At 42.0% G+C, this 72,089-nt stretch overlaps 2 protein-coding genes across 3 annotated transcripts in view; both read right to left on the reverse strand.

Annotated features, from left to right (window-relative positions):
• LOC140118762 (pancreatic secretory granule membrane major glycoprotein GP2-like) overlaps nt 1-223 on the reverse strand; it is a 7,712-nt gene extending 7,489 nt beyond the window's left edge. The window contains exon 1 of the mRNA XM_072137066.1: nt 17-223. The gene's annotated coding sequence lies outside the window, so the exon portion shown is untranslated. The remainder of the gene's footprint in view (nt 1-16) is intronic.
• Nucleotides 224-31,621: 31,398 nt separating this feature from the next.
• On the reverse strand, nt 31,622-52,789 carry LOC140116629 (uromodulin-like). Of its 2 annotated transcripts, XM_072133101.1 has the most exons (10): nt 52,651-52,789; nt 51,199-51,261; nt 50,307-50,393; nt 48,018-48,226; nt 45,410-45,546; nt 37,892-38,128; nt 36,764-36,920; nt 35,359-35,431; nt 33,253-33,282; nt 31,622-32,173 (listed from the first exon to the last, which is right to left on the reverse strand). In XM_072133101.1, the coding sequence occupies exons 2-10, from the start codon at nt 51,245-51,247 to the stop codon at nt 32,109-32,111; spliced, it is 1,044 nt and encodes a 347-aa protein (XP_071989202.1). In that variant the 5' UTR covers nt 51,248-51,261; nt 52,651-52,789; the 3' UTR covers nt 31,622-32,108. The 2 variants fall into 2 exon arrangements, with proteins under 2 accessions (XP_071989202.1, XP_071989203.1); XM_072133102.1 differs by lacking the exons at nt 50,307-50,393; nt 51,199-51,261; nt 52,651-52,789 and adding an exon at nt 48,825-48,869.
• Nucleotides 52,790-72,089: the final 19,300 nt, after the last annotated feature.

A 72,089-nucleotide genomic window follows, 5' to 3' on the forward strand; every position in this document is an offset into this window, starting at 1 on the left:
GAAAGTTCATACTAACCGATCCTTGAATTCTGATTTGGATAATTGTTGACCCGCACTGAAAGGTCCTGAGTTCAAGGTAACTCTACAAAGCATCAGTTATTCAGGGGTTATATACTACAGCAAGAAAAGGAATGTAGTGTGGTGTGTCCAAAAACAGGACATGGGTGTAGACAGGTGACTTGAGTATAGCTAACAAAAAGTGTGCCCATCCCAAAATAGCCTCAAGCTGCCATAATTTAAAATATAATGGTATTTTCTGACATATTTGTAGCATGTATTAAAGCATCACTTCTGGAATATTATAGAACAGAAGTTTCTATGGTAACCGCTAAAAATAATGACTGTTCTGTTTTCAATTTGCTTTGCCATAATTGAAAGTGACGCTTACAGTACATTGTCTAATCCTATGAAATCTATCTGAATGGCTGATTGAAATTTATGTCTAAATTTATATCACCTTTTGGTTGGCCCTTCGTTCCAAGATTTTGTGGCAAGTATTAGCACATTCCTAATGCAATAAGGCCATGTACAACTTTCTAAAAGTGTGTAAACACCTTGAAAATATCACGTTGTACAACTTGCATAGTCTAACCCAGGTCCAGCAGTAAGGTGAGGTAAACCAGAACTTACTTTACTGAATAAATCATCCATACAAAACGGAGGTATAAGATGCGGGTTACAGGCTGGGGAGTTAGATGGCTGGCTGAGACCTGGGGGAGCTGATGGTGACTGATAATGCTTTTTACTTGACTTTCTCTTTGGCAGCTGCTTTGCTGGGTCCCACTCTCCAACATTTATTCTTTTAGTGATACAAGAGGTACTGTCCACATTTCCCAGCCTTAAGGTGTGGATCTTTTCATATAAGTAACCTGGTATTCCTTCATTTCTAAGGGACTACTATACTTATGGATATGATATATTCTATACATAGATGAATTGCCAGATGAATTAAATTAAATGTGAATGCCCAGATGAGAAAATCCCTTCAGCTAAGACTCATGTGACTCACAGCCTTTTCTCTCTCCTCAAATGCTCCACACATAAAATCTTTTCTCACACTCCTCTCCCTCCACTCTGTTATACTGATGATTATTTCAGCTGGATGGAGCTCCCCACTTTTACTGGAAACATCTTACTATCCAGCCAAGTAAAATGCAGTACCCAATACCTCAAGCTCTTAACAAAACCTGCAATAATATGAAACCGCCACTAGGAGTCAGCATTAGACCCTGGAGAAAAATAACATTTTTACAAATCAATACAGAGCAAATGAGTAACGCCCTCTGGGTCATTACATTAAGAAACTTTAGGGTAGTTTTTCTGTTGTCTAGAAACCCCTCAAATAGTTTTTCCATAACATCAGTTAAACTCACTTGGCAGTATCTTTAATGCTCGCTTTTTGATTCTTATCTCAATATTGCTGCCACATTTGCTATGTGTCAGTCCTGTAGAACATCCACTTAATGCATTGGTTTCTGAAGGTAGACCTTCATCAGATACAGATCCAGTGAGGGATAATCATGAGGCACACACCAGCATGTAAGTGCTTGGTTTAGAAGCACCGCATCCATGTGGTAGATTTCCTTTAAAGAGAACCCGTCATGCAAAATAACCCCCCTAAACTAAATATATTTTCATAAACTGCCATTAGAGAGCATTGCCTCTATCCCTTCATTGTCCCTCTACATGCCTGTAAACCTAAGCAATGAGGTCCTAAAGCTGTATGCAAATGACCTGTGAGATGTCCAATGAAGCATTATATATAATGTATAATGATGTGCTTCCTGGTGCTGGTGGCCACACCCCCTGCAGCCTGTGTGTGCATGTGTGTGTGTTTAGGAGAGATACAGCAGCTCCAGGCAGCCATGTTACAGCAGAACATGTCAGATTCATGTGTAGCTGATGTCTATGTCTCTCACCTGTATATTAGGAGGATGCAGCATGTCAGCAGATACAGCACACACTAGCCATGCTTTACTATACATTACACAGACATGAGCAGGGGGAGGAGAGGGGAGGGGTAACAGCGGTGACATCACTGCCTCTGACCATGTGATCAACCTCATTTATATGATAAAGAAAAGATGATTTTATAATGATTAATGTATGAAATAACTAGATAAAGGCTGGGATTGGATCCTTGTGAGCTGCTCCAACAGGTAGTAGTGACAGGACAAGTGGCAGAGACCTGATGACAGGTGTCCTTTAACTCTTCTCGGACCACCTCTAGACGTTGCTGCAGTTTTCTACTGCTCCCTCTTATGAATGCCTCAGTTACACTTGTAAAAGAAAAAAACTTGTAAAAGTAAAATTAATGAAAAGTCAAAAGTAAAAAAATTTAGTTTTTTATGACCTCACGGGGGACATAAAGTAAAAACACACACACAAAAAATTATTATTAATAAATATTCATAAAAATACCTATACAACAGTAGAGAGATCTCAGGCAGCGTGTAAGCCACCTAGCAGAGCATCGGCACCGCCAGACTAGAAATGAAGGGTGATCGATGGCAAGGGCACCGTGATACGGGCCAGGTATATCTGATTCACATGGGTGGTGCTCAGCTGGCACTGAGCAGATAGATATTCCAAACAAGCAGAAGAAAGACAGAAAGTCTCGGCCGATACGGCTAGACAAAGCGCAGGAGTGCGTGAAACGGACCGTCGCCGAAGTTTTCCTTGTGCTACACCTCCCTGTTCTCGTGCTACACCTATGTTGGATTTGAACTTGGATTTGGATTTGAAAAAATATATATATAAATTGCTTCTGGTGGTGCTAGCAGCGGTATCCGACCTCCTGCGCATCTCCGCGCAGACTCCACCTCTCATCTGCTACCAGCGGTCTCTGGTGTGCGCTCCGGGCGGCGGCTGCTAAGAACTTGCGCTGTTTTGGGGTTGTGTTCTGGAATGCTGGGAGTTGTGGTACCTCTGCATGGTGTCTGCAATTGTGCTTTGTTGATCTGAACCATGAGGGGTTAATTCCCAGAAGTTGTCCAGCTCCTATCAGGTTCTGGAGGTGGAGTACTGGCTGCATAAATTGCAGCTTCACTAGTCACCTGTGCCAGTGTTGGAAATCCCTTTATCACTTGCTCTCTGCTATAGGTTTGACCTACTCTTGTTCTGTATTGTTGTGATCTCGGCTAGTTTTTGACGTTGACCCTTTTGCCTACTAAGTTTGCTCTTGACGTACCCTCTTGTTGTGACTCCGGCTAATTTACTACTCTTTAGTGTTTTATGTTTGTCAGTCTGTTCGTGTTTTCCCTTCCCGCACTTAACTAGTGTATTCCGATGTCTTTAAGTAGTCGCCCCACGGTTTAGCGTGGGGGGGGGGGGGGGCTATAGGAAGGGACAGAGGTTGGGGCAAGCTCAGGGCACACTTTCCCTGTCTTCAGTGCTACCCAACCCTAAAAGATAGCCTCATATATCTATTAACCCTATATCTCAGGATAGGAGGAAGCCAGAAGCATGATACAGGTATCGGTGAATTGTTGCCAAAGGCTCTCTAAAGCAGTGCTTAAATGATTTGTTAAGTACATTTATAGTTACTTTTTAATATATCCAAGGGTTTTGAGACAGTTTTTTGTGACACATTGGGCCATGTGCCAGTTTTCTGTCGGATTTTGCACCATGTTAAAGCTGCACCAAAACAAAAGCAGTGCACGCTGTCGGAGCTCCGCAAAGGCTGCCAGAGCATGTACTGCGTTATACCCATTGTGTTTTAAAGTTGTCAAAGTTCTAAATTCTCTACTTTTCAGGAACATATTCCTACCCGGGTCATCGGGTAGGTGCAAAACTTTGGGCAAGGAGATCAGAACAGAAAAGTTGCAATTGTTGTCTACTTGGTGAATCTGGATGGGCCTTGAAGAGAGGGTGTGGTAGAAGGCAACGTAGAGAAGGCTTGGTAACTCCGTCATCCTCAACAGGCTCGACCTGCCTACAAACAACATGGACAGTCTGGGCCATAAACTAAGAGTATCTTCCACTCTGCGAAGGTATGAAAGTTTTGCTATGGAACGGTGGGGAATGCCTTGTTATCTGCATCACTTAATATATTCCGTCTTCTATCTAAAATGGGTGGAAGCTGCCCATCTAGGTCTATGCGGGCCCAAGAGTAGGGGGACCTATGATATATTTATGTTTACCTTAAATACTGACAAATCGGCCAGTGCATCTACAGTCTGTAATATGGATTTAAGGGAAGGTTTAGGGTTACGTGCATTCAGTAGGAGGTCATCAGCTACGGCCAGCACCTTGACCTCATTATCACCAAGGGTTAGACCAGAAAATGTATCTGAGAAAGCTAGCTTCACAGCAGAGGGCCTAGGTATATTTCAAGTAAAAACAGTGACAGGGGGCAATCCTGCTTGGGACCCCTGTAAATATTTTGGTTACTGGGGACACTGTTATTATTGGTTTCTCTGGTGGCCCTTTGACTATTAGCTACAGAGGGGCACTGTGACCATGTTGACTATTATAGGGGCATTGTTACTATATTTGGTATTGTAGATGCACCGTTACTATTTTGTCTACTGTGGGTGTCAATCGACTATATTGGCTACTTTCAGGGCACTGTTACTATAATGGCTACTGTGGAAGCATAATTGTGTGCAAGAGTACAGTATTACATTTGTGATAAGAAGGTGAAGGAAATAATGAAGTGATGAACTAAACATGACCACTGATGGGTTTTCATCCTCAGGAAGTAAACAAAAACTGTCAGATATTAATACACAAAGTATATAGGTATATTATATAATTTTTTATTAAACAAAAAAAGCATTCATTTGCTGAAGCAAATAAGCAAGCCTATAAGCAGGGAATACTATTCAGTGATTCTTTAAAGGAATCTAAGATCTAATAGGGTAACATTCTACAATACTCGAAAGACAGCAGTAAAGCCAGTGGGCCTGCAGAGTGACGTTACCAGTATTACGTCAATATATCTCCTTAATGTCAGGGTTAAAATGCTTTAGGTAAGACAGATTTTTTTGCATTTATTGTAGTCTCCAGGCCCTCCAAATTCTATGAGAATACATTGGGTGCTGTGAGTGTTGTTTAGTAGCCCTACATGGTATAACCCGAAAGGAGTCATGGTTGTTCAGAAATTGCCTCTCCCAGGAGTGAAAACATCAAAGATTGATGGCTGAGAGTGGATAGGGATGGGGAGGTATCGTCACCCATGGCAACATTCAAGAAATGTGGAGTAACATTTAGTTTGTCATGCATTATCCTCCAAATGAAAATGTTCCTGTTCTTATCATATCATCAAAAGTGAGTGTTCTATTATCCAACCTGGGTAGAGTAAATGGAAATGGTTAGAGTGATCATGTAGGTAGAAGCAGACTGTGAATAACGCTCTTTCCTTCCACGGTGGAAAAGTCCTTGAACATCAAGAATTATTATTACCCTGGATCAGTACCTCTCTTTGGTAGTGTAGGAATTTGGCTATGACCGGTTGAGGTCTAAGGGTACGGTAATGTTGTTAAGAACCAAAATGGTGTAACGTCTACACAGCCATGTTAGGGAGATCAAGCCACCACTTACTGAAAGGCAATTGAAGTCTACAGGGAGAAACAAGGAGCCACATAGAGGATAGAGGTTCCCTTTGTGGCAGCGGGTTTAAGCAAGCCATCACTCCAGAGCCCCCAGAAGTTGCTGCTTTCCTCTTCCAAACACCTCCAACCACTGCTAAATCCTACTGGATCACCAGTGGTGGATCACTGCAATGCAGCAGCAGACAGCCAGTCAGCTGTGGGATCAAGCGTTTTGACGACAAGCAGTGTTGGTACTTGTGTTGTCATCCTATGATGGCAGACCTGGACTATATGTAATGCACCTATTCACGCGGAGACTCCATGGCAGCAAAGAAGAGGTACAGCGGCATGGAGTTTATCAGGTGAGATGTGGATTCTAGAGTAAAGTGGCATGGATAACAATAATAATCTCCTTCTTTTGCCTCTTTAGTTACTTAAATCGGCACAGATGAAGCAGTTGCACAGATTCTTCTTCTCTTCTCTTCATATCTATCTGCTAATTTTCTTATTGAAAGTTATACTGCTGAACTGGAAGCCCTGGGAGGTTTTTTCCCTCTCTTATGAATTATGCTCATGACCTATGAATCCATATGACACTGTTGATAGACTAAGTTCTCCTGCACCAGTATAAATTTTTTACCAAAAAAGAAAAAAGTAGAGATGGGGAAAAGAGGGGCGTATACGCACAACTCTAAGTAAAATATAACACCTATCGACAGTTAACCAAATAAATGCATAAAGCCATATTGGAAAAAACTGTAAATCTTTATTGCATCCAACACATAGATCATATGGATAAAATTCGATAATTAAACAGAGGAGACAACAAACAGACAAAAACTCATTGCACATACCCGAGTGTAACCAGCATAATCATGTAAAGTAACCCCTATACAGCATCAGTATAAAGTGCTGTGAAACAGGGACTTATTCCCATAGGATAATTTAAACACTAGTAAACGAATGCAAAAAACATGGTACATAAGTAAAATACATATACGAAGGGGGAACATAAGATACAATTTTATACCGACCACGGGTAGATGTGAAGAAGCCACTCTCAGTGGCGAAACACCTGTCGGGGTCTGGTCTCTTTTTCCTCTAAAAATCCGGTAAAAAATCTTATGTTTGATCTGTGTGTTGGATGCAATAAAGATTTACTATTTTTTCCAATATGGCTTTATGCATTTATTTGGTTAACTGTTATACCACTATAAATTTTGTATGACAGGAACATGGGAAAGATTTTACGGGAAACATCTTGGCAGCAGATTTTTCATCAGTTGTTCTGATCTGAAGATAAAAAACTGATGGAAAAGGAAATATTTTAACACAGGTTCTACATGTATAAAATGTTAAAAATGCAAAAAAGAAATATAATAAATAATATAGATAATTCTGTTCTGTGGCTAGGTTATCAAAGAACCACTATTTATCTATGACAAAGTCTACTGATGACAGTCTCTGTTTTTAAACCTATTTTACAAAGTTATATCACCACTTTAGGCAAATATTGGAGAAAGTTTAGTTGTGACCATGTTTGTCACCCAGCTTTTCTGCATGCTTAGAACAACATTTAGGTTTTCCACAATTCGTTGATGATGTACCTGTCACATATTTAGATATGTAGAAACATTGCAGGTAGCTTTGCGCTTAGGTTGTATGTAAGAGTGAATCAAGCCTATCTACTGCCTGATGCAAAGACCTCCTCCATTCTTCTCACAGTCAACCCCCTTCATATTTGCCCCCAATCCTCATAGCCATTCCCCTTCATATTCTCCCCCTCTGCTCATACTGAACAGCCCTATAATCGTCTACAGGCTGCAGCCTATACAATTGCTTTTGCTTTATCCTTACATGTGGCAGTTTTCAATTAAAGTGTAACTCAAAGACTACTGTATAATGTCTAGTATATGATTGTATTTCAATCACTTCACTTGGATTCCCCTTGTCTCTTCTGCACTAAACTTAAATATATGGCTATAAGCAGCAGCAGAGAAGTATAACTGCACTGGATAAGATGGGCCTCACAAAACCAGTGTAAGCAGATTCCTGAAATAGTACAAGCTCCATTCCACTGTGAACTGTGTTAATGGTGTGTAGAATATTCACAATGTAGGTGGAATCTGAAAGAAAAAAGACATACATAAAGCTAGGTATTCTTTTTTTAAGATTTAGAAAAAGGGTCGCCTGCACTTTGGGAATGGGGTGGGCTAGTTATATTGATCAGCTTTAGGGTGGTTTCACATTGGCATTTTGTTTCACAGCAGTAAGTTTTCATTGAACATATTCTTGTACATAGGGGGCAGTATTATAGTAGTTATATTCTTGTACATAGGGGGCAGTATTATAGTAGTTATATTCTTGTACATAGGGGGCAGTATTATAGTAGTTATATTCTTGTACATAGGGGGCAGTATTATAGTAGTTATATTCTTGTACATAGGGGGCAGTATTATAGGAGTTATATTCTTGTACATAGGGGGCAGTATTATAGCAGTTATATTCTTGTACATAGGGGGCAGTATTATAGCAGTTATATTCTTGTACATAGGGGGCAGTATTATAGTAGTTATATTCTTGTACATAGCGGGCAGTATTATAGTAGTTATATTCTTGTACATAGGGGCCAGTATTATAGTAGTTATATTCTTGTACATAGGGGGCAGTATTATAGTAGTTATATTCTTGTACATAGGGGGCAGTATTATAGTAGTTATATTCTTGTACATAGGGGGCAGTATTATAGTAGTTATATTCTTGTACATAGGGGGGCAGTATTATAGTAGTTATATTCTTGTACATAGGGGCAGTATTATAGTAGTTATATTCCTGTACATAGGGGGCAGTATTATAGTAGTTATATTCTTGTACATAGGGGGCAGTATTATAGTAGTTATATTCTTGTACATAGGGGGCAGTATTATAGTAGTTATATTCTTGTACATAGGGGGCAGTATTATAGTAGTTATATTCTTGTACATAGGGGGCAGTATTATAGTAGTTATATTCCTGTACATAGGGGGCAGTATTATAGTAGTTATATTCCTGTACATAGGGGGCAGTATTATAGTAGTTATATTCTTGTACATAGGGGGCAGTATTATAGTAGTTATATTCCTGTACATAGGGGGCAGTATTATAGTAGTTATATTCCTGTACATAGGGGGCAGTATTATAGTAGTTATATTCTTGTACATAGGGGGCAGTATTATAGTAGTTATATTCCTGTACATAGGGGGCAGTATTATAGTAGTTATATTCCTGTACATAGGGGGCAGTATTATAGTAGTTATATTCTTGTACATAGGGGGCAGTATTATAGTAGTTATATTCCTGTACATAGGGGACAGTATTATAGCAGTTATATTCTTGTACATAGGGGGCAGTATTATAGCAGTTATATTCTTGTACATAGGGGGCAGTATTATAGCAGTTATATTCTTGTACATAGGGGGCAGTATTATAGTAGTTATATTCTTGTACATAGCGGGCAGTATTATAGTAGTTATATTCTTGTACATAGGGGCCAGTATTATAGTAGTTATATTCTTGTACATAGGGGGCAGTATTATAGTAGTTATATTCTTGTACATAGGGGGCAGTATTATAGTAGTTATATTCTTGTACATAGGGGGCAGTATTATAGTAGTTATATTCTTGTACATAGGGGGGCAGTATTATAGTAGTTATATTCTTGTACATAGGGGCAGTATTATAGTAGTTATATTCCTGTACATAGGGGGCAGTATTATAGTAGTTATATTCTTGTACATAGGGGGCAGTATTATAGTAGTTATATTCTTGTACATAGGGGGCAGTATTATAGTAGTTATATTCTTGTACATAGGGGGCAGTATTATAGTAGTTATATTCCTGTACATAGGGGGCAGTATTATAGTAGTTATATTCCTGTACATAGGGGGCAGTATTATAGTAGTTATATTCTTGTACATAGGGGGCAGTATTATAGTAGTTATATTCCTGTACATAGGGGACAGTATTATAGCAGTTATATTCCTGTACATAGGGGGCAGTATTATAGTAGTTATATTCTTGTACATAGGGGGCAGTATTATAGTAGTTATATTCCTGTACATAGGGGACAGTATTATAGCAGTTATATTCCTGTACATAGGGGGCAGTATTATAGTAGTTATATTCTTGTACATAGGAGGCAGTATTATACTAGTTGGCTTGTATATGGGAGAAGGTATTGTAGTAGTTTTATTTTGTATATAGAAGACAGGATTGAATGTGTTTTTGTAGCATTATTCCTGAACATAGGAGGCAGTATCAATATATTCTTTCTTTGAATTGTACATGTATGGCACAGGGGAAAGGTATTTAAGGCTTATCGGGTTGTGTTTTTGCATCACTTACTGATCCACAGGTCACATTCTTTGCGCATTAGATTCACTTACTAGCAAAAGATGTTCTTGTTTTGCATTAAGGCCATCTACCAACAATTTGTCTGTAGTAACCCCACCCACATTATCTTACCACACCCACTTGTTTTGACTCCGCCCATAAAATGGGGCCACTTTTATAGTTTTTTCCAGGGCCATTTTATATTCCCAGTCCGCCCCTGGTGTTGGGTTTGTGTGGTGATTTTCACTCCTTTTTCACATTATATCTGACTTTTATATGTGATGGCGTTTGGGGCATTTTTATACATATATCCATGAGGAATCTACCATTAAAAGTAGATCTGATGGTAGATTCCTCCTGCCTGCCTTTGCCCTAATCTGTAATTTAACCCTATGGCGCATTTAAATGTACATGTACGTCGTACATGTACGTCGTAATTTTGCAAAAATGACATATTTTCATATCCAACCTCGTAAGAAAAACTATAAAAAGTGATCAAAAAGTAACACTTACCCCAACATGATACCAATAAAAAGTACAGCTTGTCCTGCAAAAAACAAGCCCTAAAACAACTCCATATATGAAAAAAATATATAAAATAATAAAAATAATAATAATATAAAAATAGAATTGTTATGTCTCTTAGAACATGGTGATGCAAAAACAAATTAATTTCTCAACAAATGAGTTCCATATTCTGCAAAACAAGTCAACCATAAAAAGCTATATAAAGCTATATAAATGGGATATTGCTGCAATCGTGGTGACCCATAGAATAAAGATAACAAATTATTTTTATGGGGCACTCCTCGGCTCCCAGCCCCCACCTTTGTGCTGGGAGGAGCTGTACAGGAACACAGAGCTGGGGTCTTAGAGATCAGAGTGCACAGCACAGACAAGTCACATGTTGTTTTTTGAAATGCATCCAAAGCAGAGCCAACCCCTGGGACTTAGTAGATGATTTTGTCAGGGTGCAAGGTAAGTTAAGACACACAACTATTTTGTAATGCAAATGCTTAGAGAAGGCACAAAGGTATATTTGCAATGCAGCTGTAGTAGGCTTTTGCAACCTATCTTTAGAAAAAAAAACCTGGAGACAGGTTCATTTTAACATATTTTACTGCCCTACAACATAGATTTGATGTTAGGTAGTAATGAAGGGAAATTTAAAAATGTACTTTGACAATATTATGGCATATGTTTTTTGGCTTGGCTCTTTTTTCTGTTTTTGAAACATTTTGGGGGTCATTTACTAAGGGCCCGAATCGCGTCTTTACGTCGGGTTACCCGTTGGATTCGGAGAAACTGCTGTATTTTTTTGAAAAAATGTGTCGCTTGACACGCACTTCCCTGCACCCGGCCTGGCTTAGTGAACTTCAGTGAACTCCGACGGAATTCAGCGCAGCAGCGACACCTGGTGGACATCAGGGGAACTACCTTAGTGAATTGCCGGAAGACCTGAACCCTCCACAGAGAACGCTCTGCTGGATCGCGAATGGACCGGGTAAGTAAATCTGCCCCTTTGTGGCACATGTGCACTTGTGCAACTTTTTTGCACCTAAAAAAACCTGTCTTCAAAATTCAACATTGTCTAGTTTTCTGCAGTGTTCCTTGAGGTATTACTGTTTTACAGATGTGGAATTTGCAACCTTTTTGAACGAAAGTTTGCAAATTTGGCACAGATCCATCCAGGCTTAGGAAATACCTTGGAACTGTTTATGGCTTTTGTTTAAAAAGTCTCAAATTCACTAAAGACCTTAACTCAGAAGTATTAAAAGGACAAAACTCCTAAGACACATCTGACTAGCATAAAAAAGGCAGGATCACAAAGCCATAACTAACATACTTGCGCCCCATGTTGTAGAATTTGAGCACCCATTTCTGTTCACCATGAATTTGGGACCAGAAATGCGCAGGGAACGAGGGGCAAGGTGAGTTTATAGGTGGTAGACGGTCCCATAGTGCATGCTTGTCATCTCTCGGGGATGATGCACCCGTTAGATACTGTGCCTCCCTAGTACCGAGAAAAGAAGGTCATACAAATATGTAAATTAGCCTGCTCCGCTCCTTAATTTATTTACACCCCTCCCCCCCCCCCTGGTTCTTTATTATTCAACCCTCTGTCCGTTGCTCTTGTTAAACAGACGAATAAACTGGTGGTGGATGCCCCCTCCCCTGCATGCATGCATGAAAAAGGTGAATTTAAGACACTAAAGCACTGGTCAATAATGACATGGGGGTGGTTTAGTGTCCCGAATTGCCCTCACAGGTTCCCTTTAAGGTTATATTCACAACACTGTAGTCCAATCTGTATTTCAATGTAATAAAACCAGTTTAACTGTTTTTCTGATGAGCAATGGAAAGAACATAGTATACCTATGCAGCCTGAACATAGTGTACCTATAAATTATTAATTTCACACATACCCTTAAGGTATCCAAAAGAGAAAATGATAAAGGCTAAACTCACACTACCGTTCCTTCCATCTGTTCCTTCCCTCCGTTAAAATAGTGAAGAACAGAGGTTTAAAGGAAGATTAACATATCAGTTAAAAATCCCATTGACATCAATGTACATTTTATGTCAGCTGTTATGGTCAGTTTTGCATAGTTCCATTATCCATGCGTGTTTTTCAATATTTTTTCTGTCCAAAAACACACGGATAACTGATCCCTGCCTAAACGGAACATAATGGATGCCATAAAATTTACATTGAAGTAAATGGGATTTTTAATTAATACGTTAAATCCTCCATTCATTACTTTTTTAATGGAGGAAAGGAACGGAGGGAATGGTAGTGTGAAATGAGCCTAAACAAAAATATTTGGAAGTCGCTCTGAACTAGAACTGAAATAGTACAAGATGAGTGAATAAAAACCCATGTTCCCATCACATATGGAGTGCTGGTATTGTGCATCTAATGATGGTCAGGATACTTGTGGCCTGCTCCCTTGGCGTATAATCACATAGTATAGATCATTACTTGATCATAGGTTCATATGTAACATAGCAGGCATATATTGCCTAAAATGAAAAATAAAGAATTCAAGAAATGAATGAGATGAAGGTGTAGGTGTTGTCCTTGATGACGCACTGTGTGACACTCATTCAAGTAAGTTGTATACGTTAGTTGTATGCGTACGATGACTGCTGATTTCTGGCAGAGGCATATTTTAGGCATGATAAGCTTGAGGTCTCTGATGCAGGAATCTTCAACAACACCTCCACTTACCATGTACTAACACTTTATTAGAAACTTTTGAAATCGTTTAATTGTTCTATTTAAACTTTGTAATATATGAAGTTTAGTTGTTCGTAGATAAAAAAAAGATGACCCTTAGGAGTCAGTAGTTAAATATCTGTCTCATAATAAGACCCAAAGCAATTAATTAACCAAATGATGTTGTGGGAGCGGAAACATAGATCACATTATACGGTTATGAATTTGTGCTTCTGCCCCCTTACAGGGTTGCAATTGGGTTGGATAATACGTTTGTAGAAAGTCTGAGAATGCTTAGTTTTCTGAGTGGGGTTGCCTCAGTGCTAAAGTACAATTATGACATTAGTAAACCTGTTCACTTGAATGAAAGGCTGCACACATTAAACAACTCTGTTGAATGTGAACATATAGTCACAGCCATACCTCCCAAGGGGGACAAAAAGCCCCTTTTTTCTGAACTTCACACATTTTCCCACCCCATACCCCACCCCCAAACATACAATAATACACCTGTCCAGTGGCCAACCCTATACAATTGCCCCTAATGCAACTCAGCAACATGTAACCCCCATCTTTAATGTTATCCCCCCTTTATAATAAAATATTTATTTATATAGCGCCATTAAATTCTGCAACCCTTTACTTTACTTTTTCCCCCACTTTTATCTATCTCCCCAAAGTGGTAGTATAACAAACAATATGGATACACTTCACATATTGAAAAGCAAAGTAAGTCCAGACAATAGTGAGTAAATACTGACAGCATTGATATGAAGGTAGCAGTAGTGAGCACCACAACTGCAGAGAACACCGCAGGAAGCTAGGAAGGAAAAGGCGCATAGTGGGCATGGGGCACAGAGGGCAAATGGAGAGTATAAAGTTGTACTGGGTGGAGTCTGCATGACTGCACTGACTAATGTGGGTACAGGGGATTGGCTAAGTAGAGGAGGGTGTGGACAGGTGATTGGCTAAGTGGAGGAGGAGGGTGTGTACAGGTGATTCAGTAAGCGGGGGAAGAAGCTGTGGACAGGGGATTGGGTAAGCGGAGAAGGCGGGCGTATATAGAAAATTGGATAAGCGGAGGAGGAGGGTGTGGACAGGTGATTGGGTAAGCGGAGGAGGAGGGTGTGGACAGGTGATTGGGTAAGCGGAGGAGGAAGCTGTGGACAGTTAATTAGGTAAGCCGAGGAGGAGGATGTCGACGTTACTGAGTGCGAGGATGATGATAACGTGGCATTGAATTTGTAATGATACAGGGTGGAGCAGGGAGATCACATGGCAATAGGGTAGGCGTCCCGGGCCTTGCCTCTCAGGGGGCAGGTCAGTGGGACAGAGCCTGAAAAACGTGACTGTCCTGCTGGATCAGGGACGGTTGGGAGGTATGCTCACCGCTGTTAGTTGTAGATAATAGTTTGTTATATTATAACTACTAACACACTGACAAAGAGGCAATACAACATTACTAGACCATGACTCATGGACAGGTATAGAAAAGAAGACGAGCCACTAAAAAAGATTTTCTTTAAAAATTTTTTGTTTTTATATATTTCTTTTTCATAAATTGGTTACAAAAAGTACAAACATGTCAAAAAGGATTTTTCTTTCTTATCAATCATTCTGACCTACTCCTCTGCTGAAACCCACCTGTGAGAAGTCCCTACAAGGCCACGGTACAGTGAAACTCTAAAAATGGGAATTGCTTGCAACCCAAACTATATGTGATAAAGGACTTAGAGGTAACACCTCAGAAATGATTGATAAGAAAGAAAAATCCTTTTTGACATGTTTGTACTTTTTGTAACCAATTTATGAAAAAGAAATATATAAAAACAAAAATTTTTTAAAGAAAATCTTTTTTAGTGGCTCGTCTTCTTTTCTATATGCTGCTGATTCTGGACATTCTAGGGAGTCTAGTGTGTTCCACTACTTGTTGTAATTTTGTGCCAAACAATATTTTTATAAAGGACTCATGGACAGGTAGCCATAATTGTTTGCTAGAGGTAAATTTACTTTGATTGGCCACAACAATGGGTCCTGTATAAGGGCAGTTGGATTGCCACTCAATTTAAAAATATGGTGACACATGAGGTTTGATTCTCAAAATAACTGTATTCTTTTCTCGTAGGATAGGTTACTCTTTCAGGAAAATCTTCCATTAAAATCCATCAAGAAAAACTTACGGGACACTTACTGATGGATCTGGACACCATGACTGTGGTAATTTTCTTATATGTCTTAACCATGGCCTCCTTCTTTCTAAAATCAAAATTTTAAATTATGCTAATCAGCTCGAAGGGCTCTGGGGGTGGTTACTGGAGCCCCTCAGTGCTGCAGATGCACTGGCTGTTACAAGGAGCAGAACATGTCTCACCCAACACCCTGCTCTTTCCCTCCTCCCATATTGCAGCAGCAGGAAGTGCAGCCTGTGAAGCTGCAGCATTGAGGGACTCTGGTTTATCATGACTGATTTTGATGATACATTTGTATTGTGTGTTGTGAATATTTCTGTCTCTGTGCTGCCACTGATCTTACCCTAAGGATGAACACAGGGTTTTGAGAGCCATAGGGGCACATTTATTAGCAACAGTGCCCTATATAGTGCAGAGGGCTCCCGATTCAGGATTTCTGGTGCCCATTCTTAATGAATCTGGCACTCTCAGCATTGCTCTGGCAGAGCTCACAACTTTTTTTTTTTGGTGCACCTTTAACATAGCAGAAAATATCAAAAAAAGGTAGTCAGCTCACCTGGAAGCAGTGGAACATGCGGTAACAGCGTGCAAGTCCGCGAGCACGGAAACTATGGCTCTGAAGTTGTATACAAACGGAAGAAAAGGAAAAATCCAGCTTCAAACGGAACCCACGTGGATATAAAAAGTTCAAATTTATTCAGAAAATATGCGTCCTTTCAGGGGAGGTAATCACAGAAGGAAATTTCTCAATAGAGAAACCTTCTGGATTTTTACATTGCAGACACGAGTCCCCGGAGGTCTGAATAAGAGACAAGACGTAATCTATCAATATTAGTGTGTTCTTTCAAATTATGTTCTATCATGAAACATGTTCCTTATTGTATATACAATACTTGCCTTGTTTGTTTGTTTTTTAATCTTAATGTTATGTTTTTATGTACCGTTTTGATTTAAAAGGGTTGTCAATCAAATGGAAATCCACACGTGATATGTGACATAACAGCGTTGTCTATCACGTGACTATGGATAACGGGAATATAGTCTTCCCGAGTGCATTTCCATACTAGCCATGATTAAGGAGATGTTTCTCTGAAACGCGTAGGCGATTGTTGGTCTCCCCACTACCCTGTACATACTTTCATTGAGCGGTTTTTGTATGCTGATTTCATATTTTAACCCCTTAAGGACGCAGCCATTTTATAGTTTAAGGCTCAGCCCGATTTTTTGGATTCTGACTTGCTTCGCTTTATATGGTTATAACTTTTGAACACTGTTACTTATCAAAACGATTCTGAGATTGTTTTTTCCCCACATGTTGTACTTCATTTTAGTGGTAAATTTTGGCAGATAAGTTTTGCATTTATTTACAAAAAAAAAGAAAATATGATAAATTTTTTGAAAAATTTTCGAAATTCTAAATCATTGCGTTTTCAGGCAGATAGATTTACCACCTAAATAAGTTGCTGAATAACATTTCCCATTTGTCTACTTTACATTTTCATAATTTCTGAAATGTCTGGATAATTTATTTTGATGTCACGCGGCCTACAAATAGAATATCGCTTTTCCGGATTTTCAGAAATGACTATTTTGGGGATAAATACAGTTTTGAATGAAATTTTACATATTTAGCATCAAAACCCCCTATATAATCTACCCATTCTCAAATCTGCACCCCTCAAGCTATCAAAACAGCTTTTACGAAGATTGTTAACCCCTTGATATCTTCATAGTAATTGAATCAAAATGGAGGTGAAATTTAGAATGGTCAAATTGTTCCCTTATACGTTCATTTAGCCCTAAAATTTACACATTTCCAAAATATAAAAAGAGAAAACCCACCATACAATTTGTTCTGCAATTTCTCCTGAGTACAAAGACCCCCCACATGTGGCTGTGACTTGTTTTATGGGCGCACAGCGATGCGCAGAAGGGAAGGAGCGCCCTGCAGCTGCCAGGATTTTAGTTTCCTCATTGGCCCCTTTTGAAGGCTATAAAATTTTCGTTATTGGGGCCATGTGACGGCATTTTTTTTGCGGGAAGAGATGCTTTTTCCATTGTTACCATTTTGGGGTTGGTATCCCCTATTGTTGAAAATTTAGGAACTTTTTTTGAGGGCAGGAGTAGAAAAGCATCAATTCTGTACTGGATTTTTTACTTTTTTTTTTTTTTTGGTGTTCACCGTATAGACTAATAATCATGTTATCTTTATTCTATGGGTTGATACGATTACGGGGATACCAGACATGAATATATTTTCTTACGTTTTACTAAATTTGTCAAACAAAACCCTAATGTGGGGAAAAATCTATCATTTATTTATTGCCGTCTTCCAAGTGGCATAACATTGTTACTTTTTTGGCTACGGAGCTGGTTGATGGCTTGTTTTTTGCGGGACATGTTGTGCTTTGCACCAGTATCATGTCTGAGTACATATGGTTTTTTGATCGCATTTTATAGCATTTTTTGTGGGATTGAAAAGGTAAAAATCATAATTTTTGAAGGTTTTTTTTTTTACGGCGTTTATCGTGGGGGTTCAAGAATGATTTACTTTTATTCTACGGGTTGTTACGGACGCGGTGATACTATATATGTGGGGTTTGTGTTATGATTTAGACTTTTTTTTGAGTTATATGTCTCTTTATATGTTTTGGGGGTTTGGGGCATTTTTAGTGATTTATGACTTTATTTTTGTATTGAATAACTTTTTTTTTTACTTTTTCACTTTTATACCATGGGATATGAACAAGCAATCATCTGATTGCTTGTTCATGATAATATTCTGCAATACTGATGTATTGCAGAGTATTATCAGTGTCAGCCTATACACTTGAATAGGCTGGCACTGTGCCAGTAAGATGACGTCACAGACGCCATCTTACCGGCAATTCTTGCAAGTAACTCTGGGGTCCAGATCGGACCCCAGAGTTGCTATAGCAACGATCGGCGCCCCCCGAAAACGGTTCGGGCGGGCCGATCGTGGGGGAAAGACCCCCCAGATGCATGTTAGATGCCGCAGTCGCACTGACCGCGGCATTTAACGGGTTAAGCACCCGCGATCGGAGACAACTCCGATCGCGGGTGTTACACTGGGGTGCCGGCTATTAGTTACAGCCGGCACCCCGTGTTTCCCGATGCCGATCCAGAGCCGAGCCGGCATAAGCGCCGTGGCGGATATATCCGCCACTGAGCGCTAAGTCACTGCGCTCCGTGGCGGATATATCCGCCACGGAGCGTGAAGGGGTTAAAGAAGTTTCTGAATAAATTTGAACTTTTTATATCCACGTGGGTTCCGTTTGAAGCTGGATTTTTCCTTTTCTTCCACCTTTAACATAGGGTGTGCAACACATTTCTGTCAGACTTTGCCTGTCAAATGTGGCCCACGGTCTGACTAAGCCCCCCAGCGCCCTCTTCTGTGAAGAAATTTTTGACGCATGATGACTAGTAGAGCCACGCCACAAATGGTTCGCATGCATCACAAATGTGGCGCAGGCACTTCTTAACTATCTGTGCAAGCAGGTATAAAGAACATGCAAAGTCTGATAGAAAACTGGTGCACGGCCCTTCTTAAATGTGCCCCGTAATCTTTTTACTGCTCTGTCAATAGTGTCATATAAGCGCTTGATTATTCAGAAGAAGATTTAATGGTTCAATTGTGGGTTACATATATATTACTGATTAACTTCTATTAACTCTTTATTGTAAAGAGTTTTGACTTTTCGCAGTGTGGAATAAAATTTTCAGTTTCTTTTATAGGTCATTACAGATGCTAGGATTCCCCTTTTTTTTACTTGTCACTTTATCCTGAGATCTAACACATGGAGAGCACACTGTGTAGTCTTTAACTCTCCAGTACATATTTTTTCTGGAAATCAATAGCGCAAATGATAATAGTAAATGTTGTAATATACTTTATTAACACTTCAAAGGAAATCCACCATTTTTTTTATGTATTGTAACCAAAAATGCTGTAGCTACACTGATGCAGAAACCTTGTTTCCCTGAATTGAGTGGTTTTGCTGAAAAAAAAACAATATTAATAATTTTTAATAATTAATATTAAAAAATTTAATTTATTGTCCCCGAAAGGGGGGAAAAAAAGATGTCACAGCCAGTTTGACCAACACAAACAGTACATAAAATACAATATAATAAAAAGACATCAATAATATGAATTAGAAAACATAAAAAAGTGCTAGTTTCCCATTCCTGTACACGACCCACTACTCATGTCTAACTCCACTGTCTTAACCTAATACCTACAAAAATTTAAATCCCTAATCGGCAAAAAATTGTGAAATTAGACATATGGATAGTATATGGTTTTTTATAATACAGTAAGAAAAGATCCAAGCAGCACTATCAAAACAGCACTATCAAAACAGAAAATGGGTAAACAAAAATAAAAAGCGGGTGCACGCCTAAGAGGGCCGGGCATCAGGTCCTTCAATTATAAAGAATTATATATGAATATGAATTATATGATTGTTGTTGGTTTACATTTTTACAATGTCTGTTTTCCTTTTTTTCAGATTATGAAGTCGCATATCTCAAGCAACTTGAACATATGTCTTCCTCGTCTCTGTAGTAATTTTGAATTATTAGTTGTGATATTGATATTTTTTCTGTAAAAATTTTTATTTTATATTTTTTTTGTATAGAGGGTTGACAACGATTCCTTCTGTATTTCATACCTGCAGTCACATCTTATCATATATTAATTGTTATTTCTTATGGGGTCAGCACTAGAGATGAGCGAGCACTAAAATGCTCGGGTACTCGTTATTCGAGACGAACTTTTCCCGATGCTCGAGTGCTCGTTTCGAGTAACGAGCCCCATTGAAGTCAATGGGAGACTCGAGCATTTTTCAAGGGGACCAAGGCTCTGCACAGGGAAGCTTGGCCAAACACCTGGGAACCTCAGAAAAGGATGGAAACACCACAGAAATGGACAGGAAACAGCAGGGGCAGCATGCATGGATGCCTCTGAGGCTGCTTAAATGCACCATTATGCCAAAATTATGGCCAACAGCATGGCCATGACAGAGTGACAGAATGAAGCTAGATAGCATCTAAAACATCCAATAATTGACCCTGACACTATAGGGGACGGCATGCAGAGGCAGCGGCAGCAGCGGAAGGCTAGAGAGTGGCATGGCGACATACCCTAAATGGACTCAGGCTTCAAACCAATGGGTAGCAGAGAGGAACCAAAGGAGGTGAGCAAGAAGCGCTCAAATAATATTGGTACATGATAAAAGTTTGCCAGTATATTTTGTGGATTACACAGCAGGGTGGCGACAAAGTTAACATGGAAGCCATGAAAACAATCCAAAATTCTGCCTGACACAGCTCGTTTGATAAGGGGACGATGTATGGAGGCAGTGAACTAGTAGTAGATTAAAGGTGCTGCAGTTAAAACTATGTTAGTTGGTTCTTGGCATGGAGCTGGCGCTCCGCTGCCAGGCGAGCTTTCGCCAATCCAAGCCCCTGTCTCTAGGCTACTCCCCAAACAGCACTTCTAAGAACCTTTCGGATAAGATCAAGTGTAGTAGCGTTCTTATAAGTTTGGGATATGGCGGGTGAGGGGAATGTAAACATCTGCGCAAGAAGCGCTGAAATAATATCCGTAAATGAAAAAAGTTTTCCAGTATATTTTGTGTCTTACACAGCAGGGTGGCGACAAAGTTAACAAGTTTGATGTGGAATGCCCTGCAATAGCTCTTGGGCGGTGTGCCTTTTATCACCTAGGCTCAGCAGTTTGAGCACCGCCTGCTGTCGCTTAGCAACGGCACTGCTGCTGTCCCTAGAGCTACCGACTGATGGCGCCATGCCCACGGATGGTAATTCGGAGGAGGAGGAGGTGGAGGAGGGGTGGGAGGATTTGGAGGTATAGTAGGCCTTTGAGACCTGGACCGAGGTAGGCCCCGCAATCCTCTGCGTCGGCAGTATATGACCAGCCCCAGGGTCAGACTCGGTCCCAGCCTGCACCAAGTTAAGTGTAGTAGCGTTCTTATAAGTTTGGGATATGGCGGGTGAGGGGAATGTAAACAGATGCGCAAGAAGCGCATGATGCGCATGGAGCTGGCGCTCCGCTGCCAGGCGAGCTTTCGCCAATCCAAGCCCCTGTCTCTAGGCTACTCCCCAAACAGCACTTCTAAGAACCTTTTGTATAAGATCAAGTGTAGTAGCGTTCTTATAAGTTTAGGATATGGCGGGTGAGGGGAATGTAAACAGATGCGCAAGAAGCGCTGAAATAATATCCGTAAATGGTAAAAGTTTGCCAGTGTATTTTGTGGATAACACAGCAGGGTGGCGACAAAGTTAACAACTTTGATGTGGAATCCATGAAAACAACCCAAATTTCGGCCTGACAAACCTCGTTTGATAAAGGGACGATGTATGGAGGCAGCTATATGGACGACTTTTGGAGGTAGCAATGGAGACAACGTGTGGAGGCTGCTATGGAGACAATTCAATTTGGATAGTGCCTGTATGTGGCAGTCCAAAAAATTTTTCAAACCAGAGGAGCAGGTAGGTGGCCCTCCAGAAAAATGGAATAGATTGAGTGCCTGTATGTGGCAGTCCAAAAAAGTTTTTAAACCAGAGGAGCAGGTAGGTGGCCCTCCAGAAAAATGGAATAGATTGAGTGCCTGTATGTGGCAGTCCAAAAAAGTTTTTAAACCAGAGGAGCAGGTAGGTGGCCCTCCAGAAAAATGGAATAGATTGAGTGCCTGTATGTGGCAGTCCCAAAAAATTGTTTAAAACAGAGGACCGGAAAGGTGGCCCTCCAGAAAAATTGAATAGATTGAGTGCCTGTATGTGGCACTCCCAAAAATTGTTTAAAACAGAGGACCGTGTCGGTGGCCCTCCAGAAAAATTAAATGCATAAAGTACTATACCAGTGGGCCCTGTCAAAAAACAGCCAGTTTCCTCTGCTTTACTGTAGAAAGAGGAGGAGAAGGAGGAAAATGAGGAGGAGGAGGAGTGGATAAATTATTCAGGTTGAGCTTCCTTCACCTGCTGGAGATTTGAAATTAGGAGAAATCCATGCTTTATTCATCTTGATAAGCGTCAGCCTGTCAGCGCTGTCAGTCGACAGGCGTGTACGCTTATCGGTGATGATGCCACCAGCTGCACTGAAAACCCGCTCTGACAAGACGCTAGCGGCAGGGCAGGCAAGAACCTCCAAGGCGTAGAGCGCCAGTTCGTGCCACATGTCCAGCTTTGAAACCCAGTAGTTGTAGGGAGCTGTGTGATCATTTAGGACGATGGTATGGTCAGCTACGTACTCCCTCACCATCTTTCTGTAAAGATCAGCCCTACTCTGCCGAGACTGGGGACAGGTGACAGTGTCTTGCTGGGGTGACATAAAGCTGGCAAAAGCCTTGTAAAGCGTACCCTTGCCAGTGCTGGACAAGCTGCCTGCTCGCCTACTCTCCCTCGCTACTTGTCCCGCAGAACTACGCACTCTGCCGCTAGCGCTGTCAGAAGGGAAATACTGTTTCAGCTTGTGCACCAGGGCCTGCTGGTATTCATGCATTCTCACACTCCTTTCCTCTCCAGGGATGAGAGTGGAAAGATTTTGCTTGTACCGTGGGTCCAGGAGAGTGAACACCCAGTAATCGGTGCTGGAATAAATTCTTTGAACGCGAGGGTCACGGGATAGGCAGCCTAGCATGAAATCTGCCATATGCGCCAGAGTACCAACGCGTAAGAATTCACTCCCCTCACTGGCCTGACTGTCCATTTCCTCCTCCTCCAACTCCTCCAACTCCTCTTCTTCTGCCCATACACGCTCAACAGTGTAGGACTCAACAATGGTCCCCTCTTGTGTCTCGCCAACATTCTCCTCCTCTTCCTCCTCATCCTCCTCCACCTCCACCTCCTCCGATATGTGCTGAGAAACAGACCTAAGGGTGCTTTGGCTATCAACAAGGGAATCTTCTTCCCCTGTCTCTTGTGAGGAGCGCAAAGCTTCCGACTTCATGCTGACCAGAGAGTTTTTCAACAGGCCAAGCAGCGGGATGGTGAGGCTGATGATGGCGGCATCGCCACTGACCATCTGTGTTGACTCCTCAAAGTTACTCAGCACCTGACAGATATCAGACATCCACGTCCACTCCTCATTGTAGACTTGAGGAAGCTGACTGACCTGACTACCAGTTCTGGTGGAAGTTGACATCTGGCAGTCTACAATCGCTCGGCGCTGCTGGTAAACTCTGGATAACATGGTCAGTGTTGAATTCCACCTCGTGGGCACGTCGCACAACAGTCGGTGAGCGGGCAGTTGGAGGCGGCGCTGCGCTGCCCTGAGAGTGGCAGCATCTGTGCTGGACTTCCTGAAATGCGCACAGATGCGGCGCACCTTCGTGAGCAAATCAGACAGATTGGGGTATGTCTTGAGGAAACGCTGAACTATCAGATTTAACACATGGGCCAGGCATGGCACATGTGTCAGTCTGCCGAGTTGCAGAGCCGCCACCAGGTTACGGCCGTTGTCACACACAACCATGCCTGGCTTCAGGTTCAGCGGTGCCAGCCACAGATCAGTCTGCGCCGTGATGCCCTGTAATAGTTCTTGGGCGGTGTGCCTTTTATCGCCTAGGCTCAGCAGTTTGAGCACCGCCTGCTGTCGCTTAGCGACGGCACTGCTGCTGTGCCTAGAGCTACCGACTGATGGCGCCATGCCCACGGATGGTCGTTCGGAGGAGGAGGTGGAGGAGGGGTGGGAGGAGGAGGAGGCATAGTAGGCCTCAAACACCTGGACCGAGGTAGGCCCCGCAATCCTCGGCGTCGGCAGTATATGACCAGCCGCAGGGTCACACTCGGTCCCAGCCTCCACCAAGTTAACCCAATGTGCCGTCAGAGATATATAGTGGCCCTGCCCGGCAGCACTCGTCCACGTGTCCGTGGTCAGGTGGACCTTGTCAGAAACGGCGTTGGTCAGGGCACGGATTATGTTGTCTGACACGTGCTGGTGCAGGGCTGGGACGGCACATCGGGAAAAGTAGTGGCGGCTGGGGACCGAATACCGAGGGGCGGCCGCCGCCATGAGGCTGCGAAAGGCCTCGGTCTCTACTAGCCTATAGGGCAGCATCTCCAGGCTTAGCAATCTGGAAATGTGCACATTAAGGGCTTGGGCGTGCGGGTGGGTTGCACTATATTTGCGTTTCCGCTCCAGCGTCTGGGGTATGGAGAGCTGAACGCTGGTGGATGCTGTGGAGGATCGTGGAGGTGACGATGGGGTTTTTGTGGCAGGGTCCTGGGCAGGGGGCTGACTATCAGCTGACACAGGGGAAGGAGCAGTGGTGTGCACGGCTGGAGGTGAACGCGCTTGTTGCCACTGAGTGGGGTGTTTAGCATTCATATGCCTGCGCATACTGGTGGTAGTTAAGCTAGTAGTGGTGGAACCCCTGCTGATCCTGGTTTGGCAAATGTGGCACACCACAGTCCGTCGGTCATCCGGTGTTTCCTTAAAGAACCTCCAGACTTCTGAAAATCTAGCCCTCGCCGCAGGAGCCCTCGCCACGGGAGCTTCAGTAGTTGACACATTTGGCGCTGATGCACCAGCTCTGGCCCTGCCTCTCCGTCTGGCCCCACCACTGCCTCTTCCAACCTGTTCTGGTCGAGGACTCTCCTCCGTCTCAGAAGCACTGTGTTCACCCGGCCTCTCAACCCAGCTTGGGTCTGTCACCTCATCATCCTCCGATCCCTCAGTCTGCTCCCCCCTCGGACTTCCTGCCCTGACAACAACTTCCCCACTGTCTGACAACCGTGTCTCCTCATCGTCGGACACCTCTTTACACACTTCTTCCACTACGTCAACAAGGTCATCATCACCCACAGACTGCGACTGGTGGAAAACCTGGGCATCGGAAAATTGCTCATCAGCAACCGGACAAGTGGTTTGTGACTGTGGGAAGGGTCCAGAAAACAGTTCCTCAGAGTATGCCGGTTCAAATGGCAAATTTTGCTGGGAGGGGGCAGACTGGGGGGGAGGAGGCTGAGGTGCAGGAGCTGGAGGAGTGCCGATTTCGGTGACATGGGTGGACTGCGTGGAAGACTGACTGGTGGACAAATTGCTCGAAGCATTGTCGGCAATCCACGACATCACCTGTTCGCACTGTTCTGGCCTCAACAGTGCTCTACCACGAGTCCCAGTAACTTCAGACATGAACCTAGGGAGTGTAGCTCTGCGGCGTTCCCCTGCTCCCTCATAAGCAGGTGGTGTCTCACCCCGCCCAGGACCACGGCCTCTGACCCCTGCAGTAGTTGGACGCCCACGTCCCCGCCCTCGTCCTCTACCCCTAGCCCTCGGGTTAAACATTTTGAAAATGAGAGTTATAACTTGTATTTTTTTTTTTACTTTTTTTTTTTTTTTTTTTTTTGTGTTTTTTAGTTTTTAAAACCAAACGATGCTATCCTATTGCTATGGCTATTTTCTAGCCAAGTATTACAGCACACTACTATGCCAGATGAGATGACGCTGAGTTATGAAAAAAATAAACGTAAAATAAAAAAGGAAATGGCAGACTGTGCCTAGTTGAAATACAACCCCGGGCCCTAATAAATTTTCCCACTTCGGTCTTTGCGATGGATATGTGCGTCACTAAAACACAGTGGTCGCAAGTCTGACTCCAAATTGCTCCCAATTTGATAGTAGATGCACTGCAGCAAGTACAGCCACCAGCAGATCAACCAGAAATCAAATATATATAACGCTACTGTAGGCGTAATTAAGACGTTTGTATTCTCCTATGGCTATTTTCTAGCCAAGTATAACAGCACACTACTATGCCAGATGAGATGACGCTGAGTTATGAAAAAAATAAACGTAAAATAAAAAGAAACTGGCAGACTGTGCCTAATTGAAATACAACCCCGGGCCCTAATAAATTTTCCCACTTCGGTCTTTGCGATGGATATGTGCGTCACTAAAACACAGTGGTCGCAAGTCTGACTCCAAATTGCTCCCAATTTGATAGTAGATGCACTGCAGCAAGTACAGCCACCAGCAGATCAACCAGAAATCAAATATATATAACGCTACTGCAGGCGTAATTAAGACGTTTGTATTCTCCTATGGCTATTTTCTAGCCAAGTATTACAGCACACTACTATGCCAGATGAGATGACGCTGAGTTATGAAAAAAATAAACGTAAAATAAAAAAAACTGGCAGACTGGGCCTAATTGAAATACAACCCCGGGCCCTAATAAATTTTCCCACTTCGGTCTTTGCGATGGATATGTGCGTCACTAAAACACAGTGGTCGCAAGTCTGACTCCAAATTGCTCCCAATTTGATAGTAGATGCACTGCAGCAAGTACAGCCACCAGCAGATCAACCAGAAATCAAATATATATAACGCTACTGCAGGCGTAATTAAGACGTTTGCATTCTCCTATGGCTATTTTCTAGCCAAGTATTACAGCACACTACTATGCCAGATGAGATGACGCTGAGTTATGAAAAAAATAAACGTAAAATAAAAAGAAACTGGCAGACTGTGCCTAATTCTACTCAAACCCCTAATAAATTTTCCCACTTTGGTGTTTGAGGTGGATATGTGTGTCACTAAGAGCTAAACACAACGGTAGCAAGTCCCCCTGCTAATTCCTCACAATATGGTACTAGCTGCAAATAAAAAAAAAAAAAATTATAACGTTATTGTAGCCCTAAGAAGGGCTGTTGGGTTCTTTAAGAATCACTCCTGCCTAACAGTAAGCTAATAGAACACCCTAACGCTTTCCCTGAGCAGCAGCAGCTCTCTCCCTAGCGGCATCCAGACAGAGAATGATCCGAGCAGCGCGGGCAGCGGCTAGTCTATCCCAGGGTCACCTGATCTGGCCAGCCAACCACTGCTATCTACGTGTAAGGGTACCACGTCATGCTGGGTGGAGTGCAGAGTCTCCTGGCTTGTGATTGGCTCTGTTTCTGGCCGCCAAAAAGCAAAACGGCGGGAGCTGCCATTTTCTCGAGCGGGCGAAATACTCGTCCGAGCAACGAGCAGTTACGAGTACGCTAATGCTCGATCGAGCATCAAGCTCGGACGAGTATGTTCGCTCATCTCTAGTCAGCACCTAATGTTTTGTCACCGCTGTGGTTATTACCACTAAAACAGAGGTAATTTGCCGTTCTTTGTTTTTTCCCCTGGGAAGGGGTTAGACATAAACTGGCACCTCCAGCCTTATTAGGCACTATTCACAATAATTGCGGTTCACTTGCGGTCATTACGCGTTTTCTGTGTGGCTAATATGTACATCTTGCCGATACACAGGTTGCCATGGTGCGTTTCCCCCACAGTTTATTGTTCGGACCGACTGGTCCATACTGCAGTGTGAATACTAACATACATATGGTCATTACGCATCTATTTACTTGCTCATGGTTCCAGCGATGCGATCCTCTCTCTATATATTTTTTGTCTATTGACATCAGCTGCTGTCAGTCTTTTGATTGGCAGTGGTTCTGCCCATAGACTTACAATGTGCCGATCCGCACACCCGCGGTCGCCATTCCCGGTGTGCGTTTCACCATGCGTACAAGCCCAGTGCGATGGTGTATACGGCTATTACTAGCTCTTCTTTTGATATAAGGTGGTGAGACGATGGGGACTTGGTTTATGGCTTGTTAACTATGGATTTTTTAAAGATTTTTTTTCACTTTTACTATGTCAGTGTTCACACAGATCAATGGATGTTCACGTTGTATTCTAAAACTATATTTGTATACATATACCATGGTGAGACACATGCACTGCACTTTAATCTAATGATGTATCTATTTGATATTTGTATTTTAGTAAATTTTATCAGCATTATGATTGTTTGAACTTTTCACATTGCTTGAACTTTGCACTTTGTCTGTATTGGTCAATAATGATCACATGACCTCCTCCATTATGTTTATATATCTGTACACAATCAGGGATATTCAGCCTGAGAAAGGCTAACTGTTTGGAGCCGAAACGTTGCTCTTTCACATGGAATAAATCCACTAAGGTATTTTTTCACAACAATCTGGTGTGCTGCCTTTTTTTTCCTTTGTCTTGTTTTTTTATAATGATTTTTTGTATCTATCCGTCCTACATTTAATTTCTTTCATTCTTCCACTGAAACCACTTTGCTGCAATTGAGTGTGCAATGGATGAGATTGATACTCTCCTATTTCTCCATTTTTACACCAATTATATTCTCAGCGTTTTTTATAATCTTTCTCATTGATCTTGTGACTGCTCTGGCGCTTTTCCTCTTATATTACTTATGCACTGCTCCAGAGAATGATGTAATCGCTGTGTTGTCCCTGACAGGCAGAAGTAAATAATTGCTGCACCATCCTCCAGCTGCTGTGTATGAGTCATCCAGCTTAAGTTCATAAATCCTGTCTGAACGGTTCAGGAAGCATCATAGAATGTGTTTATGAATGGCAGCCAGCATGCAACCCAGCTTTTCCAAGCTTCCAACAATTTTATAATTGTTTTTTAAACAAAAACACTTGGATCAGGGATTAAGCAAGATATGTTTCCGCATAAGTGTCGCTACAGCATTCTCAAAATGCATGAAAACAAATGGTAGATTTCCTTTAACCTCTTGGTACAGCACCAGTGCACCCGTTGCATTCCGTGTAACCATGTCACATGACATGGTGATATTGTGGACTCAGGTAACGGAGGCAGGAGAACCTATTACTGATGTTACCCAGATAACTAGATAGGTCTTGCCCACTTATTGCTGCGATTAGCCAGTCATGTCTGACTGGTCAATTGCAGTGCTTTGGGGCTGAAAAATAAGGTTTTAACTGCTACCTCCTCCCTCCAGCAGCACCATTTCAGTATGGTATAGCTGGAGAGAGGAGCTGAGAGTTTCCTTTACACCAAAATCACTATTGTACTGTCTGATCCCTATCTGTCCCCTCCTGCGTAATCACATTGTGTGATCACACTTGTCCTTCGTTTTTTTTCCCATCTCCTGTCTGTCCCTTCAGAACCCAAACACACTTTTCAGTGCACTGTGTTAGAGTTGTTCTGCACTGGACACACTTTTTAGTGTGCTGGGTGAATAGCGCTGCACATATCTTTAGTGGTAGTTAGGGTGTCTAAGGGCAAGCCAGGTGCATTTGCAGCGCCTTTTTGAGTGGTGCACATCAGGTTTTTTTTCCCTCCCAGAGCGCCTGTAGGTGTACCCGTAGTTGGGTGCACATTATTTCATCTTCTTCTGTGTGCCGGCTAGGCTGTTTATCTGTGTAATTTTTTTGGTTTACATTATCTAATTTTTCTGGGGGGAGCGCCAGCACTTGTGGAAGCGCGGCCACATCATGCATTGTACCAGGGCAGCTTTTTCCAGGAGATGATCCCCAAACTGCCAAGAAGGACACAGTAGAGCTGCATGGTGTGCACCAAAAAATGAATTTGGAAGGACATCATTTACCATTGTGCAACATGCCCCCAAAAACAGGACTATGTATGAAGATTGCTTCCGTATTTATCACATATCCCTGTACCTTTTAGATGTAGATTTTACCCTGATGTACTATGCACAGCTTATACTTCATGTGGCACCCTCCCTTCTAAGCCCTGCCGTGTGCCCAGCCTGTAGATTATTGCTCCATATGGAGTATTGCCATACCCGGGAGAACATGCATCATGATCTTTGAGGTGTTTATCTCATGTGACATAATGGATATTTTGTACTATGCACTACCCATTATGCATTTTATTTGGGGTCCACCTGTGGGGTTAAAATGCTAACTATACCCCTGGATTAATTTATGGAGGGGTGTAGTTTTCAAAATAGGGTCAGTTCTTACGGGTTTCTACTGCTATGGAAATCTAAAGAAGATGAATGGCAAAAAGTTTCTAGAAAGAAAAAAATTGTGGTATGACTTTGTCTAAAAAGTAGAACATTTGAAACTTTGAAATTTGTAATTTTTTCAAAAAAAATTTACAAATTATACATTATAAACTATAATGTCTCATGAGAAAACAATCTCAAAATCACAGGGATCTGTTAACCAAGACCAGGGCCTTTATTGTTTTTTCATTTCCATTTTTTACTCCCCACCTTCAAAAATCTATAACTTTTTTATTTTTACACGTAAAGAGCTGTGTGGCGGCTTGTTTTCTGTGTAACAAACTGCACTTCATAGTGATGGTATTGAATATTTTATGCTATTTACTGGGAAACGGGAAAAACGGGAAACATTCCAAATGCAGTGAAAATGGTAAAAAACGCATTTGAGTCCTGTGGGCTTGGATTTTACGGCTTCCACTGAGCCCCCCAAATGACATGTCTACTTTATTCTTTGGGTCAATACGATTACGCGGATACCAAATTTGTATAGGTTTTATAATGTTTTCATACATTTAAAAAATTAAAACCTCCTGTACAAATTTTTTTGGGATTTTGGCATCTTCTGGCGCTAATAACTTTTTTATACTTTGGTGTATGGAGCTGTGGGTGGTGTCATTTTTTGCGACTTTTGATAATATTTTCAATGATATCATAATTGAATTTCAATTTTACCTGAACAGGTAACATGTTAACCAAGAGGAGTCTGCAATGTAGCTATGGAGATTTTTGTATTTTCTCTGGGCATTGCATGGTCTGACCTTGGGACAAATGTGCTGGTTAATTATGTCCAATGAGAAATTCTCTCTGAATCTTTTCGTATGTGAATAATTCTTTCTCATTTTGGAATGATGGCCTTTTAACCCTTCGTAGATTGAGGAGCTGTAACTATTTCTTTTCTATGAAAATGCATAATGGCCTTTTCATTGGTATTGTTTTAACACATTCCTGAAATTACCAGAATAGCAAAGTGGTAAAACTTCTGCTTTTATAAAGGTGGTTGCATTGGCTGATGAACAATTAATCAAGAGCATTTAATTAGCAGAACCTGTGCGCTACTTATCATCTTAATTCCTGTGACCTATTTTAAACCTTACAGTTTATTTACCTAATTTGCAGACCTTCTGAGAATCTGATTTAAAAAAAAAATCTTCATGTTTTATGTGTTCTAATACATAAAACAATACAAATGAAAAAGGAGGGGTCACAACTGCTGCCAAGTCCCATGGCTGGAGAATGTTAGAGGATGTTGCATGTCAGAAACAGGTTGGAGAACATACAGCATGATGAATTCACACAATGTGCTTTGCAAAGTAGTTCTTTTTTTAAGGTAGGCACCCAAGCAATGGTTCCATAAAAGCCACATAAACAGCCATGGAGGAATAATAGTCTTAAATAAAGTATATTTATTAATTTTAGGCCTGAGAATTCCATACAAAACAGACATCACAAAAAGTAAAATAGTAAAGTTGTGTTAATTTCAGTAGCTCAGCCCCAATAGCCAGACTCTCATGTACACAGGGAGGGCGGTCACCAGCACTGGGCATACCCAGGCAAGTGCTGGGGCCCAGAACTGTGGTATAAATCCTGCTATTGTGTTGAACAGCCAATAATAATCTTTCCGGTGGAAATGCCCTCTGACCATTGTTCATTACATTAGGTGAACATTCTGAAATAATAAAAATAACATAAAAAAGGGGCGTTGTAGAAAGTGCATACCATACACAGAGGCAATTTATTTATGAATTATGTTTGTGTCATTGTCAGAGGTTCCAGGAATTTATGCAATGGTAGAATAGTATTATTTTGTTGACTGAAACTGATAACAGAAGACATTTCATAGAAGTGTACCAGTATACCAGTGTGCAGTATAAACATGGCAGGAGGTATCTGTGTTTAATGTTATAGCACCAGGGAATTCAGAGTACTGTATACTGTGCATTTAAATCAATCTCACAAAGAATATCGAAAGAAGTATTGAGCTCAATATCCATGACACAGTGAGATCTGTAAAAAAAAAAATTACAAAAAACTCAGGAGTTAGTTCACACAGATCTGAGAATTGAAAGGTTCATCAATTTTAATTTTAAATGAATATATAGGTATTTACAAAATTCAAAATGTCTCATAAAATTTATAAGCATTGTTGTTAGTAACTAATCTAAGGGTGTTTCTACAAACAGAAACATTCAGCTTTTTTTTTTTTTTTGCAGCATTTCGAAGACACAACTTTGTAACTCCTGTAAAAACTACAGACTTTCATCATGCGCATGAACACTGTTTTCTTCTGTGTGCTATCCAATTTTTTAACTGATGGCACACAGACAAATTAATTTCAATGCCCCCCCCCCCCCAGACATGTGGCTCAGACATGACATGAGAGACTAAGAGTCCAAAACAGCTGAAATGCCACCCTTGCACTCCAAAATAGTCCAAAATATCCATTGAAATATCCATGTCCTGCCTAGTAAAGCAGCTACTGGCCTACGCAACCAAGTGGGGTATTAAAGGGAACCTGTCACCAGGAGACCCATGTTTAGCACTCCCCCAGTCCCCACAGAGCATAGTACATACACTGCCAAAGTGTTTTTGTATAAAAAATTGGTTTTACAGAAAAAAAGATATGTTATATTGTACCTTTTATTAGCATCTGCTGTGTGACAAGGCAGTTGCCAATATATGAATAACTCCCCACACTCGGGATTGGCTATAGAGGAGCAGGGGGTGTCGCTAAGCCAAGTGATGGGTGTTTTCATATATTTGAAAAGGTCACATGGAGAAGCTGTTCCCCAAGGGTGAGGGGGAACTGCTTCTTTCCAGACCCTCCCTTTTGGCAACTGCCTAGTCACACAGCAGATGCTAATGAAAGGTACAATATAACATATCTTTTTTTCTGTAAAACCAATTTTTTATACAAAAACACTTTGGCAGTCTATGTACTATGCTCTGTGGGGACTAGGGGAGTGCTAAAAATGGGTCTCCTGGTGACAGGTTCCCTTTAAATCTTATATGTCTCTCACTTCATTTCAATGGGAGTTACACAAACAACAAACCATGTTTTCACGTAAGAAGAACAGTATACTTACTATTTGCAGAGCCATACATATATTGATCATCTGAAAAACAAGCAAAACAGCAGAGAAAAATTAAACCAATGTTTTCACTATATCTTAAAACAATCAATCAGTTCTCAAAACGTATGGCTTTATAAGTTCATGAATCTCCATGAGCAAATTGTCAAGGCTGTTCCTTCCTATCTGATATAATTGAGCAATATTTTCCTTCTTGATGTGACAAAATATTCTTTTTTAGATATTGTATCTATCACTGCTTATCATGTTTATTGTGTTTTTTGTCTTTGAGATAACATTCAATCATCCTACCCCAAATGTGATCCGATTTACCTATAACTTTCATTTTGCTTTTTAACAAGATTTGAGAATTGATCAAATGCATGCCATTCTTGAAGATGCTGAGGCAGTTTAAAGCATTGTCTGAAGACATTAGGAAAGCACTGTGAAAACACAGGCATAGTTTTAGCAAGGTTTTGTCTTTAAAAGCTACATTACTAAAATCCACCCAGAATCTGCTTCCCACTAATACTGTAATTATTTTTCTGATAACACTTTGGTGAGTCCAGTGTAACTAATTACTGCTGAGACTTGTCCAGCTATTTGTCACAGAAAGGAGAGGCAGCTTTTGTATTGGAATTTGGGGTGGACTGCCATTTCAAATTCCAATCTAATATGTGCCACGTGAACAAGCCTTTAGAAGATTTTTACACAACTAGTTATATTAATCTAATTCAGTTTAGAGGTAAGCACATGAATTGATTCTAAAAAGAAAAGTGTCACTTCTATGTCTGGGACTGTAGTGAAGGGGAGTGTAGAAAGTACAGAATTGTTGATTTCATGGAGTGCACTCCTTTCCTAGCATCCGCTCATTTTATGCTCAGGGACGTATGCCTGTTTGTTTTGGTGTATAAAATTTCAGTTTCAGTTGGCCGGCAAGTACCGGTAATAGCCCTTAAAAAGAGGTTGGGATATCTACCTGTCTGCTGCTTACAGTGGATGATGGAAAATAAACAAAGCAAATACAGATGGTTTAAGTTAAAGGGGTATTCCGGGAATATGAACGTCTGACACAACAACCCATGATGATGTAAATAAATGAATACAACAATACTAAATGTCATTAGTCACAAAACGGAGCTTAAATAATTTGATTTTATGATTTACAAAATTTATGGCCTCTCTAAAGTAGGCGGAGTTATCACTAAGATGGCCGCCACTGGAAACTACAAGTTCCATGATCCTTTAGTTCTCAGTAACTCCTCCTACCACTTATGCTCTGCCCCCAGTGATGATGTAATAGGATTTCTTGCTCTGTTACCATAGTAATGATGTGTAACTGCCATCACCACAACACTGGCCATACTGGATGCACTGCAACCAACCGACTACAGCCAAACTCAGAGGTGATCACATGACCCTGCCCAGGACATGTGATGTGGACATGTGACCAGCGGCCATCTTCCTTGCTGCAACGGACCGCGCGGAGGAAATTAACGGACTGATTAAAGGGCCAGTAACATTTTAATTCTTCATTACAGTCTATGTCACCAGCATTTTCTGCTAAGGGGAGAAACATTTTAAATAACAACTAATTACATATTAGCTTATATTTTGAGTGCCCACTTGTATATGAATTATGCTGATTCCTGGAATACCCCTTTAATGTTCACATCAGGGCCAAATGTGTGGCCTTTTGTGCAAACTTAAGTCACTCTTGTATGTCAACAACTTAGGGGGTTATTTATCACCAATATCTTGCTTCTTATACTACTTTATTAAACTTCTTTGTCTCAGTTGAGAAAAAAAAGTCTCATAAAGTGATGCAAAAAACCAACCAACGAGGTGATAAATCCCTATAGTCCCATCTTTATCCCATCTTGTGACCTATTAAGGTGACTTAAATGGTAGATTAAAGGGGTTGCAATGTTCATATGATGCACTGATAACGTTAGTTACAGTTAACTCTTTAAAGGACCATGTTCTTTTCAGTTTTTAAATTAATCCTCATCTCCAAAAGCATAGTTTTTAGGGATTCATTTATAGTTTTCTTTACTTAATAGGAATTAGCGCCTACTAATAGGGAACAACTTAATCTGTCTCTATTAGGATATCACATACCTGCAGTTAGAAATAAACTAACTAAAACTGTCTGGTCCCGACTGGATGCTGATCTGCCTCCTACTGTACAATTCTGTAATAGAGAATAATAGATTGATTTTAAAATGCTCATTGAATGTTATATACTGAAAGAAAATAGATAATTATTCTGAGGCAAAATGAAGGTTGTGGTGCCTTGCAGCCGTTTACTTCCCACTCAGCAAGAAGAGTCTTATACTGTATTTCTTTGACTGAGCTGCATCTTGACCAATAAATGCACTGGCACAGGCTCAATACACTGCAGCATTTTAACCCCTTTAGGACGCGGCCGGTCTATACGTTAAGGCACAGTATTTTTGTTATCTGACATGTGTCGTCGACCGCAGAATTTAAAAGGTTTATAGCTGACACTCCTTGTTTCATGATGCCACCTCAGCTTCTGACGATGAGCTGAATTGGCATCAGCACAACAACAGAGATATCAGTCATTCAGTGTTAACTTACCAAGCCCTTATCAAACCTTGTGTTGACCTCTTGACGCTCAGCGAGGGATCTATTGGTCACTGAGTGTCAAGAGTTTAAACACAGGATTCTGCATTATAGACTCCCATTGATGTGATAACAGATCAATGTATGTTTTTAAAAGGACTGCTATGAAATCATCAAAGTCTTTAAAGTAGATACTGTGCAAGTTCCAATTTTCCTTTGTATAACAATATGTATAACATGTTGTAGAAATGCAAGGATAATGAGATATTTTTCTGTCCTGAGATTCGGTGTATTCGGTGAATATGAATGCCTGACACAAAAACCCACGATGATATAAATAAATGAATATAACAAAACTCAATGTCATTAGTCACAAAATGGAGCTTTAATAGTTTGATTTTAGGATTTACAAAATGTATGGCCTCTCTTAAGTATGCAGAGTTATCAACAAGATGGCCAACACTGGAAATTACAGGTTCTAGGATTCTTTAGTTCTCAGTAACTCCTCCTCCCTCTCTGCTCCCTGTGATGTTCTAACAGACTTTCTTGCTCTGTTACCATAGTAATGATGTGTAACTGCCCTTGCTGCACATTACCTTCCTGAGATGACGTCTCACCATAACAATGACCATACTGGATGCACTGCAACCAACCCACTACAGCCAAAGAAAGTGATGGTCACATGACCTGTCCAGGCAGGTGCAGGACATGTGATGTGGACATGTGACTAGCAGCCATCTTCTGTGCTGTGTCTCCTCCACAGGGACAAAATGAATAGACTGATTAAAGGGCCAGTAGCATTTTCATTCTTCATTAAATAACAACTAATTTTAAATAACTATCATATATTTTAATGACCCATTTGTATATGAAATATGCTTATTCCTGGATTACCCCTTTAATAGAGAAATCATCTTTACTGTTGATAGAGACTTACTGTTTGACAATCATCTGTGCAGAGTTTAAGTACAGCCTTCAGATTGACTGTATAAAATCCAGATATCTGAAAGACTTTCATTGCAAACCGCGATTCAGAGGACTCTCCATTGCTTATCACTGCCATGAGTTCGGCAGTTAATCCACTGGTTGGACATCTTTCCAAAAAAAATTAGATACATATAAAAATATGATACAAATCTATCATACCAAATCAAATAGTGGATATTACAATTACAAGTGTAACCATGTGAAACTGGAATCTCTGGAGGTTGTGATTATGAATTGTGATAACGAGCAAAGCTGGGTTTTCTTTGTCAGCTAAAAGTTAAATTGTGCTGCAAGTTGCAGATGGAGAATAAGAACATTCAATACATTGGCACCACACAACATCAAAGCCAGGGTGTAGTTCACTGTAATTGTATATGTGAGAACACTTGCTTCCTTAAAACATGACCTTTATTTTGTTCTCAATTGAAAACCCAAACTGATGACACCACCAGTATTGCCAGCAGCTTACCGTCAGTGGGTGGTGGCAAGACAATACTGGTGGTATCCTCAAAAAGGTACATAATGATCATCTGAATTCAATTTATTAGAGTTACAGGGGCTACAGCTACCTTGCAGTCTTTAGTAGGACTTTTAAATACATACAGCTATCATAGATATCTTGGTGATAAAGTAACCAATTTTTGTATATAATCTGTGAAAAACACCTATAACTTGCCAAATAATATTTAAAACTACCTTTATAGGGATTATAGTTTCTAGTCATGAACACCAACAAACTAAACTTGTTATTACACAATTAATACTGAGTTAGGCTGCATTCACACACACGTATGGGGAGCCTATATACGTCCGGCATATATACGGAGTATATACGTCCCCCACAGCCGGCAAAGGGCGCACAGTGCCCTATGGGAGCGGTATGGTGTAGCACAAGTGCGGTACCTTACCGTTCCGTACCCCGCAAAAAGATAGGATATCTTTTCTCTGAATATGGCGCTCACCCCCTACTCCTCTCCTCGGCGCCGCCGTGTGCTCGCCGTGCTACGGTATGGCGGGCACACGTCAGTGTGAATGTAGCCTTACATGTAGGGCAACAAAATAAAACTGTGACACTTACCCATCTTGCAGCAAATAGTATGTAGGTCCAGATTCTGAGGCTGAAGCATATATATCAAGCACTTTAATTTTAAAATTTTCAACATCCAAATTTGGTATCATCACAGCAACATAAAGAGTGCTTTCCACATATACAGGCTCATTTTCATTCAACAATGAGGAAAACTCTACATCTTTATAAATAACCATTGTTACTGTTAGGGTACTGAGGGTACCAGGAATGCTTATCTGTGTGACCCTACATAATAAAAGATAGAAAATAAAATCAATGACAAAAAGCCAGCTGCATGTGATGGAAATGCATGCTCTACTTCTCTCTGCTTCATATTATGTCTCTAATATAGGGTAAATATGGGTAAAAACACGATATCTAGAATAATGGGTCTATTAAATGCTAAAATAAAACTTTAAAAAAATTTTGTTACAGCAGCTAAATTTAAAAAAATGCACCATCGGAATCCAGCACGATAAACCAGGGACACTTATTCATAGATCCAGGCACTGTGACTTTGGTAATATTCTTATATTTGTTATTCATGTCCTCCTTCCTTCTAAAATGTAATTTTTTTTTAAAAAGTATTTATTTTTGCAATTTTGAAATTTTATACAATTAAAATAAACAAAATCGAAGAACAAGATTGTCTGTCACATATTTCCTTCCCCCATTACAGGATTATTATACAACAGCCATGGTAACAGTCAGGTTCTTGCTGCGTTCCAAAATTAACTGAGGGATATTACACAGTAAATGACAGCAGATACTGTAGCCAGACATCTTGATACAACACAAATAACTATTGACCCATAGACAATCAGTCACACACACACACACACACATACCAGCACGCTCAGTCTCCTTCATCATGGAGAGGAGTATATATCACATGGGATTATAAGGCAGTATGGGGAGTCGCGCACCATCTGGACCAGATGCGATCAAACTTCTGGGGACACTTCCTGTTAGCATACAGGGATCGGTAGTGGGGAATGACACTGTTAATAAGTAGCATCCATCTTTTTAATGGAGGGGGCTCCTGGTCCTTCCAGGTCATCACCACCACTTTTCGGGCGTAATATAAGACAAACCTAAAGAAAATTTTGTCATAGTGGCCATTGACAACTTCATTTATGATGCCGAGGAGACACACAGAGGGAGACAGTAATCGTGGGAAATCAAAGTGTAGATTTAGGAACTCCAGCACTTCGGACCAGAAGACATGAACCCTAGGGCAGGACCAGACACAATGCAGGAAGGATCCGACTTCAGCCTGACAGCGAAAGCAAAGGTCATTGGGCATTGCTCCCATGCGGAATAATCTAGCAGGGGTGAAATATACTCGATGGAGGAATTTAGATTGGATCAGGAAGTCCCTCGCACTCACTACAGATGTGAAGTAGGACAGTTCGACCTCCCTCCAGTCATCATCTGACAAGTCAGGGATATCCTGTCTCCAGCGTTCACAGGCTCTATCAAACGGTCTGGACTTTTGCTCTTGTAGGAGAGCATAGCACTGAGTGAGTGGCTTAGGGAGGTCCGGGGTACTCATCAGAGTCTCTAGTTTGGAGAATTTCACTGTCAGGCTGAAGGAGCCGAATTGGGCTTTGAATGCGTGTCGCAGTTGCGTGTAATGGAAGCTGGCCGTATTGGGTACAGTATGTCTCTCCCTTAACTCGTTAAAGCTGAGTAATTCTGCTTCCGGGGATAATAGCTGGCCTACAAATTTCACCCCCGCCGCCCCCCACATTGTCCAGCCCGGGAGGGAGAGGAAGTGAGAGAGCCACGGATTGAGCCACAATGGAGTCCTGGGCGAGAGAGGGGGAGAGCTGCTCGGTTCTACCAGGGATTGTGCCCTACGCCAGCACACCGCTACCGTACGTAGGGGAAGTGGGGTATCAGATGGGGACTTATACCTGTACAGCAGGTTTGTAAGGGCCTCGTAGGAACCTACCAGGGCACCAGCCAGTGCAGTAGCTGCATTACCCATGTCTATATCTATCCACCACTGGGCATATACTAGCTGGGAAGCCAGGTAATAAAGATACAGATCCGGGGCAGCCAGTCCACCCCTAGCCTTGGGAGCCTGAAGCAGCGCTAAACTGAATCGCGGGGCACTACTCTGCCAGTAGAAGGACCTGAGAATGCCGTCCAGGCGTTTAAATAGGCTCTTAGGAAGCAGTATAGGACAAGCATGAAAAAGGTATAGGAATTTTGGAAGAAAAATCATTTTAAATATATTAATGCGCCCGTACAGAGACAAGGGGAGAGTGGACCAGGCTTTTAGACGCGATTCGGTTGCAGTTATCAGGGGTGTAATGTTTAACTCCGTAAATGCCTGGACCTTGCGTGATACCTGAACTCCCAGATATTTAAATGTGGACACCACCTGGACTGGGACGGGGAGGGAGTGTACCCCTACATCAGATAAGGGAAAGAGGGCCGATTTGTCCCAGTTAACCCGAAGGCCTGAGAACCCCCCATAGCGTTCTATCAAGGACAGAAGGGATTCCAGTGAGGGGCCCACATCCCCAAGGTATACAAGTGTATCATCAGCATAGAGAGATACCTTTTCAATGATAGAACCTCTAGCAATGCCCTTAATGCCCTCGGAGTGGCGGATCGCCACAGCAAGGGGCTCAATGGCGAGTGCAAAGAGGAGGGGAGATAGTGGGCAACCCTGTCTAGTGCCCCTAGCCATAGGGAGAGTAGGTGAGATGTTAAGATTAGTCCGTACCCTAGCCTTGGGGTCGTTATACAGTAGTTTAACTAATGCTGTAAATCGAGGGCCAAAACCCATTCTAGGCAAGAGGGTCCATAAATATGTCCATTCCACGGAGTCAAACGCCTTACAATTGTCTAAGGACAATATAAACCCAGGGTCCGAAGACTTCTCTGCCTCTGCAATGTTCAGGTGTAATCTTTGTATATTTATGTCAGTTCCCCTCCCTGGCATAAAGCCTGTCTGGTCCGGGTGAACCAAGGATAATATTACTTTGTTAAGCCTTGTCGCCAGAATTTTTGCTAGTATTTTAACATCTGAGTTTAGGAGGGAAATTGGACGGTATGAGTCGGGAAGAAGCGGGTCCTTACCCGGCTTAGGAAGAACTACAATAAGGGCCTCTCGCATGGAGTCGGGGAGGGAACCGCTGTCAAACGCATCGGAGTACAGTCTAAGGAGATGGGGAACCAGAGTTTCGCAGTTATCCCTATACCATTCACTACCCAGTCCGTCAAGTCCAGGTGTCTTACCGGGGGGCAACGATTGAATGGCCAGTTCCACCTCCTCCGCCGAGAGCGGAGCATCAAGCTCCGATGACTGTGCCGATGTGAGTCTCCAAAGTGGAAGACTGTCAAGGAATCTGGAAATCTCGACGGAAGAGGCGGACAATCTGGAGCTGTAAAGAGAGGAATAGAATTCATAAAATACCATGTTAATGGCCCGGGGTTCTGTGATCAGGGCTCCACTACTGTTAAGGATAGAGGGAACGGAAGCACAAGGACGTTCAGCCCGCGAGAGATATGCAAGCAGCTTCCCATTTTTATCTCCAAATTCAAAGATAGACGCCTCCCTGGCTAGCAGGCGCTTGCTGGTGCGCTCCTTCACTACAGCTAGATGGTTCCTCTGCGCCTGAGCCCAAGTCTTTTTATTCCCCGGATTCGGTTTCTTTAGATACTCCTTTTCTGCGGTCACCAGTGCGGCGGTCAGCCTTTCCTCCTGCGCATTTAAAGACTTTCTATGGCCAGCTACACCTGACATGAATGCTCCCCGCACCGAGGACTTGTACGAGTCCCAGACTAGAAGAGGATCAGGATGGGTTGAGTGTACATCCCAGAACTCGCTGTGCGCTGCCCTAACAGTACTCTGGACCGCAGGGGACAGGAGCCAAGCCGGGTGCAGGCGCCATAAGCGGGAGTCGCTGGGGGGGCCTATAAGGAGACTGATGAGCAAGGCGGAGTGGTCTGACGTACTGCGCGGGCAATAGGATACCTGATTAACATGCTGCAACATATCAGGGGAGACAAAGGCCAGATCAATCCGAGAGAAGCTCTTATGAACAGAGGAATAGAATGAGTATTCTCTCTCCTGAGGGTGCTTACAACGCCAAACATCGGCGAGGTCTAGAGAAGTGAGCATTCAGACGGACCGAGCCTGTGTCCAGACCACTTGTACGATCCAGGGAGGGATTAGGGACTGCATTGAAGTCACCAATGCAGAGTATCGGACTGGGAGGCATAACAGCCAGTTTACTGGATATTAGGTGCAATACAGCTGGATCAAAGGGAGGAGGGACATAAATAGACGCTATAGTAAAGGTAAAGCCCCACAAGGCGCAATGTACGATCACAAAACGGCCAAAGTGATCCGGCGCCACCTGTATGACTTCTATGGGAAGCGCTTTGGATATGAGTATGGACACTCCCCTAGCGTAGACAGAGTAGGAGGAATGATACCCTCTAGCCACCCAGGCCCGCTTCAGAGAGAGGACCTTCTGACCCGTAAGGTGTGTCTCTTGGATACATACAATATGGGGGGCCTGACGCTTAATGACGTCTAACATCAGAGCCCTCTTGAATTTGGAGTTAAGTCCCCTCACATTCCAACTCATTACCTTAAGTGAAGACATGTTAGCGGAAGGGAAAGGGGTGTGGGGAAGGAGACGTGAGCAACCAAGCATTCATCCTTTCATACCACAGAGACACAGACAGACAGACAACAGTGAAAAATATAACAGAACTGAACTAACAATCCCAAGAATACAAACCCCCTGTCTAACACCCTAACAGCAGTAGTGCAGACCTATACCCACTAACAGTCAAATAGTAGAACAGTGGTCCCTAACTCAAGACAAACCTACACCATTTGTCCCGGGACCTTCAACCCTTAATGTATAAATGATCAGGAGATTATTAGGCAGCCATATTTTGCGAGAGCCAAAGAGGAGATAGGGGAGGGGGGGAGAAAGGAGGGAGACGTAGGGAGGTAGTGGTAACAGGAAAGGGGGGAGGAGGGAGAGGGAGGAGGGAGAGGGAGGAGGGAGAGGAGGAGGGAGAGGGGAAAGTGCCATGTGTGGCGCACTGGTCGATGTGATCAAAAAAGAGAACACAATCATTCACAGGGTACATTTTGTGAGGTACGCAGTATGTAAACCAATATTAGAAAACTGTAACAATGATCTGGGACCCCTAAATATCTATTCAAGACTAAGTCCAGCACTGTCATTGCATATCAGATAAAAGGATATGTGGGTCCATTCACTCAGGAGGTGCGGGCCTTCCAGCTGGAGCCCGTGGAGCTGCATCAGCCCAGTGAAGTGCTTCGGTTGGGCAGGTGAAGAATCGAGTCTTCTGTCCGTCCACAATTCGGAGCTTGGAAGGGTACATCATGGAGTATTTATACCCCTTGTCACGGAGACGGGCACGGACCTCGGTGAACTGTGCGCGCTGTTTCCTGACGGATGCAGAGAAATCAGGGTAGAAGGACACTCTGCTGTTGGCATAGAGAATTTCTCCCTTGGTACGGACAGCCCTGAGGATAGAGTCCCTGTCCCTAAAGTGCAGCAGCCGGGCCAGGAAGGGTCTTGGATTACCCCCTGGGGGGCCAGGGCGGGATGGCACACGATGGGCCCTTTCCACTGTGAAGAACGGGGAGAAGGTATCTGCAGGCAGCATATTTTTGAGCCAATTTTCAAAAAAGGATACAGGGTCAGACCCTTCCACTTTTTCAGGGAGGCCAACCACTCTGACGTTGTTCCGTCGTAGACGGTTTTCAAGGTCATCAGCTCTGTCGATGGATGCAGACATTTGGCGCTGGAGCTCTCTGATCTGCGTCGGCATAGGCCTCTGGACATCTTCCACCTCAGATATTCTGCGTTCAGTTTCGGTGATTCGCTCTTTGGCTTTGTGGACATCATGTCGTAATAGAACAAAGTCCTGTCGCAGCTCATCCACCTTGGTGACCAGTTTGGATTGGCACCCATTAATGGCCGCCAGCACCTCTGCAAATTTGCGGTCCAGTTCAGTGGCCATGTCAGGCGGATCAGCACCCTCTTCATAGCTTACAAGCTGCGGCGGGCTCTGGGAACCTTCAAAGAGGGAGGGAGAGGAGTTTGGGGACCCCTGAGGAGAGCAGGGCTGTGTGCGGGAGAATCTCCCCAACTTTTTGGCAGCGTTTGACTGTATCTGTGCAAGAACAGCTTGGGATGTGGAGCAATCCTGCGCATCCAGGGGTTCCAGGGACTGGAATGGAGGATCTTCATGGACGGATTCATCATCCGATGGAGGCGCAGACACTCCGGACGCTGCTTTTTGCAATTTAGCCGTTCTCCTCCGGTTACCCATGGCGTCTGGGCAGGGGGGGCCAGTGATAAACAATCGAGGAGCCTAGCGTCCAGTAATTAGCAGAGATACAGTCCAAACCCACGTGGAGTATTGCAGCGGCACTGCAAGGGTTAATATAAAGCAAAACCCAGGAGCAGGGGATCACTGGGAGTATGGTGGGCTGCACAGCTTGGGGTCCCCAGGTGAGAGGAGGGCAGCAGCAGGGGAATTACTTCCCTACCTTATTCCTGGCTGCAGTCCGGCAAGGGAGAGGTTAATCCTGCGCGCCTAGGCCTCAGGCAGCGCAGGGGAGTCCAGCAAGATGGCGCCTCCGGCAGGATACAGGGCTGGCTGGAGCGCTGCCACGATCCCCCGACAGGTCGAGTCAGCAGCACAGCGGGTCGGCGGCACAACACGGGGGGGTTCCCTCCCCCGGTATTCAACACCGCTCCGGTGTGCAGCCGCGATGTCGGGCGGCTATGGTCTCGCCGCCGCGCGGGACACGTGGGAGGCCGCAGGAGCTGGAGTGCGGGAGGGGACCGCACGGAGCCGGTGACAGCCGCGATACCGCCACCGGAGTGTGGGGGCAGGTACCCGCGGCACCGGGGAGCAGGCTGGAGGGGGTACAGGTGGAGGATGGCTGCCTGGGAAGGGTGATAGGGTGCCAGGTCCCGGGAGCTCCGCGGTGCACGTCCTCCTAGGTCGGCATCAGGCCACGCCCCCCCTTCTAAAATGTAATTTTAACATTATTCTAATGAGCCTGAGGTGCTCTGGGGGTATTTCCAGAGCCCCTTAGTGATGTCTTTTCACTTGCTGTTAAAATAAGCAGAGCTGGTCTCCCCTCCCCCTGCACTTCCTCCTGCTGCTAGATTACACAGGCAGGGGGAGGAAAGGCAGAGTAGGGGGAGGGGGAGGCATGTTCTGCTTATTGTAACAGCCTGTGATGCTGCAGAACTGATGGGCTGTGGTAACACCCACCTGAGCCCCTCTAACTAAGTAGCATAATTGTTTATTTTAGAAAGAAAGGAGGCCATTTATAACATATATATGAAGATTACCACAGTCACAGTGCCTGGATCTATGAGTAGGTGTCCCAGGTTTATCATGCTTGATTTTGAAGGTAGATTTGAAGGTTTCACATTTTACTTAGGTACTATAGTTATTATTATTAATATTATTTTTGTACTGCATAATGATAATTACCCAATTAATGGACGAATTGCAAAATTCACTGAGACTCTTGTATAAAGTGGGTATATGCATGAAATGTTAATTATGAAATTTTGGAAGATTCCATAGATATATAGATTATTAGAGTATATGACATGTGTTGAATTAATCTGTGAAAAAAATAATACTATTAGATTTTAGAACTTTTCTATTCAAAACAATTCTAGGGCACAATAAATCTCAGAAAAAAAGTTAAATTATTTACATGAAAACAGTCTATTACTATACTATTAATGTAATTTGCAATGTGGCATAAGGGCATTACAATAGAAAACTGGTATTAGATAATATATATAGTTGAATTTAGTTTCATCAATTAGTCGGAACTTGACACAGTTTCATCTATAATACATCCATATTGTTGCTGTTTGTCAAAATGCATATGCCCAAAAAGGACACTTTGATCGATTATTGGCACATGTTGGCATGCCTTTAAATAGCCAATTACCAAAAGTGACAATTACAGTCATTAATTATTATCAGTGCATCCTGTACATTATTTTTACCATCATATCCCTTGTTTACATGGGGAGATGTAATGCTCATGAACACACAACTGACAAATGAGGCTTTGCTAGATTACATTTAACACTGTATTGTCTACAATGGCCCATGGCTGCAGCAAAAATAAAGAAAAAATACCAATTTTCAGGATTTTCTTGTTTTTGCTGTTTCTTTCATGAAAACATGCTGCTGAGCTTCTCTGACAAATTTCTGCAGCATGTCAGGAGCAATTATCTTTGTAATGTTGCACTGGGGGAGATTTACTGTATCTTCTCAGCCAGTTTTCTGGCAGAGAAGGCATAATGGGGCACATTAACTAAGAATTGGCCGCATATATATTCCCACAGACGGCTGTCTAAATGTACCCTAAGGCTGTATTCACATACCATTTTTGCCATAAGTTGTTAGGATACATCAGTAAGATTCCTGAAACACCCTTACACTATGGGGCACATTTACTAAGGGTCCACACGGCGCATTTTCGTCGGATTTCCGATTTGTGCTGCGGCACACGCGATCAGATTTTGGCACAATTGTGCAGACTTGCATGCGACACAAATGGAGGGGCGTGGCCGACGGACAACCCGACTGATTTGGACTAAGCAGGGGATTTACATTTCAAATTGTTTTGCACTCACATACACCGGGAAAGAGAAGGTGAACCCTGGCGGACTTCAGCGGGGAAGTGACAGATGCAAGAAAATGGACGCACGATCTTGAAGAATCCCGCTGGATTTCATCCTTGTCAGAGAACGCACCTCGGGGATTGCGACAAGACCGGGTAAGTAAATCTGCCCCTGTGTGTCTAGGACATATCCCACTGTATGAACATACTGTAAGACACATCCTCCAAACATCATTCAGGGTTTTAGGAGAAACCGAAGGAATCAGAGTGTTTCCCCCGAGCACGGTGGAAAGACATAGTCTGCTGTAAATTTACATAATGTTTTCTGTACAGTGTCTGTTACATACTGTGCAGGAGGAGGCAAAATATATGCCTTAATATATGTCTATGTATATGCTCAGGATATACTTTGGGATTGTTCCTGCATATGCTTAGCGTATACATAAAACACAATATAAACCTAGCCTAACATATTAGGGAGGGTAGAATCTCCTAGCATTATCTATGGACATAGTAGCTAGTGTGAATGGAGACGGGAGGGGGAGAGGAGGAGCACAAGCTTGTGTATGTGAGATACCGACAGACCAAGGCACGGGAGATTTGAGAGTCGGATGGCACTACTCCATGGTCATTATATTTAGCATGAACCACCAAAAACTATAAGGTACTAATCTGACATCATGGGCTTGGTGGTGCTCTGGTTCCCTAAATGTGAATAGGTCCCAATGGTGTAAACAAAAAAACTGTGGAATCGGCACTCACCAGTCTTGCTCCTTTTCAAATGCTGTTTTATTGATGCATACTTACAAAAATCTTATAAAAAATGTTGATCAATGTGTGGGGGTGAGGGAGGACGTGGGTAGACTCACAAGGTAATCAGACACATGACAGCTGTTTCGCGCTCCCTGCGCTTCATCTGACCTGTTTTTTTTTTTTTTTTTGTTTAGACCAAAAATTTGTGCTGCTCCCACTCCCAAAAAATCAGCTAAGTACATTTTATTTTACAGCATTATAGGGACCTTGCACCCTATATGTTTATTGCTTTTTCTTGCAAGGGATTCATAGATGTTGAAGTTGTTTTCTGGACCAAAACTTTTAATTAAAGGGGTTGGCCACTTTACCTCAGGTTTTTTTGTCATGTGTGTGTAATTGTGTGGGGTACAATATTAGGTAATTTACCATTATACATCTAACGGTATAAATGGTTCCCCCACACTCACATACACATAACAAAAAACATGAGGTAAAGTGGCCAACCCTTTTAACTATTCCTATGTTAGGTCAATAGTTGATCATGGAGGAAACATGTTGGGGTAGCAGGTTGTGCATTTCCACTTATGAATTACTGACCTATACCACTGATAGGTCATTTATTGTTTTGGTCTGGTTAACCGCTTTAATTACTGTCATTTTGTTTCTATGTATAATACTTACTCATAATTCTTGACTTACATATACGTTGTTACCACAGTCATTCGTAGACAGTGGTCTATGCAAAGACATGAGAGCAGTGTCATTTACAATCTCTCTTGCAGCTATACAAGTGTCATTTCCCAGCCTTATATATGTGCTATTGTATCCATTTTGTTCCAGCCAACATTTGGATATATACACACTCATAATCCCAGCAGTACAGTCAAGTGTCGGTGATGGACTACTGCCTGTTAAAAAGAAGATAGGAAGTGAAACATAATATACATGTTTTAAGAGTTTACATCTTAAAACCTGTGAAAAGGTGTCTAAAATATGTGTAAGAGTCCATATACATGACAGCATCACTTTCAGTAATTTGTCCACAGTGGTCATCAGTTTTGTTGAGGACCAGAAATGTCATGGGTGTGGGAACAGCAGTTTTCCTGGACTTCTGAGACAACCAAATTATCTCTTATGGATTTTATTTAACATAAACAATGGACATCTCCCTGCTGTCAATTGGTGTGAAGTGTGATGAAGTATGAAATACGAACAGGAAAGACAGTTGAATGTGTAAAATATATACATTGACATGGCTTAAAGGTTTTGTGTTTTTGTATATGTGTTGTGTTGTGGATCTGTCCTTTTTGTGTATAGTATATTGTACGTCTATTGTAATGCAGAATCCCATTATGCTGTGGCAAGAATTGAAGCCTCCTTTACATCTCCATTCCTATGATAATTATAATGAGGGCTACCATCAGAGGGGAATATAGGGACTCTAGTCTTTGACCCAGCCAGAAGAAGGGAAAATGAAGGGAAATGAGTCTGCGTATTCTCACCTACCTTTGCAGAACCTGCTGACTGTTTACTGGCTCCCTTAACTGCCATCTCACAATTTATTGTCAGTAGGACAAGGGTATGTGTGTTTGTTGCTAGTGAGAGATTATGTGGCTGATTTACTATGAGTTGTGGATCGCACTTTCAAGGGACTGTTCATCTTTTTTGGGGCTTTGACAGGTATTTAGCAGGTGTCTGTGCTGGGATGTGTCGCACGCGATTGGTTTTTGGCGCAGCTGTGCTGGCTTCCATGCAACACAAGTCGGGGGCCTGCCATCAGATAATTCGATTGGTTCGGACTGAGCGCAGGATTTAACTTTCAAATTGTGTTGCAAGACAAAGCACTTACATGCACCACGAAGAAGAAGGTGAACTTCATCGGACTGGAGCGGGGAAGCAAAACATGCAGAATATCGGGCACACAAAAACAGAGTGGAAAACATTAAGTGAAAAGTTAAAATGGTACTTTATTCCAAAATGAATAGAAAGGAAAGTATCCACCAGTCTCACTTGGCATATAAACATGTATATAGCACTTTGTTTGCAAATGGAAGACAGCAAGTATATATAACTGCTCATCACCACTATGGGGATTGCCCATGGAAATGACTATATCAGAACCATGATCACAACCCCAAATAAGTCCACATGGTTAAATGCCAAGTGAGATTAGTGAATACTTACCTTCCTTTTCATTTTGTTACTGGTACATCGTTTTCGTATACCTTCTGTATACCACTTTTGCTTTTAAGCAACAGCCGTGCATGCGCTCTACTTTATACCCATGCTTTCTCCGTGAGATCGGCCCCCTCTCTATCCATTACGCATACGCAACTGACAGGTGCAGTCTAGAGAGTGGGGTATCAGGAAGACATGGAGCGAGTTTCTATTATGTCTCTATAAGAAGTGTGTTTAAAACTTTATGGGCATTTTAAAATCTACTTTAACCCCTTATTCACCAGTACATATAAGATGCATGAGCATATGTACATACAGCACACATATTTGCAGATCACAACACATATATAAAGACATACATACATAGAGCACACAACAAGCAATTAACAATATGAACACTTTATAATAGTCCTACTGGACATTTACAAGTTATCCTGAACTGCAGCACAGCAAATGGGGCAGCTGGATGCACACAGTGGAGAAGCACAGAGCACATTGTCACTGCACTGTCCTGTCCTGCTGCAGCCTGGGAGTGAGGGGGGTCAGTTGGACAGAGCAGTGCAGAGGGGAGGGGGGGGGGCTAATATTCACTCTGTCTTCAGCACAGAGAGGAAGGAATGAGCAAGATTGAGGTAACCATTCAAATTTCAGAAGGGCTTCCAATTGCATGCCTAAATTGAATAGATTTTTTTTCTAAATTATCCTTTAAATTTAAGTAGTATAAAGTGGTAGAAGTATAAGATGGGAAACTAACATGCATGGGGGAAGGAAGGGCCCCACAAAATGATAAGATTATGCTCATCACATTACCTGTATCATTGTATAGTGTTGAATTACAGATGCAGGTGGGGTCTTCACAGTGCTCATCAGATGCACAGACATCACATGCTGAATGGACTGCAGAAAAACAAAGAAATAGGAATTAGGAAGGAAATATGAAGTTTCCTTCTTTTTCATGTTAATTTTAAAATTAAATATGAAAAAATACAAATGACTATTTAAAGTACAGGCGGTCCCCTACTTAAGAACACCTGACTTACATACGACCCCTAGTTACAAACGGACCTCTGGATATTGGTAATTTACTGTACTTTAGCCTTAGGCTACAATAAACAGCTATAACAGTTATCACTGGTGTCTACAATAAAGCTCTATTGTTAATCCTGGTTCTAATGACAACCCAACACTTTTAAAATCCAATTGTCACAGAGACCAAAAAAAATTTGGCTGGGCTTACATTGATTAAGTATACAGTTCCGACTTACATACAAATTCAACTTAAGAACAAACCTACAGAACCTATGTTGTAGGTAACCCGGGGACTGCCTGTGCCTGCCTATTTATGTTTAATATATAAACAAGTTAGAGAAACTCACTGAGACATGTATATATGCAATATCTGCACAGGGTTTGTGCAAATAAAATGTAAATAGCCCTATGGAATCCTATCCTGAATGGGTTAATAATTGAAATGTCTTCTAGCAAAGGTCTCCAAATGCAAACCTACAACTTTTTGCCTGACACGAGCCTGCATTCATTCACAACATTTTAGGAAATATAGTTCTGCAATTGTTGGAGGTCTACACGGGTCAGAGGTCATTGCCTTATAGTATAAGACAAGCATATTAAATCAGTTTATTTTCTGTAGATTATCTCTTTGTCTCTTAACAGATTTCTTAATGAGAATGGAAATTCCACATACCTGAAATGATTATGCTCAGCACAATACCTAGTATTTGGAAGATCCGCATAGTGAGACCCTTAGCTGGAAAGATACATCAGTCAGAAATTATTTAATATCGTAATATACATAACATATGCTACATTACAAATTAGGAAAAACATGCATATTAATATAATTCTGTTTAATATAATACCAATTCTTAATAATCGATTGAAAAGTCGTAAAAGAAAGTCGTGTGAAAATTGGTAACTTGTTGAAATGTCAAAAATTCTTCAGGGATATAATTTTTAGAATATTGTGAGGGGAATCACAATAATCACAAAAATATATCACAGGGGAAGCTTTCTCAGAGGCAAGAGGCAAAAATATCAGGCAGGGGAAACAGGAAGGGGCCGGATATTTAACAAGGAAGATGGCCGGCCAGTGCCAATCATTGGCGTGCTGGCCCATTAAAATCTTATAGAGACGACGCGCACACGCCCTAGCAGGCGGGGACGCATGCGCCAGAGCATGGAGACCGTTTGTGGACCGAGGACAGGTGAGAGAAGCTGCTGCTGGCGTGAGGGGGCACAGGGAGGCACGCGGGTGCGCCTGCGACCCAGGGCATGGGTTGCAGGAGCACTTGTGACATGATGAAGATCTAGAAACACCACTAACAAAAAAAACACATGGTGAAAAATTAAAGTTTTGATCAGTGATCATAAAGAAAAATACAAGACGAGAATTTCTATGGTACATATTACTCTATCACTAAAAATTTTGTTAGAAAACACATACATTTAACAGGAGTGTTCCTAAAGCAGTTTACCTATAAAATCAACTTTTATCTTTATTTAGATGAAGCACAAATGCTTTGTGGGGCTTCATTAGAGTCCTTTCAGGCTCTGGTTTCAGTGACTCATACACCCCCCAAAGCATTAGTAACCTTCCCTCTGTACCCACATTTCCCCCAATGTCTGCATGAAATCTTACGGTGGCATCAGATCCAAAAAAAGGTGTTATTTGGGGGCGTGTAAGAGCCAGTAACCCCAAAACCTGAAGAGGTTCTGGTGACACCCCTTGAAGCACTAGTGTGTTATTTAAATAAAGATAAAAGTTGATTTTGTAAGTCTATTGTGGGAGGAAAGCTCTAAATAAACATATGTCCTTATTCACGCTGCTGGGTGCTCCTCAGTTAGAATCAAGTTAGAATGTGATGGTAGATTTACAAAAATCTGTAAAAAATGTATCTAGATTAAGATTGGAGAAATAAATGTGGGCCTATGCTATTATTATAATTCACTATATAATGCTAAGGAACATAGACCCTACAGTTTATTCTACAGGCTAAAAGGAACATTTATTCAATAATACATGTACTTCTGTCTAAGCTTAGAGCTGAAACATTAGTCAGTTCATTGTTTTTGCTATACATTTCTATGTTTCAATGCTACAAATGATAGGTTCATATATTTATCAAACAGTACTAACCAGTCCTAGATGTCAAATGCCCAGGATCGTTGGCTGTTCACGAAGATGCTGTTCACCAAAATCCTTAAACCAACTGTTCAAGTGGCACTCCAGTTTCAATACCTAGGGAAATAAGTGTTCCAAAAGCTGTATGTGTGGCATAGAGACTTTCTTTACACAATACCATAAAGGAATGCAATGTTGTCAGGTGACTCAAATGAAAGCCTATAATTATCAAGCAATGCGACAACCCTCGAGGCAGCTGTAGTATTGACGTTTAAAGGGAATGTGACATCAAATGTCAAAAAAATGTTAAATGGATAAAAGTTGAGAGTCCTAAGTTGTTGATGACAAATAAAAAGCTGTTAGTATTCTGCTAGAATGAACCATCCTGGCCACCATGGATGTGGAATCCTTATGTTCAAATACTTCACATCATGATGGATTGAAGGCTTGCCAGACCTGCCTGGAAAGGGAAGTTATTGACTCTGATTCTGTACTAAGGCTCAAATATTTCCTTACAGATAATTACTTTTCATTTGGTGAGCATAAGTACTTACAGCAAACTGAAACAGCCATGGGAAGTAAAATGGCGCCACAATATGTAAAACTTTTCACGGCTAAACTGGAAAGTGACTTTCTGTCCACTTGCACGGCCAAACCTCTGGCCTACTATAAGTTCATTGATGATATCCTGCTTATCTGGACTTATTCTAAACATTAGCTAAAGAAGTTTCATGATCACTTCAAGGAGTTCCATCTTACCATCAATCTGATCCTTAAATACTCATTTGGTGAAAGGCATTTTCTAGATTCTGTCATCAAAAAACAGGACAATCAAATTGAAACATCATTGTACCATAAACCAATTGACCACCCAACATACATCAGATAAAAGAGTTTCCATCCCAAACATATAAAAAACACAATTGTTTATAAATAAGCAACTGCGACTGCATTTGCAGCAAAGCTACGGAAAGGGATAAGTACTTTGCCAGCCTCCAGAAAACATTTTAAAATCAGTATTCAAATTTCCAGCGCCACCTGGATTTCAAGAAGTCATCTCTTCTAACACAAGACAAAAAGAGAGAACTACAGGACACACCTTGCTGTCACCTACAACCCACTTGTTTAATTGCTAAGGGAAATTGCTTGCAAATTACACCCTATTTTACTAAAAGAAGTCACCTGAAATCCCTATTTCTAGACCCCCCTCTTCAATGCTATAGACAAGCCCTCAATCTAAAAAGCATCATTGTCAGGAGCTGACTGTCCTCTCCTACAGGAACATCTCACTGCTACCACACAAGATGTAAAACTGTTCATACAAAAATGATCACTGAAAGGATTAAGATTCTCAACTCCAAATTAAATGTATCATAAGTCTGGCTTTGTCCATCTGTTTTTTTTTCTTGGCTTTTCTGCTGTTCAGATGTATTATAGTGTTTTTTCCTTATTAATACATATTTGATACATGTGATACATTATTTATACAACTAGAAGATAAAGACATATAGTAAGTTGAGGAATTGTCCGTTGCCCAGATATAAAAAAATAACTAAAATTTCTTACATTCTGGGCAAAAGCACACCCAGACGCAGACAAAGAGCTCAGCCTTTGGAAAGTTTCTTCGGCGGAAGGGTTAACCGACTCAATGTCTCTGCAATACAAGAACTTGGCGTTAAATCCATAATTCCAGAAAAACGTTGATATCATAGATGAGGTGCTGGCATCAGAAATAAAACACCCTATTGAGTAACTAAAGGTTTTTTTTTCGACAAATCAATAGCTCTAGGGATGTAAAACAACTTTGCCTATTATCTTTGTTACCCAAATCCAGCAGTTTCTGTGCTATCCCCCTTAGATTATCTGAGTGCTGCTTCCTCTGCTTGTGCTGACATGCCCTGGAGTCCGTAGAATAAACAAATGCTACAAACTGGATAGTTTTATGTGAAGGGAGGGGCTGCTGCTCCCTGCTTCACAAAGGAGGAGGTCAGAGCTCTCTCTGTGTATGTAGCAGAGCTCAGTGTTCAAGACTGTGGATACAGATGTCTCCTGCAAAGAATAGTGAGCTACAAGATCTTAACTGTTCCTTATCAGTTCCTCCATCCCAGTATATGATTCTACAGAACTTTCTCTGTCTCTCTATGCACCTCATGCTGCTCCCCTTCCCCCACCTTGTCATCGGCACGTTGTGCTCTGTACAGATAAGCTATTAACCCTTATTAACTCACACAGTACAGGCTATACACTTCATGTAACTGGTTTACTCATGATTTCTTTCATTTATTACATGTTACCTGCTCCTTCGTGTGATGGAAGCTAGTCACCATATACATCCTGCATATAAACTGTGCAGTGTTCAGTGGATTTGCTTGTGGCAAACTAAATGGATTTAATGCTAAATTACTTTGAGAGAGAACACAAGGCATCATGGGATCTGTGGGCTAACTAGCTGACCTCAGCTTGAGGGCATAGACAGACATTAGTCTCCACCCACTTCAATTTTAATTCAATTTTTGTCAAACACTTGCCATAACTTTGGAAAGAAAGGGGCAGGCAGCCCAAAGTAGGCATCATCCTGTTTGTTTGTGGGAATCACATCTAATAATTTGGTAAAATCATTATGACTTTACAGTTACGCTTTAAGAATTGTTCTAGTGAGTCTGTCTGTCTGCCCATTGGTCTCAGGATGGAATGCAGAGGAAAAAGACAGAGAGATTCCCAATTGGCCAAATAATGATCTCCAGAACTTAGAGACAAACTGCAACCTCTCTGCATCAGAAACAATATTTTCTGAAATGCCATGAAAGCACAGAATATGACTGATAAACATAGGCGCTAATAGTTTAGCACTGGGTAGTTTCAAAATTTCAAAATTACAGTTTTCCCCTGGCACACAGGTGCTAAATCAGTGATGAAATCCATATAATTATATAATCCATATAATTGTCCAAGGTCTTTTTTGATAGAGGGAGAGGTTGGACAAGTCCTTGTGGTAACCTTTGGGACATCTTTGTCCTTGCATATACTTCAAAAGCTGCTACAAACTCCTGAACATCACATGACCATGTGGGCCACCAGTACAACCTTTCTACTATATATTTAGTGGCAGTGATATCAGGGTGTCCAGTCAATACAGAAAAATTAACCTCTTCTAGTAGTCGGAAGTGGAGGTTGCAAGGTACAAACAATTCACCCTGAGAAGTATTTATAGGCACTTAATTCAGTGAGTTAGCAATAGTGGTGGTGAGAGCATGATATATAACAGAAATCACAATACCTCCATGGAGATAAGATTCTATCAAATCCACATCCAAGAGAAATCCAGCACAGTCAAGGAAAATGCATAAAAACTTGATTTTCTTTATTTCATAGTTTAAAAATCCATATCAGAATTTCAGCAGCAAACAGACAGCATAGAGTAGACCTATGCGTTTCATCTTACTACTTGGTCCCATTATATAAAAGCACTTGTTGGATTAGGTAAGGATCACATGATCGAAAGAGGGGAGCATTAAATTCATCTAACACTTTAAAAGGATAGTCTCGTCGCTGCATTCACATTCAATTTCATTTTTCTGCCATATACCTACATTATTTCAATTAGATGTTATTAAAAAAGAATTATCTGTGTGAAGATAATTTCTCATAAATGTAGTCATATGGTCCCTTAGAAATGAGACTGACTCCTCGGTTACGGCCACCTCTGCTGGAGAGATTGCAGAAAGAAACAAAATGTTTTTGTATATGAAATGTTCGGTAGTTATTGCAGGTCCCAGATCCTGTGGTAATGATCGCTGAAACCAGGTGGTCAGGCAGGACTCAATACTGCATGTCTGGCTACTGCTGCCAAAATGTGAGGTGGTCGTATCCGAGGACGCTATCTCGTTTCTGAGGGACAGCATAGCAACATTTATGAGAAATTATCTTCACACAAGAACATTATTTTTAATAACATACAATTGAAGAAATGTTTACATATGGGAAATGAATTCAATTTAATATAATTGCCCAGATGGGAATACCCCTTTAAGGTGTGAACTATAGCTTATGATCCCGTTCTTATTCACAGTGTATTACAAACATATATACAAACAAGAATGCATATAAAATCCAGAGTATATGAGAACACTAAAATAGTTACACACATACGAAAATAATAATTAATAGGTTACTTCTATGTAACCACACACAGATTTCACATATTTGACATGATATATGCATGTTTTCATTTTTGTCAATGCTGATTATGTATGTATACTAGAAACAAGAAAAAACATTTTAGTATGGAAACTATTTAGTTATACCACCGGATTAAATATCTTCTTAAATTCATACCTAGTGGCTGTCTACTATCTAAAATAAAGATCCCCTCCCCTAACGGGTCGACACACCATTTCAATTAGAGATGGGCAAATCGATTCTAACAAATCGGAATTCGGTTAGAATTTCCGGAAAACTTTGATTCATCACGAATCCGAAGTTTATGGCTGATTCGTGAGAACTACGTTTTTTTCCCCTCCTTTATTACCAAAATGGGCGCGAGTACAACGTGTTACATGGGGCAGAGAACTCTGGGAAGGAGAAACGAACACCCTCGATCACATGTGCAGACCTGTAAGCCTATCAGCGACAGCCCTATAAAAACAGCGTCCAGCTGCTTCTACTGTACTGTGCTGTAGGGATTTTTGCTCCAAAGGTGTCCGTTTTGGGGGATCTGTATACCCCAAATAGCAGTTTTTTTTTGTTGCTGAAGTGAATACGAAGAAATCAATGTAAAATGCACATACTTTCTGTAGTGATTTCTGCTCCAATCCCAGGGTGTCTGTTTGGGGGATCTGTATACCCCAAATAGCAGTTATTTTTTGTTGCTGAAGTGACATATTTTCTGTGGTAATTTCTGCTCCTCTTCCTGGGTGTCAGTTCTTTTGCTTCTGTATACCACAAATTTAACATTTTTTTGTTAGATAAAGTATATCCATGTCAAAGCAACATAGTTGATTACCCAATATGTCAGGCAGAGAGGTAGCAGGTGGAGCAGGCAAATTGTGCAGCACAGTAAGGGGATGTCGCAGCAGGGGTGGCTCTGTGAGGCCATCCACTTGCTCCCAAATGACATTTGAATGAATTCTTTGAGGACAGTCAGCAGCTGCTTGGCGGTGAAGAGGTAGGGCAGACATCCGCTGCTTTGTGCAGTTAGGCGGGAAAGTAGAGATGTGGAGAGTGGCATGGGAAGTTATGTGCATACTGAGACCGTTTAGGAGGATAACAGTGACAGGGAAACATAAATGGAGATGACAATGTAGCTGATCTCACTTGGGAGTAAGCAGTGGTACAGGGTCTAAGCAAGGCAGGGGCGTTAGTCGTCACTCAGTGTTGGCAGTAAAATCACCACCTCAGAGTTGTGGCAGTTTTCTCCTCCACGTTGTTAAACTGCTGCTCCTGCGCCAGTGTCCCCCTCCTCCTCCTCCTCCACCACCACCTTAGCCTCCACAAGTCTAAGTGCTGCTCCATCATACAACATGTACAGGACACAGCGGTGTCACGCAGTTCTACACCTGGTTTGCCCGGGCGAGTGAAGTCACATAGGGGAGGAACTGCTCCGCATCATGCAACAAGAAATCAATCTGTGTCTTTCTCCGTGACAACTGAAAATCGGAACCATGGTGACAGACAATGCGAGTAGCATGGTGTCCTCACTGCACCGAGGAGGGATGGCCATGCACCCTGCATAATGCACATGTTCAATCTGGTTGTCAACAGGTTCCTCAAGTCTTCCACCCATCTGCAAGACAAATGCAAGTCAGAACGGCCTCCCCCAACATAGTCTGAGATGCAATGTTTTCACCCATTGGAATTCCAGTCTCCATATGTTAGACCACCTGTATGAACAGAGATAAGCCATTAATGATTTTTTTATGATGCAGGCGGACCGGAGTACTCCCATGTGTAACTTTGATGTCAGCCACTGGCAGCTCATGCGTGACACCTGCTGTTTGCTCAGGACTGCGGGATGAATAATGTCATTCCACTGCTTCATGTCCTGGAACTCATGCTTCAAAATCTGTCTGGTCAGGGCACTGGAGAAGTGGAGACTACATCTCATGGCCACATGAGTCCTGTGGGGGCCGAACTGAAGGAAGAGGAAATAAGAACAAAAGCAGAGTCTGGGGAAATCAGTGGTTTTTCCACCCAGGTGACAAGAAAGGAGGAGCAGGAACATCCTGAGGAGGTAGAAGACGAGGCAGATGACCCAGAAGCACCGTGGCAGTTTACAGTGGAGATGGAGATGGAAGTCACTTGCACAGATGGCCCGCAGCATGCTGCTTTGCCTATCTAGTAACAGCCAAATAGTCAACATCCGGCATAGGGATGAGTCTCTCCACCCTCTTGGACCCTCGCTACCGGTCAAAAATGGGGGACTTTTTCCAGCTCCCGAGAGGGAGGAACAACTGGCATACTATACTGTGCACACAGTTGGCCGCTGCCTATGTGGGCCATTATCCATCCTCTGTCAGGTCTGACCGGGGGATTCCTGACAGTCATCGCTCCTGTAGTATTGCCATGGCTTCTGTGGGGAGATGGGGGGGGGGGGGGTTAGGAGCAGTAGCAGCTCCATCAGCAGCAGCTTAAGTCTGAGCAGCTTCCTTCAGTCGCCTAGCGAGGAGGGTAGCTGCCACCAGTAGCACCAGGACATGGAGCAGGTGGCCTACTTGGATAGCACTTTACCACCCCAGGTAGAGGATCCTATGGACTACTGGGCAGCCAAACTTGATGCGTGGACGCAACTTGCGGTGTTTGCAGTAGAGAAGCTGTCATGCCTGGGCAGTAGTGTGGCATCAGAGCAGGTGTTCAGTGCGGCGGGGGCCATCGTTACCCCAAGGAGAACCTGCTTGTCCACCCATAATGTGGAGAGCCTGACCTTGGTCAAGATGAATGAGGCATGGACCGGCCAGGATTTCAACACACCAATGCCTTATGCATCAGATTAGATCAGCCATGACGCATCCCCTAAATGTTGAGTCTGGGTTTTAACTACTTGCTTCAGCCACTATTCTGATGCTGCCACCCACCTGATGCCACACATCTGCTGCCAGTTGCTCCATCTGCCTCCCACCATCTTTACCAGGGACTGAAATTGTCACCCACTTTCACACTCTATCATTGTGCTACTCTGTGGCTTACCATGTTGCTGCCACCTCCACACTCTGTCATTGTGCCACTCTGTGGGCTCCAGCTGCTGCTGTCGCTGCTGCCACCTCCACGCTCTATCATTGTGCCACTCTGTGGTTTACCATGTTGCCGCCACCTCCACTCTGTCATTGTGCCACTCCTTGGGCTCCTGATGCTGCTGCTGCCACGACCTCCATACTCTATCATTGTGCCACTATGTGGCTTACCATGTTGCTGTCACCTCCACACTCTGTCATTGTACCACAATGTGGCCTCCTATGTTGCTGCCAGCTTCAAAATTTGTCATTGTGCCACTCTCTGACCTCATGCTGCTGCTTGTGCCACCTTTGAAGTTCTTTTTTGGCAAAGACATATTTTCAGGAAAACTGTAATGAATGATAAATGTGGCATCTCTAATGTTCAAATTTAAATGGAAAATTTCAACTTCAAATTCATTTCAAATTTCATCATTGTGCCACAATGTGTCCTCCCATGTTGCTGACAGCTAAAGAATTTGTCATTGTGCCACTCTCTGGCCTCATGCTGCTGCTGCCACCTCTACACTCTGTCATTGTGCCACTCTGTGGCGTACCATGTTGCTGCCACCTCCACTCTGTCATTGTACCACTTTCTGACCTCTTGCTGCTGCCACCTCCACACTCTGTCATTCTGCCACTTTGTGGCCTACCACGTTGACGCCACCTCCACACTGTCATTGTGGCACTCTGTGGCCTACGAGGTTGCTGACATCTCCACACTGTCATTGTGCCACTCTGTGGCCTACCATGTCTCCGCCACCTCCATAATTTGTCATTGTGCCTCTCTGCGGCCTACTCATGCTGCTGCCAACTGACCGCTGTCTCCCTGGAACACCCTGGGATTTCCATAATGCTGTTTTCACCCTCCACCGCTCTATGACGTTGCCACTATGTTTGGTTTTCCCCTTCATTTCATATGTCAGAAGAAATTAAAAGCCTCAGGATTGATAGCCAAAAGCAGGAGTGGATACAGAACATGGAGGACATGAACATATCCCATTTACTGGTCATCTCTGTTTTGGAACCACTCCTGTTTGTTTTTGGCTTTAGCAATACTGATGATGGATTATTGACCGATTGAAAGTGGACACTGTCGGATAAAATGAAGGGCAAAATGACCAGTGACATCAATGCAAAATTACTGCCGACACCCTCTGCACTCTTTTGGGGGGTTTCTACATGTATCCGCGTTTATCAAAACAGGTTCTGTCATTATCTATGGAATCATCTGATATCAGAGAAAAAAGAGTGCACTCTTTGATGTTATAGTGGGATCTTGGCCCTCAGCTCTGTCCTTTCGAGCTGGCACAGATGTTACCTTGCCAGGCTGCGTTCCCACTTCACTTATTTGGTGAAGTTGGCCTCTGTAAGTGCACATGGAATTGAAGAATGAAGCGATTCTAAGAGCGGCGGCAGTCATGTACGTGTCATACTAAAACACAGCATTGTTTGAAGGCCAAACCATGCTCCCTATGCATATTTAAGCATGGAACAGCGTTCTACAACACCCTACAGGCTCTCTGCAGCCAGAAAATACCTGTATTTTAATGTGATTCGTTATGATTCGGGTCGAATCTAATTTTTTCAAAAGATTCTGCGAATTGGGTAGAACCCGAATTTCAACAAATTCGCCCATCTCTATTTTCAATACCTTTTCAAGAAAATGAAGATACATCCGGAAAGTGTTTAGATACAAGTTCAGATATGGATAGAACCCATTTGCATGGATATTTGAGAAGTCTTGAAACAAACCTTACCCGCCTTCCCTAAAAGAGGTACAGTCTACCCTTACAACAAGGATAGAAGGAAAAATAAAAGTGCAATCATTATCTGACGCTCACAGTGTCCTGCACCACGGTCCGTTGGAGCCATGCATTGTGTGTTTACAGGGGCACAGAAGCTCCCCTCTGACTACTTCCCACAGCTTGGCAAGCCCACCCGTCACCATGTCCCAGAGCCTGATACAGGCATCATAAAAAAGAATTACTTCTGGTTTGATAGTAAAATAAATAGTGCAAGTGCAAATGGGGGAACAGCAATGGGGACAAAATCTGCCCAGGCAACTTAAACAAATTGTGTGCACTTAGTCATATGCAAAACATATGCAAAAGAGCCACTTGAAATTAAATGAAACCTACCATCACAATTCTACCTATTAAGGTAGATCTGATGGTAGGCTCTCATTGACCTTCTAAACCCTAATCTATCTTTAGCTAATCCTAAAATACTGTCTACACTAAACTACAGTTTATCTAACTAATATGTTAATTTCTGGGCTACTGGGCATTTAGTAGTCTCTCTGGCAGTGGGAGCAAAGGCTACACAACGCCCCAATAGCCTCTGCAATCCCTGCCTCATACATTTATGAACTGTGATATAACAAATGCTGTAAATTTACTAATATGTCCATGTAGTTTAGGTTATATACAAAGGACAGGGCAGCAGGAATATTAGAAAAGGCTCACCGAGTAATGGTGTTTCAGCACATTTTAAAAGGCAACACAATTCAAACCCAAGTTGTATCCAGTTTTTGGGTGTGGATAATATAGATTGACACTGTAGAGGGGAGAATATATGGAGTAAGATGAGTAGAAAAGAATGGCAACAAATTTATAATTTAAGCATATTGCCACTTAAAATAATTTCTTAAGGGATAAGTTACAGTTAATGCACATTTTATATTCGTAATATAGGACACGATAGAGCATATAGAATAAATACGTAGGTAGTATTGGATTATAGGATAAGGATTAAGAATTAAGTACTATAGTATTAAAGGGGTTGTCCACTTTCAGCAAATAATTGATTGTCATGGGTGCTCTGGTGAACCACACATCGGGTCGCGGGCACACCGTGCTCCCCACCACGTCCCAACACCTCAACTCACTAGTCATCATTCCTGTTCCATTGGTCTGGCGTGTGTGTCGGCTCCTGAAGATTTAAAGGGCCAGTGCACCATTGATTGGTACTGGCCATTCCTGGAATCCTTGATAAGCCAGCCTCTTCCTGCACACCCCCGACAGATCTTTGTGCCTCATAGCCTTAGAGAAAGCTTTGTTCCTGATGCCCTGTGCTCATGTTGTGAATTCCCGTTGTGACACCGTTTCCATCCCTGACTACGCTCCTTTGCTGCAAGCCCTGACCTTCCGCTCATCCCCAACTCTGAACCTATGCTGACTGTCCTGACTTGCTGCCTGTTCCCGACTACGATTCTGCTCAACGACTCTGTACTTTGCCTTGGCCGCCACTGCGAACAAAGGGCCACATTTATCACTTGTTTTTTCTGTTGTTTTTGCGCCTTTTCGTTTAGGCGCACAGTTTTTGCGCCATTTTTGCGATTAAACGTCAAATTAGCCGCGCAGCTAAAATAACCACCTTTCCCTCATCTATCGTTCAATTCCAGATGTTTTGCTGCGCCTAATGATATTCATCACGTGCGACTTTGGCATTTAGGCGCAAAAACACTCCAGGTCGAAGGTGGCGTTATCTGAGAAGAAAGCACTGAGCCCCTTTGCAGAAGAGCTCATTTCTAGCAGCAGAGCTCAGCCAGACACTGGAATATATAATAGATACAATTAGATACATTGCAGACAGGAGCTGCAGACTCTATTTACAGTTCATCACCTTCTATTTACAAAATATTCTGCAAAACGCTGAGCTCACAGCAAGAGAAGTTTGCACAAGTTTGCAGAAGCTTGCAGAAATTAGCAGATACTACAAACAAGTGTCCCCCATGTAATTCTGCACAGTATCACCAGTGTGTCTGAGGGGGATACTGTGCAGAATTACAGGGGTGCAGCAGGAGACCAGCACTGGGGGATCCCCTCCAGGAGAAGCTCCTACTGAGGAGGTCACTGGGTGCTGGGCGTCACACACCTGGGTGCTGCTGAGGAGGTCACTGGGTGCTGGGTGTCACACACCTGGGTGCTGCTGTGAGTGTTATCTTCATTCTGGGCTGTGGGAGAAGCAGAGAGGAGCTTGTAGCAGGATTACATGTAAGTGCCCGAATCTAACATTGCGCCTAAACTGCGCCTAAACTGTGTTAAAGTAAAGTGATTAATAAGAGGCAGGAAATTAACTTATCACAGATGGTTGTAGCTTGTGATAATTCTGGCAAAACAGTGCGCCAGAATTTAGGCGCAACTACTACACTTAGGCGCACAAAAGTGATAAATGTGGCCCAAAGTCGCTCCTGTGGAGCGACCTGGTGGTACCACACTGCAATAAGTTCAATCTGCTTTGCGGTGGGTTCTGGTGAAAACCTGGTACCACTTAAACTCCGCACTCAGGTGTCAGCTTACGTCATCATCCGCGATGGTATAGAGCAGTGATGGCGAACCTTTTAGAGACCGAGTGCCCATACTACAACCAAAACCCACTTAATTATCGCAAAGTGCCACCAGAGAAATTTATACTCCCTGCTCTGTCACAACTTTCATTCATATCAGCACCTGAGGACACCAATAAAGCAGAAAATAGTCCCAGATAGCACTGTCACTTTAAAATATCTCTGCGCACAGCAAGTCCTGGGCTGTCTGGGACTTCAGGAAGATACCTGGAGTCCTCTCTGGTAATGGCCTGGGTGCCCACAGAGAGGGCTCCGAGTGCCACCTCTGGCACCAGTGCCATAGGTTCGCCACCACTGGTATAGAGGGTCTACTACCTCTGAGCCTTTTTAGATCTCTGCCTGCTTTCATTCTATACAAAGCTTCTAAGTTTCATCCACCGAATAGAAATCTGTCCATGGTGATGTGATGGATACACAGGTGCATGGCTTGTTATATCACAAGGCTTTGCTTAGTCTCTGTGATAATAACGGCTCATGCACCTGTGTAAAATCACATGACCATGGACAGATTTCTATCCAGTGGAGTAAACTTAGAAGCTTCTTATAGAAGCACAGCAAGCAGAGATCTAGAAAACCATGAAGAATTGATACAGAAAGTATATTTTGAAAATTGTATAACTTTTCATTGCACAAATAATAACAATTATTAACTGAAAGTGGCAAACCCCTTTAAATACTATATTACTTGCATGCTTGTCTTTAAAAAAGATCATATATTTGTATTTCCTTATTCTCTTGTTCACTGAAGGTAGGTGTTGTGACGGTTGGTTGTCTGAAAAGATAAGTGTGATCCTAATATCAGGTACTTGTTTTCTCCCTCCACCACCCCTGACCAGATGTGTTGGAATGAAGAAATGAGTAATCTGTCAAAAAAGTAGGTACCTCAGTCATTCCTATCCAGAGGCCACAATCACAGTATATCCAAATTGGTATGTGCATATGCATCAATACCTGCTACCCTACCGCTATCTCACATGTAAATATGGATAATGTGCACATTCTAAATCTTCTCCAAATCTTGATCCACATAAAATGCAATAAGAGTGATCAGAAATGCACCAATACCAAAAGGGTACTGTTTTAAAGTACAATATGTATATAGACTAAAAAATAAAAATGTTCTGCCAATGATAGATTTTTTTATTCTACAAAATTAGTAAAACGCAAGAAAAAAATTTCAAAGAAAAGACATTTCAAAAACCAATTACATAATTGATGTTTTTTTCTATGCCCCCACCCCACTGAAAAATGCATCGCATCTTTCAAAAAATAAGCTGTCAGATGCAAAAAAGCAAATATTTTATAGCTACCAGTTACAAAAGTACATCAATGAACCCACTAATAGCTGCTTAATTCTGTAGAGCAAATCTCTGCTGCATTGCCCTCTCTCCTTTCTGCGGCTAGCTATGCACCCATAAACAAGTTACATCCACATTTGGGGTATCTGCGTACTCTTGACACATTTTAAGATGGGTTTTCTCTTTTTTTACGTTTTGTGAATGTGTATATTTTAGAGCTAAATGAACGTATCACCAGGAAAATAAGACCATTCTAAATTTTACTTCCATTTGTTTTAATCGCTATAAAGATCTTAACAGGTTAAAAATCTTCCTAAAAGGGGCAGTGCCTCCCACTCATGAATAAGCTGGACAACTGAATGTGATAATTATTCATTGGACCCATCTCAGGTCATTTGCATACAGCTTTAGTACCTGATTGTTTTAAGTTTACAGGCATGTAAAGGGACAATGCTTTCCAATGGTAGTTTATGAAAATATATTTTGGTATTAGGAGTGGAGGCCTTGTCCACAGCCTGACAGGTCTCCAGCAGGTGGTTTGTGCAAGAAAATAGAGGGAGAGGCTTACAGTGGACCTATGTTCTGGGCCTAGTCTCCTGACTGGCCAAGGTATCATGCTGCTTCCTGAGACACCACTGCTTTCAGGGCTTAGACAGACTCCTCTGACTGACCATGTTCTCAAGAATGACCATGTGCTCCCACCCACAAGGGGTTTTATCACCACCCCTTGTGAGGTAGCAAGCACATGTCCAACCAGCTTCCTCACAGCAAATACAGTGCATATAATTGGTTTGTACAATTACCACTTAGCCTCCCAGGCAGAGACTTACAGCTGCAATTCACCAAGTTCCCTATGCTAACAACCTCCAAGTGAGGAGATCAGTCTCACCAGGTAGCTACTGACATGGAGAGGGATACGTTTCGCAACACCTTTGCGAGCACGATCCACCTTTTGCAGGAGGGTTTTTGCACATGAAAGAACACAGTTACATTAAAACCAAGCAAACCATTGTTTTTCTTGTGAAATAATTAATACAATCTTACAAATGTTTAATTTTTTGTCTCTTTTCTCCCCTCTCCTGCTTGTCTTGTGGTTTCTATTTATTGGTGTCTGAACTCTCAGAGTATTGGGTTACAAAGACCTATGGGAAACTGCTGTGAACTTATATGCCGTGGAAATAAGTGGGCGCTATCTCTTGATGCATAAGGCTGCATTCCAGCTCACTTGCCTCCAGATTGAATAACCTCGAGCACAGTCCACCCCACTGCAAGGGCGAAGCAGCAAAAAAAGAGTTCCAGGTCCAGGGGAATGTTAAAAATCTTCTGTATTAGCGCATATAAAAGATATCCAGGTTGCAATAAATCCAAAGGTCAACGCGTTTCAAGCAGGTAAACTGCTCTTAATCATGACCTTTTATATGCGCTTACATTCACATGAGCTGGACCTGGAACTCTTTTTGTTTGCTATCTCTTGATGCTCTACAACACAGACACAGCAGTATAACTGTTGTGTGCAGTTTTTCAACACTTTATGAGGAGTCTTAGTCATACCACCCAACTTGGTCACAATGTATCACATCATGGTCAAGCGACAATAAAGTCAATGGGGGTCGTGATCTGGTTGCAAATTATTTGACCAGATCACTGCCCCCTGAACAGCTGTCTAAATAAGCCCTAAGGCTGTGGTTTAGTGGTTAGCACTACAGCCTTGCAGCTCTGGGGACCTGGGTTGAAGTCCCAGGGTCAACATCTCCAAAGAGATTGTATGTTCTCTTCATGTTTGTGTGGGTTTTTCTCTGGTTACCTTCCACACTCCAAAACATACTGGTAGGTTGATTAGATTGTGAGCCCCATTGGGGACAGGGACAAATTTAGCAAGATCTGTGTATCGCTGTGTAATCTGTGTGCGCTATATAAAATAAAGGAATTATTATCTCACCTGGCACTCTGATCACCCCCTTGTCAATTTGTGTTGTTAGAATATGTTTTAAATTGTATTTACATATTAAAATGACAATATTTTTATAATTTAGTCCAGTATTTATGAACCAATAAAATAATTTAAAATAGATAATAGAAAATACAAGTGAATTTACTGTTATGTGACATTAAATTTAATGCCATCACTAGCAGAATCCCAGTCATCATGCTCTTGGCTTTGCTTCCAAGATTTCAAACCTGGAGGAGTGATGCTGCCACCTAGTGGATAAAAGTTTTATGTCTCCACCAACACAAAGGAGATTGATATTGCAGTTTTGAGACGGCCTGCGGCTCCATTTCTAGCTAGGCTGGATCTATTGCCCTGTGCATAATGTTCTGTACCAGTGGTGGCGAACCTATGGCACGGGTGCCAGAGGTGGCACTCGGAGCCCTATCTGTGGGCACCCAGGCCATCACCCAGCACAAAGGTCACCATTCAGGACTCCTTCTCCTGCAGTCACAGGAAGCCCAGAATGTGCCATGTTCTGCACTATTTTAAAGTCACTTGAAGTACAGGAGGAGTGGACAGAGCTGGATTATCATTGAAGCCCCTTCTCAGGGCCTGTGATTCATCCTGTTAGAGGGACCTTAGAGGGAAGCTACAATAATAATCCACATTGCTCCATCTTTGTACTGTATTGGTGTCTTCAGGACACCAATACCATAGCTCCCAACCGTCCCGATTTTGACGGGACTTTCCCGTTTTTCTTACCTCTGCCCCGCGTCACGGGCAGCTATGAGATTGTCCCGGCGCTGTGTCCCCATAGTAAATACTTTGAAAGTCTGAACTCACAGTACAGATTGGCTTCTACAGACATCGGGAGGGAATCCTTTTCAGAGAAGTGTCGGGCTTAGCAGAGAGCAGGGACCACGTCATCAGCTTCAGATCACCATCTGTCCATATATGGTCACTGCATCTCCTAGGGTTCCCCAGAGCAGACATCGGGCAGGGAATCCTTTTCAGAGAAGTGTCGGGCTTAGCAGAGAGCAGGGACCACGTCATCAGCTTCAGATCTGTCCATATATGGTCACTGCATCTCCTAGGGTTCCCCAGAGCAGACATCGGGCAGGGAATCCTTTTCAGAGAAGTGTCGGGCTTAGCGGAGAGCAGGGACCACGTCATCAGGTCAGATCAGTATCTGTTCATATATGGTCTCCAGGGCTTCCCCAGACACAAGCTCTTTATGTAATTAAATTAAATAAAGTTTTGGCCAGGCAGAGATTTGAACCTGGGACCCTCTGCACTGCAGACAGAAGCTTAACTAACTGAGCTATAAGCCCAGTGATACTTATCAAAGGATTTCTGGTAACTAAGAAGCGTTATCTGCCATTTACACTGTGACACAGACTAATGCACTGATATATAGAGAGGGATCTTCTCAGAGATTATTATTGTAATTATTGAGACTATTATTATTATTATTATAAATGTTATTATTTTTATTATTATGGAGATGATTATTAATAATAGTAAAAATAATAATAATCATCTCAATAATAATAATAATAATAATCATCTCCATAATAATAATAATAGTCTCAATAATTACAATAATCTCTGAGAAGATCCCTCCCTATATACCAAGGCAGTAAATCTGTGTCACAGTGTAACAGTAGTCATAGTTCTTAGTTACCAAAAGTCTACACCTTCTTAATTGCTGAGATTATAGCTCAGTTGGTTGCGGCACTGTGTCATTATTGTACATGGACACTGCAAGTTCTGGGTTCAGATCCCAATGAGGATAATTTTTTTTTTTTTTAATTGAGATGATTTTTATTATTATAATATGGCTAAAATTTGGGGCGTGGCCAGGGAGTGATTGGGGGTGTGGCTTAGGGGGATCGCCTACGCGTGCCGCCATTTTGTCCCTCTTTCCCTTTCACAAATGTTGGGAGGTATGCCAATACGTTCGAATCTGTGATAGAGCTGGGAGCAATAAGTTACTTTAAATTGGCATTTGGCACTTTGTGAAAAATATGTCGCTTTTGGTTGTAATTTGGGCACTCAGTCTCTAAAAGGTTTGCCATCACTGTTCTATACTGTACCCCTGATTATTCATGAAGCTGTGGTGATGGTAAATATTGCTTCTTAACCTCTTAATAAACTCCAGAGATTTTCTGAATGCTTGTAAGAGTCATTAGGGGTCATTTATCTTATCTCTGTTTGTTTGGTCTTTTTTCTGTCTGCTACTTTGGTAATTTATCAATCTCACTTTTTCCTTGTTTTAAATGGTTTTTAGATTATTTTTGCTCCATTTGTTACAAATGTCTCAAAAATGTCGCACAAATGTCTCAAGTCACTTCTTTCCATTTTCTAAGTTTTCCTGCATGGTTTCGTCTGGAAAATATATTTTTGAAGACAAATGATAAATGTCATTTTTGACATTTAGCACATCTGGAATACAAGATAAATGTATCTTACTGACGATAAACTAATGTCCGTCGGACATTTCAAAAAGTCCCCAAAAAGGAGCAAAAATTGCAATGCACCAAAAAAAAATCGAAAAAACCCCATAAAATAAAATAAAGATAAATGAACCCCATTGCTTTTTTTAATACCTCTCCCATAAAGGGACTAATTTTGGACAACATTTTCTTGCAAATATAGCAAGGTGACCAGTATGCAGATAAATGGGCTGATAAGTTTTGTTTCCCAAAACTCAATTAGACCCATAAGTGCCAAAATTTGACAATACCTTTTTGTTTTAACTAGCAGGGTGAAGAATATGGGAATATAATATTATGTTTGTGATTATGGGATGAATCCTTTCCTACCAAGCTCCATACTCACTGTAGTACTTTGCAAGCACCTGGCATGGAGCCAGGTACGAGAACGTTGTAAGCAGTTATCTATTTAAATGTATCTAAAGTCCTGTACTTCATTTTGCCAGAACCCCCCTATTGTGATGCCAACTGCATTGTAGGATAGCTGGGGGCTATATCCAGCAGAATCCATCAGCCTTTATGTCAGCCTATACAACATTATTACACTGCAATAGATAAGTATTGCAATGTATTAGGGTGAACAAGTTATCAAAAGATGGAGAACCTTCCATTTAACCCTTTGGGGTTAAACAACATGCAACACATAGGTGCTGCCATCTTGGCGATGATCGTCGCTCCCCGTGATGTCTCAGCCCTATGATATGCTACTATGTGGAACATTAAGAGAGAGCTCTGTTATATCATTGAGCACTTAGTCATGTGGCAAAGGTGATATCATCTAAGGTCCTGTAATATCTGCAATGTCTACCTCCTATATGTATCTGATCCCATGAAATAACAGAATGCCTTCATGGACTTCAACTCCTTCCCATCCTACATGGAGGCATTCTGTGATTTCATGTGATCAGATTCATGCATTGGGTAGATGTTGCATGCAGATATAACAGGACCTTAGATGACATCACCCTGGTCACATGAAGTGCTGAATAAGATAATAGGCAGTTGTTCTACATCCCAAGAGCTTGATTTGTGGAAAAAAACTTTACAGTTACTCTTTAAAACCCTCCACACACAATTTGTGCCCTTTTAAGTCCTGCTGTGTGTCCCTACAGAAGTTTATATCCACATGTGGGGTATTTCTGTGTTTAGAAGAAATTGTTGGACAATTTCTATGGTGCAAGTTTTCCTTTTGCCCCTTGTAGACACCAAAAATGTGGAAATGCTGAATCTTTAAGGAAAAAATATTCTTTTTTTCAGGTTTCAGCCAAAATTTTTGAACACCTGTGGGGTCCAAATACTCATTATACAATTTGATAATATCTGTGAAGAGTGTAGTTATCCAAATGTGGTCCTTTTTTTGGGTGTGGGGGTGTGTGTTTCAATCTAATGGTACCCCAGCGGCTCTTCAAATGTATAATGGCAACAGAAAGGTATTCCAGCTAAATCTGCTCTGCAAAAACTCGAAAGTGTTCCTTCCTTTCTATGCCCCGTTGTGTGCCATTATAGCAGTTTACCACCACGTTAATTTAACCAAAAAAATAACATTTTTTATTTTGTTTTAACTTCTGTGAAACAATTAAAGGGTTAACAAATTTCATAATAGCTGTTTTACATTCTTTGAAATACCTTAAAGGGGTATTCCAGGAATCAGCATAATTCATATATAAATGGGTTCTTAAAATATAAGCTAATGTGTAATTAGATGTTATTTAACATTTTGCTCCCCTAAGCAGAAAAATGCTGCTGACATAGACTGTAATGAAGAATTAAAATGCTACTGGCCCTTTAATCAGTCCGTTAATTTCCTCAACGCTGTCCGTTGCGGAGCAGAGACAGGACAGAAGATGGTCGCTGGTCACATGTCCACCTCACATGTCCTGTATCTGCCTGGGCAGGTCATGTGATCACCACTAAGTTTAGCTGTAGTAGGTTGGTTGCAGTGCATCCAGTATGGCCAGTGTTTTGGTGATTGCAGTTACACATCATTACTATGGTAACAGAGCAAGAAAACCTGTTAGATCATCACTGGGAGCAGAGCATAAGAGTGAGGAGGAGTTACTGAGAACTAAAGGATCTTGGGACTTGTAGTTTCCAGTGGCAGCCATCTTGGTGATAACTCAGTATGTCCTGCATACTTTAGAGAGGACATAAAATTTTGTGAATCATAAAATCAAA

This window comes from Engystomops pustulosus, chromosome 2 (assembly GCF_040894005.1).
Source record: "Engystomops pustulosus chromosome 2, aEngPut4.maternal, whole genome shotgun sequence".
In the NCBI taxonomy this organism is placed as follows: Eukaryota; Metazoa; Chordata; class Amphibia; order Anura; family Leptodactylidae; genus Engystomops; species Engystomops pustulosus.

Excerpts from the sequence above, each read along its gene's own strand:
- LOC140116629 (XM_072133101.1), bottom strand. The coding sequence starts at position 51,247 with ATGCGGATCTTCCAAATACTAGGTATTGTGCTGAGCATAATCATTTCA. Across the intron at positions 50,394-51,198 it reads GCTGAGCATAATCATTTCAG|TCCATTCAGCATGTGATGTC; the intron begins GTATGTGGAATT and ends GTTTTTCTGCAG. Across the intron at positions 48,227-50,306 it reads AACACTATACAATGATACAG|GCAGTAGTCCATCACCGACA; the intron begins GTAATGTGATGA and ends TCTTTTTAACAG.